The 72,089-nt window shown below is 40.8% G+C and overlaps 2 protein-coding genes across 2 annotated transcripts in view; one reads left to right on the forward strand and one right to left on the reverse strand.

The window, feature by feature from the left end:
- Positions 1–544: 544 nt before the first annotated feature.
- Positions 545–21,240, reverse strand: csf2rb (colony stimulating factor 2 receptor subunit beta). The gene is made up of 15 exons (XM_033970819.2): positions 21,092–21,240; positions 19,109–19,265; positions 14,652–14,790; positions 14,419–14,582; positions 13,122–13,270; positions 12,910–13,054; positions 9,907–10,033; positions 8,364–8,533; positions 7,614–7,795; positions 6,015–6,183; positions 4,809–4,902; positions 4,179–4,245; positions 2,617–2,693; positions 2,328–2,541; positions 545–1,253 (listed from the first exon to the last, which is right to left on the reverse strand). The coding sequence occupies exons 2-15, from the start codon at positions 19,197–19,199 to the stop codon at positions 927–929; spliced, it is 2,115 nt and encodes a 704-aa protein (XP_033826710.2). The 5' UTR covers positions 19,200–19,265; positions 21,092–21,240; the 3' UTR covers positions 545–926.
- A 12,532-nt stretch (positions 21,241–33,772) lies between these two features.
- Positions 33,773–72,089, forward strand: part of pvalb6 (parvalbumin 6) — a 73,726-nt gene continuing 35,409 nt past the window's right edge. The window contains exon 1 of the mRNA XM_055223741.1: positions 33,773–33,959. The gene's annotated coding sequence lies outside the window, so the exon portion shown is untranslated. The remainder of the gene's footprint in view (positions 33,960–72,089) is intronic.

Raw genomic sequence — 72,089 nt, forward strand, 5'->3', positions numbered from 1 at the left:
TTTTGGGGCAAGAGACATTTTAAAATACATGAAATATGAAAAAAAAACAAAAAACTAAACAAACAAAAAAAACAAAAACAAAAAACTAGGGCTTAACTTTAACTTCAATTAATTATTTTTCTGTTTTTCCTTCTAAATGTGTTGCCCAGTTCCTTTAAGACAAGCTCCGTAAGGTTTAAAGATGCACCATGTAACTTTTCTGTTGAATAGTGCACTACCTTCTCATCTCTGTGAATATGTTTTGCTGTGTCAGTAATGTTCCACAGTGTGGCATTGACCCTGTTCATCTCCATGGAGACAGTGAAGAGGCTCAGACGAAGGTGACGTGTTTTTCAAAGTTCTTAAATTAAAAATCCTGTGGTTGAACATGTGTAAGACTCACAAGTTTAATGCCGCACTGTGCTACATCACATCCAAAGCAACAGTCTCCATGGAAACCAGCAGGTGGAAGTTACAGAGTGCAGCTTTATCAAAAAACACAAAGCTGATGAAGACAGTCACTGAATTCATACGAAATAAAGGTAGAAAAGATGAGAGATCATTTCAAAAGTCAAAAATATATTTATTTATTTATTTATTAAACAAATTAAGCACAAACCAAAACTCTGTAAGTTTAAAACTCTAAGTTTAAAACACTAAGTTAAACAGTCGTATATTTAACCTGGTGAACGTCTCCATCATGCACCAGATATTCGTCACATTTACATTAAACACGTAGGCTCCAACATTGACAACATGGTCCTAAGTCGGACACCTGAGTGCAAACATGAGCACATGACCCCGGGCAGCTGGCACAGCTCCGTCAGAGTCAGCAACATTTAAAGACTTTTGACCAGCCAAAAGAATAAAAACATGTGTCTTAAATTGCTGATTGCCATGGTAACAGTCTGTTTTCTCCTTCCCTGAGTCTGTGCAGCCGTCTCTGATCACACTATGATCTGTGGCTGAGCACATGTGAAGTCTGGGGGCAGCTGGCAGTATCCTGAGCCCTGGATGGCGCCCCCCTGTGGCCACAGAGTCTTAGAGTCTCCGCTCAGACAGAGCTGGGTCTCCTCTGTGCTGTAGATGCTTCGCTCCTCGATGTCGCGGGTTTGAGACAGTAGATCCTGTACAGACCTGTGCAGAGTGTGACTGGGCAGACGCACGTACCCCTCCTCTAATGAGACGGTCCTCACTGCGGCAGGACGTCCCACGTCTGGACAGGACAGTTCAGTCTGGTCCGGGATGTGCTCCTCTGGATTTGGTTTGACCGACTGTGACACAAGAAAGACCAGGTCAACTTTGAGAACTAAAGTTTTAGGTTGGGATTTGCATTTTGTACAGTTTATTTAGGGAAGCACTGATCTGATACTGATACTGATATTGATACTGATATTGATCTTTTGGTGCCATTTTGTTTTATAAATTAGTGTAAAAAGATGATTCACTGGCCAATGTTCCTGGACGTGTCTCTGGGGAGGTGTCCTGGACATGTCCCAACAGGAGGAGACCGTGAGGGAGACCCAGGACACGCTGGAGAGACTATATCTGTCAGAGCTGAAGGAAGTGTCTGGGGTGAAGGAAATCTAGGGGTCCCTGCTTGGACTTCTACCTCTGCAACCCGGCCCCGGATAAACGGAAGAAAATGGATGGATTGAAGACGATTTAAAGGCCAGCGTTGCCCTAAAACGTCTCATAAAACAGTATTAAACTTGTATTTTTCAAAGCTGTTCACATTTTGGATCTTTTTTTTAACCTCATTTTGTTTGTGTTTAAAGGAAATAAACAATATTTTCAGCTCTGCCCTTGTTTCGTTTGATATCAGGCATTGGCAGATACTTAAAGCCAAAGTATCGTTATGGTTTTATTATTAGTCTGTTGCACATCCAAAGCTCAAAACGCTCCGTTCCACCTTGTGATGTCATGAAGTGGTAGTTTTCATGTCAAACAGCTCCTTTTACCTTTAGTTTAGAAGAGAGACTGACAAATCCAAGACTGAAATGATCTGAATGATTCTAGAAATGAAGGTGCGTGGAGTTTAAAAACACAGCGGGGCACTTCCTGTATTACCACACGATGACATCACAAGGTGGAACGGAGCGTTTGAGAGAAGAACTCAACTCCAGGTCTGTTTGCGACGAGGAAACGGCATTAAAACGTAAATAAAACACAGTAAAATTGCGTAATACAGGCTCAGGATAATTTTTTAGACAATATTTCCACGCGAGCGACGCATCGTTCAGACGCAAAAATAAAAAAAAAACCTTCATCAAACCCGTTAGAGTGAATAAAATCAGAATGAAACGGACAAAGTGTGAAATGTGCAGTGTTTTATCTGCGGCTCGGACCTGGCAGAGGATGTACGGTCCAGTGAAGGTCATGGAACCCTTGGACAGAGGAGACACAGGGATGTTCTCACAGCTCCAGACGCCCTCATCCACCGCCTCCTCCTCCTCCTCCTCCTCCTCCTCCTCCGTGTCTTCGTCCTCCTCCGCCCACTGCGTCTGCTCGGCCTGCGGGGGGTCAGGGTTCTTGTTGGACCTAAAGGACACATAGGACGAGCTGGAGGACGGAGTGAGGCTTCATAAGTTGGACATATTTCAAAAACATGTGGTCAGATTGAGGCGTGGGACGTACCAGGTCGACACGCTGTCCATGTCCAGAGCTTTACTGTGGTGGCTCTCGTACAGCTTCACTTTATGGTTAATTACCGTCTGCAAAACATGGAAAAGTTTACGTAATCACAGCGTAACAATTTCTTTATACTTTATTTGTCAGGGACTGTGCGTGAATTCATTAATCTTACAAAATAAAAAATGATTTGTACCAGATTTGAGCAGGTGAACACACATTAAACACACATTTCAGTAAAATTACATCATAAAACTAACAGTTCATCAGTGAAATTAGCAGGAAAATACAATAAATGTCCAGTAAAATCAATTCTGTGCAGGTTTCTACAGTGAAACAGAACAAAACAAATGAACTAAACTGATGTGGACACGTTTGATTATCTAAAACAGAGGGCCACATCAGGAAAATGGTCACTCCCAAAGGGCCAGATGTAATGTAAAACAAATCCAACTATTTTTTTTAACTTGTTCATAAACTTTCTGCATTTATTCCTTATTCAATTTACAAATATTACACATGTATTTCCATAGATGTAAAAATATAACTGTATAACTGTGTATCTCCAGATAAACTGACATTTTAACACAGTCAGACTTTTTAATTTACCTGGTTTTGGGCCACAGGAAATGACCCGGCGGGCCACTTTTGGCTCGTGGGCCTTGAGTTGATGCTTTAGAAAATCTTAATACACTTTAATATGTCACGTTTGCACTGTTGTTTTGTTCTGATGTTGTTGTGTATATTTTTTATTGTAACAGCCATATTTGTACGTTTTAATATTATTTTTATTCAGTGTTTTATGTTTTAAGTTTCTAGTTTGTGAGTCGTGTTCATGGACAATGTCAATAAAAGTCTTTTGATTCTGAGTTTGACACGTGATCTAAAAATGACCTTTTCAAATTTCTAGTCAAATTATTTAAATCTACAGATAATTTCAGAGTCTGGAGCTGATTCTGTGATGGTTTGAAAAGAAAAGGCTGAGGATCTGTTTGTGGAGCTGGATTATTAATCATTTTGAATAAGTTTCTTTGATTTAAAAACAAAATAAAATTGTCGTAACTAAACATTTTACATTTACTTAGGACAGAGGCGTCAAACACATTTTCACCAAGGGCTACATCAGCAAAATGGCTTCTCTCAAAGAGCCAGATGTAAAATAAATCTTAGTACTTTTTTAACTTTTTAATTAACTGTTTCTGTATTTATTACTTATTCAAATTACAAATATTACACATGTGTTTGCCTAGATGTAAAAATATGTCTGTGTAACTGCGTATCTCCTGATAAAACGACATTTTAAGACCGTCGTACCTTTAATTTACCCTGTTGAAGGCCACATAAAATGACGCGGAGGGCCACATTTTGCCCACGGGCCTTGAGTTTGCGATGATAACGAAGGGTTTCTTTATCGAGCGTTTTTACAGCCTGATAATCGACGGATCTGAGCGTTTGTACAGATGTGATGCGCAGTAACTGGACACTCAAATCACGTTTTTTCCAGCTGAAAGATTTACATTTTTCTTTTCCTACAGTCTGCACATTCCCCGGGCGTCTCCTCGTCTCACCTGAATGTCCAAAATCACTTTGCTTTTACTCGGAGAAGGAACTGACTCCACCCAAAGAACGGCTTTCCTACAAAAACAAAACACACGGTTCAAAGAAATGCCTCACTTATGCAGTAATTAAAGCCACGCTACGCAACTTTTCTGATGGAGGGCTTGCTATCTGCTTGTTTCCATAGAGATTTATTGCTTTGTATGGCCAGGTGGTCAAGTTACAGGTCAGATCTGTGAGGAGGAGCCTAAGTAAGTAAGTAATTCATGTTTTTCAAGACGTTTTTTTGTTGTTTTTTTGCAATAGCGACAGGACAAATGCCAAATAGATGCTTTAATGCCACACTTTGGAACATCCCAAGCAAACATGTTTTATACTTTTTAATTTCCCAACACTATTTCAGAGTCAGTTTTCTGGTTAAAGTAAGTTTGAGCGGTTTGATTAACTGAACAAAAAGCTGTAGTTCGTTAGCATTTTTGCGTTGGAGACGTGCTAATCTGTTTTGTCAAAGGATTTAAACGCATTTTATTTATTTCATGATGTTAAGACGTTAAGTTCTCAAAAAGGCGTCGTCGCTGTGTATTTACAAACAGTTCGGCTCAATTTAAAATGATCGATTACGCTACGGTTAAAATATTTACCGTCGACAGGCAGGAACGATGAAGAGCACGAGGAAGACTTTGGTCACGAGCACAGCCACGAAAATGTAAATCCAGTAGGAAACGGGCCAAACCGCTGCAAAACATAACAAAAAACATGAAGTTAGCATAAAAAAACTCACATTAAAAGTCACATCACCTGCGAACATTAACACGAGATCACGTCACGGTGAAGTCTAAGGACCAGAGCTGACATGGGACGAAGGAAAACGGGATTTAACTGTTTTGTTTTACTAAAAATGGAATATACAATTGTGCAAGTTCTTCCACTGAAAAAGACGAGAGAGGCCTGTAATTTTCATCATAGGTTCAATTCAACTATGAGAGACAGAATGAGGGGAAAGAATCCAGGAAATCACAAGAATTTATTGGAAATTATGGTGTAAAATAAGTATTTGGTCAATAACAAAAGTTTCCTTAAGTCTCCACATGTTTTCACACTGTTGCTGTAGTTTGGCCCATTCCTCCTGCAGATTTCCTCTAGAGCAGTGACTAGACATGGACTTTCAACTCCCTCCAAAGATTTTCTACGCGGTTGACATCTGGAGACTGACTAGGCCACTCCAGGACCTTGAAATGCTTCTTCTTGTTTTTGATCTTTGTCAGGCTGAAAGACCCAGCCACGTTTCATCTTCAACGCCCTCACTGATGGAAGGAGGTTTTCACTCAAAATCTCACAAAACATGGCCCCGTTCATTCTTTCTTTTACACGGATCAGTCGTCCTGGTCCCTTTGCAGAAAAACAGCCCCAGAGCATGATGTTTCCACCCTCATGATTCACAGTAGGTATGCTGTTCTTTGGATGTTACTCAGCATTTTTCTTTCTCCTCAGAAAACAGACAGAGGAGCCTCTTAAAGAAGAAGTTACAGATCTGTGAGAGCCAGACTTCTTGCTTGTTTGTAGGTGACCAAATATTTATTTTACCGAGGAATTTACCGATATTTAATTTACCTCCCCCCGTGTACCTATGATGAAAGTTAAAGGTCTCTCTCATCTTTTTAAGGGGAGAACAAACATAATTGGAGGCTGAATAAATACTTTTTTGCCCCTGCACCTCTTTTTTTTGTTTTTCTCTTTACATTTTCTGTATTTGACCAGTTCGCTCCAGAAAAATAGAGTCTGAGTGTCTTTCTCTGTACAAATAAAGATAAATAAATACATGTTTTTTGGGTTTTTTTTGTGGTTACCTGCGTGTGACGTCCAGTCGACGGGAGCAGACCAGTCCGATGGCATCCCCTCGTACGGACGCAGAACGTGGGTGCGAACTTTGACCCTGTATCTGTGGGACGGGCGCACGGACCGGCCCAGGATGGTGCCGGAGGACGAGCCCTGAGGTATGTGCAAAATCCCCAAGTCCTGTCAGAAGTAAATCCACATGATAACAGTTTAGAAGAACAACACGTTTAATAGACTTAATATAAATAAATAGGGTAAAAAAAAGGATAAGTAAGTCCTTATACGGCTGCATCCAATAGTTTTACACATATTTCAGAAAATAAAATGACCCAACAACAAAAATAATTAAAGAAAAGAAAGAAAACGACTTATAAGTAAATTAGCTTATTTTGTCTCCTCATCAGAAACATACCTGGAGTTGTATTTTGTTTAATTCAATCTTTCAAATTATTCAAAAACGCTCTGTTTGCATTTTACTGGGATAGTTGCGTCACAGGTAAAAATCCAGGCTTGTACTATGTGTTTTTTAAGACTAAACCATCACTGGACTTGTTCTGTGGTCAAACACGTATATAAAGTACATTTTCCAAAAGCAGATATTATTTTAAGTTAGAAAATCTGAAATAGTTATCTGAAAGTTACTGAAAGTGTGTTTAAGAGCCAAAAAAAAAATAAAATAATAAATGCACGAAATGTCTCAATAAAACAGAGACAACTTCAGAAATGATCAGTTGAAGCATTTGGACATTAAAATCCCAGAGGAGCACGTCTGATCACCACGAGATGACGTCATGAAGTGGGACTCGTTCATGAGTTTGGAATCTAATATCTAAATGTTATGAATCATTAAAACAACACACAACAGCACACAACAGCACACAAAACACACAAAAACACACAACTTCAGGTATTATTAATAAAACTTCAAAATCTGACCTTTCAAATGCGGTAAATCAAACTCCAGACCAGAAATCAAAGTGTTAATAAAGTAACAATTGTGAAGAACATAACGGTTACTTCTATAATAAAATATATAATATAAACTGATAACAATTAATTATGAAAATGACAATAACAGAAGTTTATAATGGAAGTAAAGTGAATAAATAACATCAGATCTGGAGTGTGACTCGCTCTAATATAGAGTCATGAGTGAACAGAGGAGAGAGGGAACAACAGAGAGTCAGAGAAAAGAGGAAAATATTATTATTTATTTATTTATTTTATTCATTTATTTATTTTACTCCTGCCATTTTCTTTTCTTTTTACTGCTGTCATTTTTATTTATTAATATTACCACTTATTATTATTTATATGTATTTTTCTTTATGAATTGTTTATGTATGTATATGTGTGTATGTGTGCATATATAGGATGTATGTGTGTATTTATTTATACTTTTTGTCTGTTCCTGTGTTTACCCGGTGCCCATGTGGGTGAGAGGGTGAGACGGCTGTAAAATGTTAAAATGCAATAGCAAATATGAATAATATATATATATTTTTTTAAATCTAAAAACTCAAAAAAGTCAATTAAAAATAAAACAGCCCCTTTAAATGCTGTAAGATTTAGAAAAAACGTAAAATATCATCAATATCCTTGAGTCTTACCTCTGAAATGTGGTTGCGCTGTGGGGAGTCGCTGCACTTCTGCTCCAGACCTTCTTTCTCCAGGCTGAAGTAGCAAAGCTCATGGTCCAGGTCTTTAAAACTCATTTTTGGAGGAGTCCAGTCCACGATCCAGTTGTTTCCCTTCTCTGTCATTTTCACGTCCGTTGGGGGGGGAGGACGGACTGCAAACAACAATAACAATAATAACAACAACAATAATAATAATAATAATAATAATAATAATAATAATAATAACAATAATAATAATAATAATAGCAATAATAATAATAATAATAATAATAACAATAATAATAACAATAATAATAATAATAATAGCAATAATAATAACAATAATAAAAATAAATACATAAAAAAATAATAATAATAATAATAAAAAATAATAATAATAATAATAATAGCAATAATAATAATAATAATAATAATAATAATAATAATAATAATAATAATAATAATAATAATAATAGTAGAGAGCTGTAATAGCGCCATTTTATCACAGGATGGCGCCACAGAGCCACAGTGTGAGTCAGTGCAGCTGCCCAATGATCTGGAGGATGTGTGTTTATCATTGAAATTTAGATTTAAAGGGCAGTAAAACAGTAAAAATAGTAAAAAGTAACAATAAAAAGCAAAAAGCAACAGTAAAAATAGATGGATATGTAATAATTGATCATATATTTATTGATTTTGGACTGTGAATGTGGTTTTTGGATGGATTCTGGAGGGTCTTACTGTTTTTGGTGGATTTGAAAGTCTTGCTGCTACGTGTTGGGACTAGCGCCACCTGCAGGGAGGATGTGAGGGGCTGAGGGAGGCGCAGGGAGCAGCTGAATCTGACCGTGTCCACCTGGTGCTTCAGGCTGGACGTCGACTCCTCACAGCAGTCGGTCCACTTCTCCAGACTGGACAAAAACAGAGAGATTATAGGCAACGAAACAGGGACTAGACCAGGACTAAACCAGGACTAGACCAGGACTGAACCAGGACTGAACCAGGACTAAACCAGGACTGAACCAGGACTGAACCAGGACTGAACCAGGACTAAACCAGGACTAAGCCAGGACTAAACCAGGACTGAACCAGGACTAAACCAGGACTGAACCAGGACTGAACCAGGTCTAAACCAGGACTAAACCAGGACTAAGCCAGGACTGAACCAGGACTGAACCAGGACTGAACCAGGACTAAGACAGGACTAAACCAGGAGTGAACCAGGACTGAACCAGGACTAAAACAGGGCTAAAACAGGATGAAAACAGGACTGAACCAGGACTGAACCAAGACTAAGCCAGGTCTAAACCAGGACTAAAACAGGACTGAACCAGGACTAAGCCAGGTCTAAACCAGGACTAAACCAGTTCTAAACCAGGACTAAACCAGGACTAAACCAGGACTGAACCAGGACTAAACCAGGACTGAACCAGGACTAAGCCAGGTCTAAACTAGGACTAAATCAGGACTAAACCAGGACTGAACCAGGACTGAACCAGGACTGAACCAGGACTGAACCAGGACTAAACCAGGACTGAACCAAGACTAAGCCAGGACTAAGCCAGGTCTAAACCAGGACTGAACCAGGTCTAAACCAGGACTAAATCAGGACTAAACCAGGAGTGAACCAGGACTAAAATAGGACTAAACCAGAACTGAACCAGGACTAAGCCAGGACTAAACCAGGACTAAACCAGGACTGAACCAGGACTAAGCCAGAACTAAACCAGGACTAAACCAGGACTGAACCAGAACTGAACCAGGACTAAAACAGTAAAAAATAATGACTATACCAGAACCTAAAACAATACAAAATGCAGACCAGACTAAACTAGACCCTGTCCTGAACTTAACCAACATAACAGGACTCAGTATTTGTGTGTACTGCGTCTCTGCTGTAGTAGTACTTCATGTGAACATAACAGGGCTCAGTATTCATGTGTACTGCGTCTCTGCTGTAGTAGTACTTCATATGAACATAACAGGGCTCAGTATTCATGTGTACTGCGTCTCTGCTGTAGTAGTACTTCATGTGAGTATAACAGTGCTCAGTATTCATGTGTACTGCGTCTCTGCTGTAGTAGTACTTCATGTGAGTATAACAGTGCTCAGTATTCATGTGTACTGCGTCTCTGCTGTAGTAGTACTTCATGTGAACATAAGGACTCAGTATTCGTGTGTACTGCGTCCCTGCTGTAGTAGTACTTCATGTGAACATAAGGACTCAGTATTCGTGTGTACTGCGTCCCTGCTGTAGTAGTACTTCATGTATACTGAGACTCACGTGTGGTTGTGACGACACACCAGCTGGTAGCTAATCAAGTGGACGAGCTCAATGCTCTGCTCCCATCTGCACTGCACCTTCTGCTCCCCCCACAGCACACAGTCCACAGGGGGCGCTGTCTCTGCATCTGAGCCAAACACACAGAAGGTCAGTGGCATCAAATACGACCGGATAAACTACTGTCTATGAACACAACTGACCACAGTGTACATGCATTTGTGAATGTAAGTCAAACTGTGCTCTATTTTATTTTATTTGATATTATTTCACTTTATTTTATTTTATTTGATATTCATGTACTTTATTTTATTTTATATTATTTTATTTTGTTTTATTTTACTTTATTTTATTTGATATTCATTTACTTTATTTTATTTTATATTATTTTATTTTGTTTTATTTTACTTTATTTTATTTGATATTCATTTACTTTATTTTATATTATTTTATTTTGTTTTATTTTACTTTATTTTATTTTATATTATATTAATTTACTTTATTTTATATTACTTAATGTTATTTTATTTTACATTATTTTACTTTATTTTATTTTATATTATTTTACTTTACTTTATTTTATATTATTTTACATTATTTTATTTTATATTATTTTTTCTTTATTTTATTTTATATTACTTCATGTTATTTTATTTTGCTTTATTTTATGTTATATTATATTATTTTATATTCTTTGATAGGATTTTATATGATTTTATTTTATGTTATATTATTTTATATTCTTTGATATGATTTTATTTTATGCTTTTCCATCATTGTCCGTCCCAGTGCATTGTGTCATCATTTGCATATTCATGTGATTGTTTGTGAGTTTAACATTTGTTTTATGTAGATGCTTTTAATGGTGACGGTTGTTGAACTTTTGCGCCGCAGCAGAGCAGAGGGTGAATGTCGCGCTCCCACTTTACATAATTATGAAGCATAATCAGGTCCATTCACACAAAAGGCGGCGTTTTAGCGTTTTTAAAGTGACAGTGCAGAGTTTGGACCAGCTGTGCCTCGCTCTGCTCGTGTCATCGTAAAAAAAACCACAGAAACAACGACTCAAATGACCGGGACGTGAAGCAGATGAGTCGAGTTCAAAGGTCACGGCTCCGCTCTTCGTTTGAGTCGTCACCGTCGTTAACACATAAATTGGATTACTTAATACGACCAGGGTTTGACAGTCATTACATCCATTAGATTTGGTTGGACGAGCCACTTTCGCCGGTTTAATTCCACTAACAAATCATTTTAAACCAAATTTCTGTGGTCGCTCTGCAGCAGATTTAGCAAATAATGAGAAAAACTGAATATTTCCTCGTGGCGACAGGATTTATTCAGTATTTAAACCACATTATGTCATTCGATTTGAGCCGATTCCAAATGTAAAACCAAATTTAACAAAACAGAACTATGTATATCATTTTCATATGTTTTGGGGCTGTGTGAAGATCGCCCCCTACTGGTCATCAGTGATATAAGCGAAGTAATCCACTGTATTTTCGGACCTGGCTCGACATGGGGGACATTTTTATTGAAGTGGGACGCAGAGATCTGACAAATATCTTAATAAAATAATGAGATCTATGGAGAGACTGACCTTTTCACTGAGACTTTTTACTCACAGATGTAAAATATATTGTGATAAATGGTTTTATTATATTAAAAAAATGCGTTCTCTACTTTGTATTATTTCTGTAACTCTCCCTAGATCATGAGTGTCTGAACTTTTTTTTACCGAGGGCCACAAAACGGTGGTCAATATTTAGATTTTTACTTTTGATGCCGCCGCTTTTGAACATTAATTTTTGGTCTGTTTCACAACGAAATGTGATTTTATTGAGGTTATAGTGGTAGAAATACTTAAATTGCTGAAAAAACACCTGTACGTTCAATTGGGCCAGTTCAGCAGAAGGTCTGAGGACCAATTAAAATGGTTTGAGGGCCGCTTTTGGCCCCAGGACCGTAGTTTGGACACCTCTGCTCTAGATGCTCTGTGTTGTTTGTGGTCTGCTGCTTTTCTTTGTTTTAAAAATACTTATAAAAATAAAGTTTATATAAAAAAAAAAAAAAAAACATGAACTGTGTAACTTTTCTAGTGGAGGGTCCAGCACCTGCTCGTCTCCATGGAGATGTCATTGCTTCACCTGGAATGTTCCACAGTGCGTCATGAATCTCTACATCACATGAACACAGTTTTTCATTTATTTTTCTTCTTTATTTACAAGATTATTTATTATTAAAGCATCAACGCTATGAATGACACGTGTGGAATCTAACAAAAAACAAATGAAACAAAAACTCCAAACTTGAATTATATTAAAAAAAAAAAAAATAAATAAATAAAATAGGCAGCTTTTGATTTGAATGCTGATTTGCATTTTTTGTATTTTTTCCAAACTTGAATTAGGTAAAAAAAAGAAAAAAAAAGAAAGTAAAATAGGAACCTTTTGATTTGAACGCTGATTTGCATTTTGTTTTTATTTAGATATTTTTTTATTTTATTCTTTTATTTTTTTGTGGAAAATGGCGGCTACTTGAAGTTCATTCACTTTTTTTCTTCTTCTCTACATAATTCCATACATGTTATCTGTTTATAAAACGTATAAAAGGATAAACTTAAATTAAAAACACATCATAAAAGACGTGCGTTTCCATGGAGACGGGCAGACGACATCACCAAGTTACAGCAAAAACCTGCAAAAAACCCTCTGCGTTTGTGCGCTGTACGTGCAAGACTGATACGTTTAATGCCATAGTGTGGAGCATTATAAACAAAGGAATAAGATCTCCATGGAGACGAGCGGGCGGTGGATCTCTGTAGTGTTAGCAGAGCGACGTCAGTGTAAACGATGTGCGCTGTCAGGACGCAGCTGCTAATCTCGTACTGAGCATCTTGATAAATTCATTCGTACATGGTCCCGACAGATGCAGAACTAAACCAGAAAAGTTACACAGTGTACCTTTATTTACAGCTAGCGTCTCACCCGTGTTGTGTCTCACCTGGCTGCGTGTACCAGGACACTGTGGGGCTCCAGTGGCTCCATTGGCCCAGTCTGACCCGGGACCTCACTCGGGCCTCGTGTCTGTGCCCTGGACTTAACTCCTTCTTGTCCAGTTTCTTCTGATTGTCCCGTAGCTTCTCCGACTGTAAAAACAACACAGATTATACTGGATTATTCCCTCTGGAGACGTCCCCGCTGTTAAAATCGTACCGTCCAGTCGTGTCCGTCTGCTCTGTAGCTGAGTTCGTAGGTGATGTTGTTGTTGAGAGCAGAGGATTGTGGGTAGGGGCTGGACCATGTGATCAGGTCACCGCTGTGTGAGCTGGAGGTGGTGAGGTTCACTGGTGCTCGCGCTCGTACTGGAACATAAAAGGACAGTTATGTATGTGCACTATGTTCAGAAATATAGAAACTACTGTATTTTACGGAGGATAAGTCACTCCAAAGTATAAGTCACTCCAAAGTATAAGTCACTCCAAAGTATAAGTCGCTCCGGAGTATAAGTCACTCCAAAGTATAAGTCGCTCCAAAGTATAAGTCGCTCAAAAGTATAAGTCGCTCCAAAGTATAAGTCGCTCAAAAGTATAAGTCGCTCCAAAGTATAAGTCGCTCCAAAGTATAAGTCACTCCAAAGTATAAGTCACTCCAAAGTATGAGTCACTCCAAAGTATAAGTCGCTCCGGAGTATAAGTCGCTACGAAGTATAAGTCGCTACGAAGTATAAGTTGCACCGAAGTATAAGTCACTCCGGAGTATAAGTCACTCTGGAGTATAAGTCACTCCGGAGTATAAGTCACTCTGGAGTATAAGTCACTCCAGAGTATAAGTCACTCCGGAGTATAAGTCACTCCAGAGTATAAGTCACTCTGGAGTACAAGTTGCTCCGAAGGATAACTCATTCCCCGGTCAAACTATGAAAAAAAACAGCGACTTATTGTCCAGAAAATACGTTAATGTCCTGTTTATGAGGCTCGAGTGCTCAGACAATTTCTGCTTTCACCAAACCCCTGTCCCCGCCCATATTCATATATTTACTTTCAATTATTAAAAAATGGCACAATGACAAAAAAACAAACAAAAAAAACCAAGTAAATGAAAGTGATTAGCTGTAATTAGAGCAGCAAGATCCATAGTTGTAGATGTTTTTTCTACTGAATCAGTCCCACAGGAGACTTCATATCCCAGCATGCTTTGGGCTGTGGTTCTGCACCTTTATGTGACTATAAATGGTATTTTTTTCATCGTTTGTCCGGGGTGCGACTTATACTCCAGAGCGACGTATAGTCCGGAAAATACAGTATGTAGTATTGACCAGATGGTATTTTAATCAAAGTTTTACATGTGATGAGAAATATTTAACTGGCTTCTGGGTATTTCTGAGGTTTAAACACTTATACTTATACTACTGGTCAATCATTTGCAGTAAAATATGAAGTACACCTCACACACGATGGAGTTATTATTATATTATTCACTGAAAATGTTCAAAAATAAATAACAGACGTACACAGCGTGGACAGATCCAGACTCGTGGGACGACCGCTGGAGCAGAATCTGACGGTTTCGTTGAAGAAGGCCGTGTAAGTCGTCCCCAAAGAGAATATTTTGGTTTTATATCGACACTCGCTCGTCCCTTCTGCAGCAGCGGGGTACTCTTCGCACAAACCCGTCCTGAAACGCAAAAAACGTTCAGTTCAAACTCACCGTGATCGTCGACGTGATGGATTAATCGGGCTTTACCTTGCGTTTTTCGCCTTGAGCCAAAGCTTCAGCGTTTGGTTGGACTGGTGCTTCGGCTCGTTCCTCCAGGTGCAGTGAAAATAGGACGTGAAGTCGTTGTAGCACTGCAAGGACTTTAGTACTGCGGACACTGCGGATACTGCGGGTACAGGAGAGTGCAGTATTTGAGCAGATGTAGTACATTTCTAAACACTTATAGTTCGATTATTTAAGTCGTTACTAGAGCCACATGTGCCTTGGAGCAAACTATTGGAGACGTGGCAGCCGTATTCACGCACAGATTCAATATCGCACATTTAGAGACGCAGGAAACGCGGACTGTAGTACTGTACTGCATATATTTAGAGGATACTGCACTACTATACTCATACTACTACTCAATGGGGTTTTGATAACAGTTTTGCCGTCACTTAAAGAGCCCGTGTTGCGCTGTTTTCTGATCTGAGTTGTGTTTTTGTTTCATTCTCACATGTTTAACACATGAAACCTGCAGATTTGGGCTGAGTTCTTCTCTCAAACTGAAAAAAAACACTCTGTTCCACCTTGTGATGTCATCATGTGGTAAAACAGGAAGTGCTGTGCTGGGTTTTCTCCGTGACCGTGTCCCAATTCGACGGTTTCGCACTTCGTCGGCTGCATTTGAAGATCCCATTTTATCCACCGACAAACCGTTTGTCCGTGGAGATCGCCCGGGAACGAAGCGTGCGTCCGAGCAGACTTCACGCGCCGCTGTATCCCATCATGCACCACGTGTCACTTCTTCTACGGGAGAAACTTAACTTGTGTAATACGACCTACAATTGGGAATAAATCACCTTTAACATTCTATTTGTCTATTGATATTCAAAGGGAAAGATTAATTCCTCACTTCATTCAATCTAAACAGAAATAAACGGCGACGACACCTTGACTCTACTTTAATAAAATAATAAAGAATTAAAGGTAAAAGTAAGCGACTGCCCCATTTCGGCACGACAGAGGCTACACGGAGGAGTACCCTTCGTCGGTCGGGTACTTCGAACGGTCCTTCGGCCCATGTGTCTCCGTTCACCTTCATTAGAATAATTCGGGTAAGAGCAGCCCTGGAATTAGCAATCTGTACTGAACAAAAGGTAAAAGGAGCTGTTAACATGAAAACTACCACTTGATGACATCACAAGGTGGAACAGAGCGTTTTGAGCTTTGGAGATGTGACAGACTAATAATAAAGAGTTACTCAAACATGTGAATGAAACAAAACACAACTCCAGGTCTGTTTTTGACGAGGAAACAACATTATAACATGGATTAAAGCTGCAAGAGTTTTGTGTGATATTAGACTTGTTTTATGTGATTAACAAACCAAACAACAAACTTAGAATAGTAAAGTAAAGCAAAATCTAAACTTGTGCCTCAACCCATCACCTCTCAAGCGCTGCTCCCTCCAAGCTGCGCATGCGCACTGGCGCACTGCTGACACGTCTCTGCGCACAGAAAATCTATGGCTGTGTCTCAATTCGCCAAATGCACCCTTCAAGGGTCCTTACGAAGTACTCTTCAAAAGTGTAGTTTGAAGGTTCCGGTCGAGAATCTACCCTCCTCAGTGTAGCCGCCATCTTGCTGAAGTGGGACAGGCCCACACCACGGACCGCACTTCCACCGCTGTCTTTGAGCGTACGATACGATCTTTAATGATTTATTATTTAATAGAAAAAAAGTCAAGATGTCGTCTTCGCAGCCGTTTCATTTTTTTTAGATTGAATATCAATAGGCAAATATAACGTTCGAGGTGATTTTTTTACTCAATTGTAGCTACTTCATAACTTAAACAAAATATACCTTGTGAAAACGTAATAACAGAGACAGAGGTAACAATATAATTTTTACATTCATAGTCTATAAACCAGAGAACACTGATTAGTTGTACATATAGTGGGATATTGCAGTTTAATGGTTCGGTATTTTGGCCAGTGGCTACACCACTTTAATAACAGTAGAGGGCACTGTTTCCCTTCTATGTCGTGCCAGTTCTTTTCATCTGATTATTATAAGGTATTTTCTAGCAGTGCAGCGCTACGTCAAGCTAGTATCTTGATTTACTAACACGAAGGTAAATGACACGTGCCCACGAGGTGCGCAGACCTATGGAATGTACCGGAACACATGAAGATTTAGTGCACGTCTCAGGACTCTCTTCTGTCCTTTCCTCAGAGTCCGTTGCTTCATTGTTCACATTACCTGTGTGCAACTCATTAAACCCTTCTGACTTTACGTTTCAGTCTCTTGGTCTTTGACGCTTACAATAGAAACGAACATTCTTACATTATTCTTATTGCAGTAATAATTTTTAATGATAAAAATGTCTTCTTATTGTCTAGCAATAACTGCACATTCCTTTATTCCATGTAACTCCTTTTTAATCATCAAACACACTGTACAGATCTTTATTCAGATTTAACAGTTTCATGTTGCTCTGTTGTAGATGAGGTAAACCAGTACGAACATTTGAACGTATATTGCGCAGTGGACTCCATTTTCTTCCCTTTTTTGCGTAGGCGCGGTGCATGACGGGATATAGAAGTGCGTGAAGTGTGCACGGATGCAGGCTTCGGTTACGTCTGATCTCCATGGAAACGGTGCAAAGGGAAGGGCAGGTTTGTCGGCCGCATTCAGTAGGGTGGGTTGAAATGGGACAGCCCTTGTCGCGCCGGAAATTACGTCACTGCCCTTCGAACCGCCCTTCCAATGGTGATTCTAAGGCCAGGTGGGCGAATTGAGACACAGCCTAAATCAGTGAGTGTGACCGGGACGAGCTGCTCCAGACAGTTATGTGATTCACAGACGGATCTGCGCAGTTTATCCACGTCATTGACCGACGTCCTCATGTCCTTATGTCCTCATGTCCTCATGGGCCTATCAGAGTTTTAGCCGATGTGACCGATGATGCTAATGATGCTAATGATGCTAATGATGCTAATGATGCTAATGATGCTAAGTGTTTAACCCTTTAACGTTCCCACGGCCCGCCCTCGGGCACAGATCCGACGGTTTTGTAGCAGTTTTGCGTTTTAAACGTGACGAAATGGACAAAACAAAGGAAGTACGAGACCGAGGACACTGTGGATGTTTGTACAAGTTAAACTAGAGACATCTGGACCTGGAGCGGTTCATGGAGCCGAGTGAAGATCATGATGGACTCAGGAGCAGAGGACCTGATGTGCTGATGGACTGATGCTGTTCCTGATCGGTGAGTGTGGTTTATTCTGCTATTGACTTAATTGTGGGTCAAATGTGTATCATGTGTAATCATTAGCATTAGCTAATGCTAATCTGCAGTAATAGAGCAGCTGCAGACACAGATTCCTCTGTGTGTGTTGGTCATTGACTGTCACTAGTTTATTGTTGTAAAAATCAAATGATCGTGTCATAAACTGAAAAAGAGTCAGGACTGTCTCCCAGACACAGTAGGACAATCTCACTCAGTCACAGCAAAAGCTTCACACAATGGATTATACTCATAATACAAGTCAGAGCTTTATCATAAAAAGTGTGTTTTGAACATTGGAGTTTACAGTTGTCTTGGTTTGGTTGAAGCTCATGTTTTCAACGTTCATATCGTTAAAATTAAATATTTATACTTCCAACAGCATTAACATACTACACAGGTCAGGAGCAAGACTTTTGTCATTTTCATTGTATAAGTGGCTAAAGCACTTAATTAAAAGTCTTATAACAGAAATGTAAATGAGGTAATTTGATTCTTTTAATAAACCATTTAACTTGGATGGATGTGATGCAGCATGACCACAGTGTGCACGTCCGACGACCACGGCGCGCACGTCTGATGTCGCTCACACTGGTCCATGGGACGCTCAGGGAGTTTGTGTGTTTGCTCAGACTCGTGAAAAATTAGAGGGAACATTGCTCTCAAGCCTTCGATATCTGACATAAGACGACTCTACTCTGCCTCTTCCACCCCTGCAGCAGAAGCATTAGCCTCCTCAGCCTCCTCAGCCTCTCCATCTTCCCAACAGGAGCCACATGACCAATCAAAAGTCTGGACACACCCCCTCATTCAGTGTTTTTTTTGTACGTTATGTCAACTACGTTCTACATTTTAGATATATATATATAAAGACAGCAAATATATGGAACAAAATAAATATGTTGTCAAGAAAAAACATAAATTGACTAAATATTTAAGATTAAAAACCCTCAAAGTGCCACAGTTTGCTCAAGAACGTCAAGAATCCAAAGCAGAAAGCGAAGCAAAGTGTGTCTGTTTTTAAAAATCTACAATCTTACACAAGTTTTGCGTTTGTTTCCTCTTTTATTTAACTATATTCCCTGTGTGTTCATTCATAGTTTCAGCAAAAGAAGCTTCAGTTCTGTCAGTTTTACCATTTACACGTTACTTAATCTCACTCCCCACGTCTCGACTCATTGACTAACATTGTTTTTATGACGTAGGTCCTTACCGCTGTGGGTGCTGTGGTGGAGGTCGCACCTATCCGCCGCAGAGAGCACCCATGGGAGCCACAGGAGCCACAGGAGCCACAAACGTAACATATTTCTTCACCTTTAGCCCCGTCTGGTCTCAGGAGTCAGCTGACCGCTTCCATATCGTGCCCTTTACTGGTAAGAGAATTCGTGAGAAATGTCGCAAAGTCGAGTCACTGCATATGTAACTTCCTGTTCTTCAAATGCATGTGTGGTTTTATTCTCTTGCACAACACGGTTTCATGGAGCGCAATCGACAAAACAGGGTGAAATGACGGCGGACGGACAGACTGGATCGTGACAGACAAAATCAGAAGCTTTTATGAATGAGCAGAAAGAGTCCGGGGGTTTTGTAGAGTCATTTCAGCAAAGACACATCACAAAACAGACGCAGGTTAAAGGGGGAAAAGCCACACAGTGAATGAGCCACGTTAAAACTGAAAGTAAAGTTTAAAACCAATATTGACGACTATTTCTCAATGTTTGAAGTATAAAACGTGAAATAACTTCATAAAGAATCTATAACTGTTTAAATTTCAGATGAGTAAACAGAATCTATGACAGAACCTGCTGTTAAAGATGAATTATCTGAACTTTACTGCTGTTCTGCTTCTGATTAGTCGCCATGGAGATGTGATTACACAATAAAGCATTAAACTTGTATGCATTTATTCATTCAGAGGTGTTTTATCAATGGAAAATATCGTAGAGCGGAGAAATTAAACGCGAAGCCCCCAAAATGTCGACGCAAACGTGACATCTCGCTCCTGTGTTGTAACGCTCCCACCTGTTTCTTTCTTTATTTATTCTTTATTTGTCAAGTAAATCAGCAGAAAAATACAATAAATGTCCCGCTGTCCGATATGTGACGCTTCCCACAGTCCAAACCAATATAAAAATCAATTAAGAGCAAGTTTTTACAGTGAAACAAAACAAATGAACTACGCTGATTATTTACAATGCACTTTTTCAAATTTCTAGTAAAATGTTTCGTATCTACAGACTGAAAGATTCATCCGGACATTCCGCCTTTTCCCGAACGCTTTGAGCAACAGCCGTTCCAGACTGATGAATGTGTAGAGCTCAGTTTAAAGAGACGCACATCAATCTGGGGTGAGACAGGTAAGGTCACCTCTCCACAGATCTGGACTGTAAATTTACCTGATGATCTAAGGTTTATTCGTGGTTTATTTATTTCCTCGTGAAGAAATTAGACTTGGAGCAGGGGTCAGTAGCGTTGTGAAGGAAGCGAGAGAGTTGAAAGAAGTTTATTTGATCAGATGAGTGAATGCGTTACGTTTCAAAGGAGTTTTTCCAGAAGTTATAGCCCGAGAAAGGTGATATCTATAGAAAACTCATTTCACAAACTGTCCGTGCGAGGTCATAAACAGATATACACGTTAACTGTTTGCAGAAAGGTAGAAAACGTCGCTCAAAGATGCTTAGAGTCACTGAAAACATGTATTATACGGCCTCAAACTGAAAATGAAGAGTAGTAGGTTCGAGTGTTGACGTCTTAAAACAAGTATTTGTCACATATTTACTGACAAACAAGTTCAACTTCAACATTTAAGACACACAGTATTCAGCACAAGGTTTAAGAGTAAAACAAATAACACTAAAATCATGCTTTCACAGGCAGAAGACAGTCAAACTCCACCAAAAAAGTGACGTAGTGCACCATGGCAGTGTTAAAATGCAGGTACTTTGAGCACGTCTGTGGTTAAAATAATCTTATTCTTGATCTACCCACATTAAATAAAACAAATCTCAAGAGCTCAACTATAATAAAACGTGTCTTATCAAAGTTTTATAATCAAACTTCCACCGGATATTGAGCAACTGGAAAGAATGAAGTTGCTAGTTTCAATTAGATCTGACATATGTTAACACAAATAAACATAATAACAAAGATTATACACATTGAACATGCCAGAGCGTAAAATAATGACTCGACGTACTGTTTCTGTTGATTTCTGGGTCCACTGCGTCGCCGTTTGTCGTCACTTCTGAGTATTTGTGGGGAGAGTGTAGGAGTTTCTTTTATGACTTTAATTTCCCCTTTCTCTCTCCACATTCACACTTGTCAACGCATTTGTTAACTTCCTTTGCTAACCATATTTTTCATTAGTTTTGACTCGCTTAGAGCTGCAGATCTGTTAAAGGAAGTAGCTGTTCTTTTATATTTACATATACTTGTACTGTAGACTGTAAATAACCACGACTTTACTACAGAACTGAAACTCAGCCATAAGATCATTGTCAGCGCAGTGGTTTGTTGGTACATTGTTTATAAAAGCTGATTCTTAGGCCTAATTTACAGATATTTGCTGCTAATTTTGACATAGAATTCATCATTTTAATCCCCAGACTGTGTCCTGAGGTTGTTTCGTTACATCTACATCTTTTATCGCTCAAAAATAACTTGAAATACAAACATTCTTGCAGAGAGCGGGGTCACCTCTTCACAGATTTGACCCGTAACTTGACCTAGCAGCTGTGTAATCCCTCAGTCGTTTTGAAGAGAGTGAGGTTCAGGACGCCAGGCTCCGACCCAAAGCAAACAAAGGAAACAAAGTCAACAGTAGGTGGGCCATTGTTGAAACTGGAGACAAAAGCTGTTTGCAGTTTCAGTGTCGTTAGCGCCTCCTTCAGGCAGATATAAGGCAGTGTCCAGCAGGAATCTGACCAGAACTGAGGAAGAATCTGACCAGAACTGAAGAAGAATCTGACCAGAACTGAAGAAGAATCTGACCAGAACTGAGAAAGAATCTGACCAGAACTGAGAAAGAATCTGACCAGAACTGAAAAAGAATCTGACCAGATCTGAAGAAGAATCTGACCAGAACTGAAGAAGAATCTGACCAGATCTGAAGAAGAATCTGACCAGATCTGAAGAAGAATCTGACCAGAACTGAAAAAGAATCTGACCAGAACTGAAGAAGAATTTGACCAAAACTGAGAAAGAATCTGACCAGAACTGAAGAAGAATCTGACCAGAACTGAAGAAGAATCTGACCAGAACTGAGAAAGAATCTGACCAGAACTGAGAAAGAATCTGACCAGAACTGAAGAAGAATCTGTCCAGAACTGAAGAAGAATCTGACCAAAACTGAAAAAGAATCTGACCAGAACTGAAGAAGAATCTGTCCAGAACTGAAGAAGAATCTGACCAGAACTGAGAAAGAATCTGACCAGAACTGAAGAAGAATCTGACCAGATCTGAAGAAGAATCTGACCAGAACTGAAGAAGAATCTGACCAGATCTGAAGAAGAATCTGACCAGATCTGAAGAAGAATCTGACCAGAACTGAAGAAGAATCTGACCAGATCTGAAGAAGAATCTGACCAGAACTGAGAAAGAATCTGATCAGAACTGAAGAAGAATCTGACCAGAACTGAAGAAGAATCTGACCAGAACTGAAGAAGAATCTGACCAGAACTGAGAAAGAATCTGACCAGAACTGAAGAAGAATCTGTCCAGAACTGAAGAAGAATCTGACCAAAACTGAAAAAGAATCTGACCAGAACTGAAGAAGAATCTGTCCAGAACTGAAGAAGAATCTGACCAGAACTGAAAAAGAATCTGACCAGAACTGAAGAAGAATCTGTCCAGAACTGAAGAAGAATCTGTCCAGAACTGAAGAAGAATCTGTCCAGAACTGAAGAAGAATCTGACCAGAACTGAGAAAGAATCTGACCAGAACTGAAGAAGAATCTGTCCAGAACTGAAGAAGAGCAGCCAAACGTCTTCACTCCTACAACATTTTTGTTCAGTCGACAGATTTGACCTTTGACCTTGTAGCGTCGCTTGCAGTAGCTCGTCTACATTGAAATAGTCGACAAGGGCTTCATTGTTTTTTTTTTCTCATTTCTCATTTTCATTGCTAACAGCGCAGGGAAGTCCAACGTCTAAATACTTCATTAGAAACGGAGGTGAACTTTGGTTTATAAAGTATATTCTCCAAAATCAGCTCATTTTACGTTAGAAAATGTGAAATAAGCATCGAAATGTGACCAAAAGCAGGTTTAAAATGGAATTAAAGTCCCAAGAACAGGTAAAATGTGACACTGTGGGACATTCTGTTTAGACCAGGCAGATCCAAAGTCCGGCCCGGGGGACTTATAATATTTCACCCGCGTGACGTTTTGTCCAAACCGACGCCACTACAGCCCAGATCTCAGTTTTTTATTTGTCGCCTTCTGAGGTGAATAAACTGGAAAATCTCATTGAATTTATTTTATTGTGATAATTAAAACCACAGATTAAATGTTCACTTTTTCATATTTATAATTCGTGTATAATCAATTTAGTTTTTTGAAAGGTGAAAGCCATTTGTAATAAAAGGTAAAAAATAATTAAATAGTTCACGTGCTTTTAAAATGAATGGTTCAAAGAAAGATCAGGGTGAATGTTCGGCAGCTTTTTACCTCACCAAATCTGACACCCCTGATCTAGACAAAATAACTCAAAATAACTCTTCGTGCATTGAGTTTTTTTTTTTGAGTTATTTTGAGTTATTTTTTTAGTTATTTTTTTTTAAATTTTTTTGAGTTATTTTGAGGTTGTTGTTTTTTTATGAGTTATTTTGAGTTTTTTTTTGTTTTTTTTATTTTTTTTATTTTTTTTGTTTTTTTTGAATTTTTTTTTGAGTTTTTTATTAGTTTTTTTTATTTTTTTTAGTTATTTTGAGTTATTTTGAGGTTTTTTTTATTTTTTTGAGTTTTTTTTAAATTTTTTTGAGTTTTTTTTTTTAGTTATTTTGAGTTATTTAATTTGAAGTATCTTAATTAAACGTGTATTCTGCAAACAGGACGTGTGACTGTATCTTTAGGGCCTGTTTTTGTCTTAACTCCGTCTGCTGATGCGGCGACGACACCCTGATCTGAAAAAAAACACGACTCAAGTGTCACTTCAACCACGACTGCATCAAACACACGCAAAACTCTGATACAAATATTAACAGAATCAAATTTAAATGTGGTTTTCAGACGACACTGAGCAGAAATACAACTGAAGGAGAACTGCACTTCTACGAAAAAAGGAGGAACTAAAACTACCCGTACTTATTTAGTTGCATTACTTCAATTTAATCATTAAATGTCACTAGAGGACACTTAAATAAACTTATACAAACTATGAACACGTTATGAACACATCTACGTTACATTAGATTAACATTAAACTTGAATTATTTAAGTGCTCAAACTGTTTTCACTAATAGCGTTGCAGATTTTTAAGTTGGCAGTAATTTCGTGCAGTAATGACACGTTTTTGCCTCGTTTTACATAAACATGAAACGACAAAAGTCTGAGTAACTCCACGTTTAGTAAGAACTTTAAAGGAAAACTGAGCGTGTTGTTTTACCTATTTCCCCTCGTCAAATACATGCCTGGAGTATTTTACTTCAATAAACCCAAATCGTCTTTACTAATGTCCCAGCTCACTCTTTACTGGACAAGGATATTCAAGACCCAAACTGTGATGCTAAAAATCCAGCCCCCCGTCGTCCCAATGACTGCACTTTTTGGAATTTACTGCAAATGTGAGTCTTAATAACGAGCAAAAGAAAATCTTGAGTTACAATATTGGCCCGACGCTTAATTTTATTGAACCGGAAAAGCAAAATCCCCCAACTCTCCAGAACCTGCTGAGACATAATTCACCACGTACAGCTAGAAAAGATTAGAAAGATAAACAAAGAGCTTTTTTTTTTATACCATCTGGCAGCTTTTTATTGATTATTGTAATAACAGATGAATATAGAGACAGTCCAATGTGTATAAATATGTGTATATATTCTGTTCTGTTTTTTATTTATTTATTTTTTAATGTATATATTTTTACATCTATACTTATTATCTTCTTTTTTTTTGTTCTATTTTTAAAACATAATAAAAAGAGTTAAAAAAAATGCTCTGCTTACATTTTGCCCAGATTGTTGCATCACAGGTAAAAATCCTTACTTCTGTGCAGTTTTTAAGGCCATAAACCAGGGATGGGCAAACTGTTCTGTTTTTTATTTTATTTATTTATTATATATATATTTTTATATCTATACTTATTATTATTACTATCATCTTTTTTGTTTGTTTTTTCTATTTTTCAAAACATAATAAAAAGAGTTAAAAGAAAAAAAAAATGCTCTGCTTACATTTTGCCCAGATTGTTGCATCACAGGTAAAAATCTGGACTTCTCCTTTGTAATTTTTAAGGCTGTAAACCAGGGGTGGGAAAACTATGGCCCCGGGGCTACACGCGGCCCGTCGGGTTTATTAATCCGGCCCGTCGAATGTGACCAAATTATGTTAAAATAAGTCAGAGTAAACCTTGTTCAATTCACCTTTTCCCTGTAATGCCAATGTTTCCCCAAAAGATGGTGCACTTCAGCTACATCAACCTTTTTCCCGTGTGTTACTCTGTTATTTTCTTTTCAGCTCTTCTGCAAAAATGAGCTTATAAAAGAAAAGAAAAGTGGACAGTGAGCGCCGAGTGTTCAATACGGAGCCAACAACAAAATATGCCAAGAAACTGTCTCGTTTTTCAGAGAGTACAATATCAGCCGTCACTTTGCTACGACGCACGCCAACTACGCTAGCTAGCAGTCAACGCAGGAACGCGCAGCTACGGCTCAGAGGCTGGCAGCCAATTTACAAACTCAGCAACAGTTTTTTCACTGACAAACAATGATTCAAGAGTCAAGCACCAAAGAAAGTTTTTTTTACTGGCATCAAATTAGCAAAAACTAGCAAGACGAGTTTTTAAAAGAACTTCAACGCTTAAATACGCCACTGGAAACGGAGCTGCAGTTTGGTTTGTAGCATATATTCTCCAAATGCACATTATTTTAAGTACGATAATGTCAAATAAGTGTCCAAAGTTGACCAAAAGCATGTTTAAAATGGAATTAAATCTACAAAAATGCATTTAATATCACGTCTTTCGCGGTTTTTAATCCACTGGTTTATCACGAAAAGCTAATTAATTGAGAAAAACATGACAAAAACACGTTAATATTTCACATTTAATTAAAAATAGACATTGCATTTGGATAAACAGACGACAAACACACGTCTTTGGTAACGTCTGTGACTCCTAATGACAAACTAATGTAAATGAATGAGATCAATAGTGTTTGGGCTCCGGGGAGACGGCCACGGAAAAGTCAATTATCTCAGCGCGTGTTTAAGACGGGCGGCTTTCTTGGCTTTCTTGTCCGGTATAGACACATGAGCGTAATTGTAAAGTGTGGGCCGAGTGCACGGAGCTGATAAACCGCTCTCCAAGACTCCGCTTTATCATATCTCCGTCAGGCTTCCCTTTGAGTCTCCCTCTCCGCCGCTCACTCCATCACTTTGTCGTATTACGGGGGACATTTACAGCCTCGTGCGAACCCTATGCAACGTACTTCATGGGGATGGGGGCTCTTAAAGCAGAACTAAGCCACATTTTCGCATCATAAAACATCTTTTCGACTCCCCGTGTGGGTTAAATTGTGTATTTTCGGGTTGTTTGACACATCTGTTGTCTCTATTTGCGGGAAACCGGTCATGCGATATGGCGGCACGACCCGAAAACACAGTTCCCCTGAGAAACGCTCGCTCTTTTTTAATATTTGCATTTGACGACATGTCCGTGTGTCCCTCAGTCGTCCAGGTCTGATCCTTAATAAAAGCCAAAAGTTAAATCTACAACTGGAAAAGGAAAAGGGAAGAAAACGGTATGATTGTTTCTCTTCAGTCTTGAAACTAAACTATTTTCTTGTGCAGCAGCAGCAGTTGTTGTCGTCGTCAGTCATCACTTCCTGTTTGAAGGCGAGTTGAGTCTGAGCGGGTCCGGCAGCGCTGCTCTGCCACGTTAAAGCTACAGCCTGAAAATGGACAAAAACAGAAAACACAGTCAGGCCAAATTGTGCTGAACGACTGAAGCTGTGCCCGCCGTGCCCGCCGTGCCCGCCCAGAGCCTCACACACAGCCGGACCGTTCTGTCTCACACGGCTCAGGGCCAGATCATGAGGGCAGGACATGAGGAGCGGCCCCAGGACTAAAGCTACACCAGGATTTTATTGTTTTAACAGAGGGTCAAACATTATAAAGGGCACGGTTCTCACTGGAGTGTGCTGAGTGTAAACATCGCCGTGTTAGAGCGAACATTTTAGAACATTTTAGAACATTCTGAGGCTCAGATGAACATGTGTCCGTCGGGCTGGACTTGGATTTACTTCTAGGCAAAGGCAGGTTTATTTGTACAGCACAATTCATACACGAAATAATTCAAAGTGCTTTATAGAAGAAGAAAGACGTTAAAATCACACAAGTCAAAACAAGAAAATCACAAATAATCATCATACAATTTACATTAAAACAGAAAAGTGCAGAATAAACCCCTTTTGGTCACAGCAGATAAACAGAACCGTTTGAGTCAAAGTCGAGGCCTGAGTCACATCTTCAGGAAGAATGTTCCAAACCTGTTCAACAGGTTTAGTCCTGGTTTAGTCCTGGTTTAGTCCTGGTTTAGTTCTGGTTTAGTCCTGGTTTAGTCCTGGTTCAGTCCTGGTTCAGTCCTGGTTTAGTTCTGGTTTAGTCCTGGTTCAGTCCTGGTTCAGTCCTGGTTCAGTCCTCAGATGGTTCTTGTGGTTCATGTGGGAGATGTTCTTTGGTCCATGGAGAGACTTGTTCACACTGAGCTGCTTTAAAGTCTCTGAGCCACAGGAGCCACAGACCTGAGCCACAGGACACATGTGTGAAGTACTTCCTGGTTCTAGTCCTGACCCGAGCAGCAGTACTGGATGTACTTCCTCTATTAGCTCTACTGTAGAGCTGCTGTGTGACATCGCACTGTAGCACTAAAAAAAAAGAAGCTAGAAATCAGCTGTGAATTTGCCAGTTGACCCTGAAATGACATAATCATTTAACAACTCTATGACCTTTATCACTATTTTTTTTGCACTGTCCACAATGAAAACAGAAAAGATGTTAATACTTTTCATCATTTATTGGAGTGAAATGAAGTGATAACCTGAAGAGCCCTGGTGAAAACAATAATATAAAAACATTTAGTGTAGATACTTATGGATTATTTTTGGATTTAAGTTTACAGACGATAAAACAATAGGATAAAATGGTGGACTTGTGCGTTGTTGTTGTTGTTATTATTTTGCGAGGTGCTGAGGAGCTTTTGGAGGCCGTCACCTTTAATCTGTTTCACAAAAATATAAAACTGTATTTGCCTCAGTTTCCCACACTACACGAGAGAAGACAATGACATGACAGAGTTAGCATTTCCCCGCACTTAAATAAACGAAAACAGAACAACAAATGAGCTAAATATGAACTTAAATACAAATAAACTGACCTCTTCCCAAAACTGACTCGCAAAGGGAAGAGGCGGGAGTCAAACGGGAGCCAGAGCGGGAGACGTGGAGCAAGCCGGAGTCCATGACGAGACAAGGAGGTGAAGAAAAGGAGTAGACTGTACCAGAGCAGGAGCAGCGCCAGAGACCAGGAGCTGAGACGGTCGAGAGAACCGGAATCTGAGGGGCAGCAAAAATCCAGTAAGCATCAAAAAGGTAAGTAACAAAGAGGACAAAAACGGAGCTGGAATAGTCACGTTTGACGCGCAGATGATCTGGTGCCGAGTGTCTGGTCCCAGCTCCTCTTATCCACGGCGGGCGGTGTTGATTGCCTTGGAAAGCAGGTGCGCGTGGGAGGAGCCAGGAACTCCGCCCAGCTCCAGGTTCAGGCGGGTGAGGGAGGGGGGAGAGCACACAGGAGCAGAAATACAATCCTCATGACAGTATGAACAAAAGTGTAATAAACAAAAGCACCATTTTGTGTAATTATACAGATATATATGAACCGGATACACTCGGCCTGTTTAAGTGCTTCCAGGGAACCACATACATATTTACAACAATAAAACAGTGAATAATTAATGCTAGTTGTAGTTGTAGGTGACCAAAGATTGTTAATTACAGTGAACCCAGGTTGTTAATAAAAGTGCAAGTGCTGTACAGTAAAATACAGTGTTAAAATGACTCGTGTCCAACTGAGAATCATTTTGTCCAACTGAGCCTGAGGATGTAAAATGTGCACGATACTATTTAAGCAGGACGGGGTCTGGTTTGGACGTGGAGACGGCTGGAGTGTCAGGAGCCACAGTGGGACAAAACACCCACAGACTCACCCAAGACTTCACCCACACTGGATAATATAAATGTGGTGTGTGTGTGAGTGTGTATGAGTGTGTGAGTGTGTGTGTGAGTGTGTGAGTGTTGGTCGGAGTGTGGAGTGAAAGGATAATGCACAAAACTGTAGAGCGACTTAGAGCGTAAAAATACCGTGTGAATACATGATCCTACAGCAGCAGAGACAAACACAAACTGAAATGACTTGTTTTGTGAAGTCAACAGGAGCTGAGAGCGGAAATGATGTCAAATATTTTCAAACTGGGTGTTTTTTCTGCACTTTTTCAGTCATTTTGTGCAATATTTGAACAACCAAGACATTTACAGGCACGTTATTGCATATTTCTGATGGATTTAAATTTTACATGATGTTCAAAGTTTAGATTAAACAAGAGGACAGAGGACACGCCTCAGAGGGACAGAGGACACGCCTCAGAGGGACAGAGGACACGCCTCAGAGAGACAGAGGACACGCCTCAGAGGGACAGAGGACACACCTAAGAGGGACACAGGACCCACACCTCAGAGGGACAGAGGACCCACACCAGAGGGACAGAGGACACACCTAAGAGGGACAGAGGACCCACCTAAGAGGGACAGAGGACCCACCTAAGAGGGACAGAGTACCCACACCTCAGAGGGACAGAGGACACGCCTCAGAGGAGGACACAGGTGAGTGTGGTTGTGTCTGGTCATTTTGTCTCTAAACATCAGATCAGAGTGAAGCTGAAGCTCCTGTGTCACATTAACAATGTAGAGGAGCTAACTGCTAATGAGCTAACTGCTAATGAGCTAACTGCTAACGAGCTAACTGCTAACGAGCTAACTGCTAACACTCCTCTGTTATCATCACAGTGAGTGTTGTGTTACTTTCACACATTTGTTCCTGTTGTTTGTCTTTTTAAATTTCTGATCTCTGTTCAGTCTAAATGTGTTTGTTTAAATAAATTTCACAGCAGCAAGAAAATAATCACAGCTCTACTTAGCAGCGTTAGCAGCGTTAGCATGCTACTATTGTAAACGCAGCACTGAGCTGATGTCCTCTGTGAACAAGAGACAGAACAGCTACTGTGGTATCGGCTCTTGGTATCGGCAGCTCATTGATGAGTCCGAGTACTGGCCTGATACTGGTGTCAGTATCTGTGCATCGTACTCAATAATATTATTTACATTAAATCACTGCATCCAAATCCCGACAATAAACATAAAAATAACATGATCCTAAAATCGTCTGATTTAATGTTGAGTCCAAATGATCTGATGATTATGAGTCTGATGTTCTGTCCAGGCTGTTTCTCTTATGTGACTCTGGATCACTACTTTGTACTTCTGGAGTGATATGATTTTGAAGTATCTGTACTCTTGTTTAAGTATCTGCTCTGTCCAATTCTGTATTTTATGACATAATGAACTGATAAATATAAACTCACTTTAGTCGACTGAAACACATTAAAATGCAGCGGAAAACAAGAAAAAAAAGTCCAGAATTTTAAAGTTCCTCTGGCAGACCCCCCTCCTCAGGTTTTATTCTGTGGCACTTGTGGCTGTTGCTGTTTGAGCCTCTAGAATGTTCAGTCTTTTTATCACTGGTTGTGTTGACGTCTTAATGTTGTCAAATATGAAAACAGACATGGTGAGTTTGTAGTGTATTGTGTAGGTGTATTGTGTAGGTGTGTTAAGTAGGTGTGTTGTGTAGGTGCACAGAGTTGTATTTTACTCTAGAACCTCAGAGAACATGCAGCTTGAATTTTCCCTGGATTGTTGCGTCACAGGTAGAAGTCCATACATCATCACTAGACGCAATTGTTCTGTCAAATCACGTTTATTACAACTGCACGCTGACATTAAATGATAAATGCAGAACAGAAACGAGTGCGGACGTTAAACTGCCTCAGTGTGATTCACGTGTTATTTCTACGTTGCGCTGGTTTGTTGGTCTGAGTCAACGTTTGTCATTGTTTATTTCCTGTCCCCTCCGTGATGCAGCTCTGGTTTATTTCATACAGACGGCTCTAGATTCACTTTATCTCCACCTTTTGCAGCCTCACGTTTTCTGCTTCTGGAAGTTATTGCCTCACAGTTAATTACAGCTCCCGTGTGGCGCAGCACTACACGGCAGAATAGGATTACACTCTTATTTAAAGTCAGAATTTTACCAGTTGGAAATTGATTGTGTCCACGCCTGGCGCCGGATCAGGCAGCACGGAGAGGAGTACAAGACCCACGCGCTAAAGGTCACAGCGTGTAGTCGCCCGGGACGTTTACGCTTTGGTTTATGAACAGACTGGTGACCCTGATGTTAAGACTTTTGAATATTCTTAAAATGGCAGCTGTGTTTATGATCGTGGAGTAAAGTTACGACAAAAGGAGTTTTTCTTTGACCCTCCTGACGCCGCAGCAGAAATCTGGACACTTTATAATAACTACACACTGTTTAGCCTTAATAAAGCATGAACAAAGACTTAATTAATAATGAACAAACACTGACATTTCCTTGGGGTCAGGTAGAGACGGTAGAGAGCGCTAGTACAAGTGATATGTAAGTGAGAAAGAATATAGATGGGAAGAAAAGAGATAAAAAATAAATAAATAAATAAATAAATTAAAAAAATACACTAATAATAATAATAATAATAATAATAATAATAATACATTCATAATAAGAATAATAATTTAGGTGTCGTGATCAATTAATAATGATTCAGGCTTAATAACTACTTAAATACAACCTTAATTAAAACTTAATTAACGATTAATTGGCCTGTGTTGTGTATAGTTACAAATCAGTATTAGCTACTGGTTGAATTAATCATGAACTAATGGAGTTATTTAAACATTTCTTAATCATTATCACAGGCCTAAATAATGTGAAAATCTGTCATTGTTTTTCTCTGGAGTTTGGCCTTAAATACTTAATAAAACATCATTAATCTTAAATTAAAGACTTAACAAGTAACATCTGCCTGAATTATCATTATTATCATTGCACTGAAGGATTAGTAAATCATTCTTTCATAGTTTACTAAACATTAATAAATGTTTGAGTGGTAGTACTTTAAAATACGGTCCAGGACTTACCAGGACTTACTGTGGTAGTTACTGCGGTAGTTACTATGGTACTTCTTCTGGTACTTTGGCAGGTACTTATACTGATACTTACTGATACATACTGTATAACTAATAGTGGTACTTTGTGGTACTTACAGCAGTACTTATAGTGGTACAGAAGTGATACTTGCACTAATAAGTACTGGTACTAGTACTGTACTTACTGCAGTATGTCATATTAAGTAAACGGTTTAAAGAATATGTTATGAGGCAGATGAATCTTTATTTCATTATAAGTTCATAGAAAATACACAAGACAAAACTGTGAAAACACAAACACTTTATTATGACAAATGTCACATTAAAACAACAAACAGACTGAAAAGAAATGTACAATAAAAACTATAACAAATAAATTATATGTTTAAATGAACATGACAGTGATACAAACTGGAACTATCAATACTTTAACTGTATTTTAAAGACAGACATTATGGTACTGGCACTAGTAAGTACTGGTACTATGTATAGTACTTACTGTAGTATATACTAGTAATTACTGGTAATTTCCATGGTACTTACTACTGTTTGTACTGGTAATTACTGGTACTTTCTGTAGTACTTACTACTGTTTGTACTGGTAATTACTGGTACTTTCTGTAGTACTTACTGCTGTTTGTACTGGTAATTACTGGTACTTTCTGTGGTACTTACTGCTGTTTGTACTGGTAATTACTGTAGTAGTTACCACTGAGACTGGACTGTACTTTAAAGTGAGACATTACTGTAGTTCCGCTCTAGTACGTTAATGTGAAAATGGAGCTGATCATTAAATGTCCTGAAAGTCTTTATTTTTCACTGTATTGTATCGAATCGACAGTGCACTCTATCGAGATCGGTATCGTATCGTGGCCTATGTATCGTATCGGTAACGTCTCAATGATCCTCCGCTTTAGTGACGGGGTTTATTCGCTCCACAGCTGCATTCGAAACAGAAACTTTACCTGACTTTGTTTTTTTTTCTCTCCTTAAACCTACAGAGCTGCAGAGATGATTTTCCACCGTTTACCTCCAGCCGCTGGGACGTTCCCCTAAACTCCTCTTCATCACGTTCTGCGCGCCTCTTCATCATCGCCCGTGTGAGAAACTTCAACCCCGTGTGACCGACCGACCGCCTCAGAAAACCCCTCAGCGCTCGTTCAGCCAGATCAAAGTCGAGCTATTCTCCTCTCGCCTCTCCTCCGTCCCTCCGCTTACCCATCCTCTTCCTCCCTCCTCTCCTTCATCATCATCCTCATCATCACACAGTCCCGTCCTATCCCAATCCGGTGCACCCTCTCTCTCTCTCTCTCTCCCTCCTCTCTTTCCCTCACCTCATCCCTCCTCTTTGGATCGCAGAGCCCGGAGTGCGTCCACTTCTCCTCGCTCCCTCTCTTGTCTCGTCTCCTCTTTCTCTACTTTATCTCACTCGTTCTCTATCCTTCCTTTTTCTTCCCGTCTTTCTTCTATCTTCTCTTACTTCTCCCTCGCTCGTCCGCCACTCTTTGCTCTTTCGCCAGATTGTTTCTGAAGGTTGTTGGGACAAACACTAAAGGTACGTGTCCGTGTTTGTGTAACGCTTTTGAATGGATGAAAAAAAGACAGACTGATGTGTTTTGTTTTGTTTTTTTTAACGTTGTTGGTGGAGTACGGTTGTAGTTTTTTTTACGCCATGAAGGACGCATTTTCTGTCTAATTAGGATGCATGACACACACTCACAAATGCAGTACGCCGTCACCTTTTATAGTAAATTATTCCGCGCATATATATAGAAGAATTGCGCGATATAGAACGTGGAACTTAACGAAACACAGATGTTATCTCGGCGAAGCGATGGCATGTGTGAACCTCCTCTCATTCAGAAAACAGGACCCGAGTCGGACGACGTGATTGGCTGCCGGAGTAGAGACAGAGCCCATTCTGATCCTTCATTGATAATATACAATCCTCAAGTCCTTTGTTGTTGTAAATCCATTGTTAAAATAGATTGGTGGCTCGCTCTGTGTAGATTGTAATTCCCCTAAGCTGTGCGCCGCTGCAGACGTAATAAAAAAAAACAACACAAATAAACAGTCAGATTAAGGTAAGGGTCGTCCAGCGCCGCGAAATCGGTCGCTGACAGAGGAGGTTTTGGTGAAAGAGAGAAAAAAAGAGGCAGTTTATTGTGTCGTTGTGCGTTAAGTGTTTTGTGATGGCAGAAGAAAACTTGTGCGATGATGGTTTGGAATGTTTGATGCCATAAAAAACGACTGCAAAGTTAAAACTACGTGAGGAAACGGCTGCACGGTTTTGTGTTTGGTTTAAAGTTATGAAAAAAAATTAACCTGGGCTGCGTTCACACTTTAACCTCCTTATACTCGAGCTCTTGTGTCGCACATGTTTTATTAATTTCTCTTTATTATTTGGTTTGTGGTTGGTTGATTGGAGAAGAATTGCATTATTTACCTTTTACATTGTGAGAAAAATGACCTCCACATTTGAGGACACTCGTTCTACTTTTTAGTGATTTTGATAGAACGAAATAAAGTCACATTTGAATAATAATTTGCAAAAAAAAATATTTATTAAGAGCCTGAAACACAGCAACATTTTGTCCTGAGTAAAACAAAATGAGAAACAACAATTGTGTCTCTTGGAACACAGTGTCTCATGTGAAGCTGCAGACAGGCGCCTTTAACAAAGTCCATCTTGAATCTGAACTATAATATGTCATACTCTTCTGTCGCCACTAAGGGGTAGTATACTGTCCTCATATGTGGACACCGGGACCTTGTAGAGCAGAGGAGCCCAAACACTTTTCACTGAGGGTCTTGAAAAATACAGGCCACAGACCGTCCATCCGTCTGAACTATCCACCAATACAGTGGATAATTCAGACGGTGCATTTAACATAGTTTTGTCTTCATACTTTAAATAAGGCTTGATAAATTAACATTAGGTCTGTTTGACAATGAAATGTGATGATATTTGGGTTATACTGGTGGATTACTCAAATTTGCCATAAAAGTACTGATTATGATCAATTGGGCCAGTTCACCTGAAGATTTGAGGGCCAATAAAAACTGGTCTGAGGGCCGCATTTGACCCCCGGGCCGTAGTTTGGACACCCCTGTTGTAGAGAGAGAGAGAAAAAAATCGTTTTGTGGCCTAGACAACCCAAAATGTGTTGTCCAAATATGTGAACGCCAGGTCCCAGGAGGATAACTATGTGAGGAAACGGCGACACAGTTTTGTATTTCGTTTAAAGTTGTGAAAAATGTACACAAATGAAAAATGAAGCTGGGCTGTGTTGACTCTTTAAAGCTGCACTGTGTTACTTTTCTGGTAGAGACTCTGTGACCTACTTGTCTCTATAAAGATGTCACTGCTTTTCTAGAACGATCCACTGTATAACCTTAAAACTTTACAGTATCCGTGGAGTTACAGGTCAGATCTGTGCAGAGAACAGAACAAAAAAACACAAAAAAAGTGGTACACAGCCCATTAGAACAAATAAAATGACACTAAAACCGTCTAAAGAAATATGTGAATTCAGCCTTGGAGCTTTACTACTCGATCGAGCACAACCCCACATGACCATAAGCCCAGATCACGACCCCCTCTGTCGCCCCCCCGCCCCACCAGCGCCGTAATACCCCTCATATAAACTTTATCACCTATTCCACGCTGGATATAAAAGTCCAGCCTGATGCATGGAGCAAATTGGCCGCACTTCACGGGAATCTACCGTTAAAGAGCTTCAGGGCTCCGTGGAGAGGCATAGAGACAGGTATGATTTAATGCTAATCAGGGACTGGCTTTGAACAAGTAAAACTATTGTAGTAAAAGAGTGGGGAGAGCTGTATTGGGGTCAGGGGGAGATGTGGAGAGCGGGGGACGTGCGGAGGAATAGAACGTGTTTTAAAAAAAAGGTGTGATTTGTGCAAAGTGCGTTGACGTCACGTGTTCGGTTGTTAAAGGAGCGTTGTAAAGTTTTTCTAGGGGCCTGGTTGTTATTGCTTATCCTAGAATGTTCCACTGTATGGCGTTAAATTTTGTACGTGATGTCACCAGGTCAAGGTACAGGTCAGATCTGTGAAGAGGCAAGCGCACGCACAGTAAGAAAGCAGGTTTTTTAAGAAGTTTGGGGGTTTTTTTTGGAGTAAAATGTCTGAAATTGAATAAGAAATATAGATACATTTAGCATCTCAATGGAGACAGCTGGTTTCTCTCACCAGAAATGTTACATAATGCATCTTTAACTTGACCTGGATGTGTAGAGGCTGGTTTCGCTACTGATTATTTCACTTTTGTAACGAGAAATAGGCTGTGTCATTGGCAAACTGGAGTAAATGTGTCTGAAATCTGTTTATTTCAGAGTTTATCTGGTGAAATATGCTATAAATTATTATTATTACTATAGTTGATACTTGAGGCTTGAGGAGCTGGTGGAGCTTTGGGTAGAGACGCTGCTCCTTCATTCTGTGGTGACATGAGGATTTTTTAGTTTATTTTTTGGGGGATGTCCTGATGAAATTATTGAAAAAAAATTAAAAAAATCTAATCTTTCTATAATATAAAAATTAAAAAAAATAATAAAAAATAAAATAATAATAATAAATTTTAAAATAAATTATTATTATTATTATTTCAAAACATAAATTGTGCAGTGCAATTATTTTAAGTACAATTCTTTACATGAGTCACACACCCTCCTGGCTTTTGCACTGGGGATTATTTCTGTGTCATTTTGAATTGAGAATGAAAAAAAATCTCTACACTACCAGTCAAAAGTTTGGACACTCATTCTCATGATTATTACAATGCAGATTCTCACTGAAGCATCAAAACTATGACACATATGGAAAGTATCAAACAAAAGATAAACCCAAAATAACTCCAAACTTGTTTTAGACTTAAAAAAATTAAAAATAGCTCCCCTTTGCTTTGAACCCTGGTTTGTACTTTGACCCTGGCCTCTTTTCTTGACCCTGAAGTGAAAACCATCAAAGGGACTTGATCAAAAAGCTCCTTGAGACACTGAGGGTTTGCAGCAGTGTGAACAGAACTGTGGATAATTCGAGTGTTTCAAAATAAAATATAGTTTAAAAATAGCGAGTTATTTCACTTTTTTTCTTTAGTACATGATTCCATACGTCTTGCTTCATATATTTGATGTCTTCTGTTTGTATATAAAATGTAGAAAGTAGCAAAACTAAAGAAAAAACACAAACCTTCTGACTGCTTGTATACATTTTTAAGTTTCTTTACTAATTTCTTTGACCATTTGTGGATCTGTCGTGTTGGCAGTGACTAACTTTGACTTAAACAAACTACAAACGTTGCGATATTCTATTATATATTCTGTTATATATTCTGTTATATATTCTATTATATTGTAGAGGAGCTGTTGGGAGCTGTGCGTGTTCTGCTGCTGCTGGTTCTGTTCCGTCGGTGCAGCAGGTCCCACATCAGTAATAGCGGAATACATTGTACTCCTGCGATGCTTTTTAATCTACATATGTCTTTGGGAATGGGACCGGTGAGGAAGAGGAGGAAGAGGAGGAGGAGGAGGGAAAGGAGGACGAGTGGAGGTGCAGAAGCTCGGGTTTGTGTGCGACTTTGTGGTCTGAACGTGGTCAGAATGAACACTTGATGATTAACTTTCAGCTGCCTCTTGCACCGCTGGCTCTGCTGCTGTGCGTTTTTACTCAACTCACATAAAAACGACAAAAATCTCAGGACTGTGGTAAAAATGTGCTTTTTTTTTTACAGTGGATACATGTAAAAGGCGACTGTGGGAGCGTCTCGTGTGCCTGAGTTACTAAGTGGCGGTTTATGAGGCCAGAGACGTGTGTCCTTGTGTCTAATGAGTCATCAGATCTGTGTGCGCACTTTAACCAACCATGGAACGCTTTTAATTTGAACTTTATTGTGATGAATCATGGGTTTGTTAGGGAAAAGTCCTCAAAAGGGATAATGAACACAGCAGAGAAGGTGGAGTGTCTGAGGAGGCTGATGGTTCTGCATTTACAGGACGTGACAGATGTAAAAGTAACAGGCTGTGATTGGCTGATAATGACAGACAGGTGACACGATGATGTATGGCTGTTGTTGAAGTTATAAGAACAGACAACAGACGATAAGTGACTTATAATCTGAGCGCTGACGCCTCGCTCAGGACGCCTCGCTCAGACTGCGCCCGTCCAGCTTCGACTCCAGAGTGGGACCGGTTTAGTTACCGTACATTTCGGACTATAGAGCGCACCTGAATATAAGCCGCAGGTTTTCATATTGTAACATGAGATATTTACACAGAAAGACGGTGCACGGACATGTTTTTTTTAAACTGTGCCTGGAAATTGGCACCGACACGACATCAACACGGGATGAACACACCTGCAGGTTTAGAAAATAAAGCTGTACCAACACGGGCCTCTGCTTTTATTTCCTCTGAAAGCTTTTGTCGTCTTTTTAGATTGACCAAGTTGGATTCATTGATGCCGAGCTCACGTGCAGTGGCTCTGTTTCCTTCTTTAATGGTCAAACTTACGTGCAGTGGCTCTATTTCCTTCTTTGATTCAAACTTACGTGCAGTGGCTCTATTTCCTTCTTTATTTAAAAAACTGCATCATATCCATTTCCTTGCGTCTTTTCCATGAAATGCCCAAAATGACAGTTCAAAATCAAAACTAGTGAATTCTTCAGCTCATAATCTTTCCCCACATCTGTCTCACGTTTACGTTTACAGCTAGAGAGCGCCCCCCGGTGGCCGTTATCCAGTAAAATTCTATAAATAAGCCGCACCGTTGTATCGGCCGCAGGGTTCAAAGCGTGGGGGGAAAAAGTCACGGGTTATAGTCCGAAATTTAGGGTACTTCACTGTTGTGTTTTGTTGTTGTGGTCACTGTCTTTAAATTGCACGCCCGAGACAACGTGTTCACCTCACAACTATTTACTTATGAAGAGAAAAGGACGAATTTAATCCAGATTTTTGTGGCGCCTCCATCAGCTCCTGCCCCACACTGCACTACACTGAACTACTACAGTCGCCACGTCAGAGCGGCACTGCACTCTGACCCCGGGGTGACCGTTCTAATCCCACTCTCGTCATAAATCATTGTCGGTAAAGTGATCCACAGACCCACAGGTTGAATGAATGAATTTTTTTTGAAGTTATTAGAACATTGAAGATGGGAAAGTGCTTTATAAATGCATCCGTTTACCTTCTACACTTGGATACGTTCCTCTGTGTGGATCTGCAATGCTCTTCATGCTGTATTTCATGTATTTACTGCCATATTCATGCTTATACCGCGGTTATTAACAGATATTTATTCATATGAAAGATGACGACTGTTATAACTCAACTATTGTGTGTCTTAATGAGTTGATGTTCTTCAGATTCATCCTGACCTTCGTTCCCGTGTACCTATCCACGCCCATTGTATCTCAAACACATGTGATCATTCATCTACCACCTCCTCCTCCACCTCCTCCACCTCCTCCCCCTCCACCTGTGTGCAGTCCAGCTCTTGTCTAACCCACGGTCGCTAAAGCGTTTCAGCAGAAGAGCTTGTTGGAGTGATTAAAATGCCATTCCGGAGGTCGCGCCTGCACTATTTCCATCTCATTTTGACACAGGAAGCAAGATCAGGTCGCCGTTAAGGGCCCGTATTTAAATAGGTTTTAATTAAAGTGAAGAGGTGGGTAGAAAGACAAAGAAAAAAAGTCATTTAGAGCAACGTTTAGAGACGGTTCAACCTGTTTCAGAGAGATTACTTGCAGTGATTACTTCTATACTGACGAGCAGAGTGGACAACATGAAAAATCCAGAAGAAGCTTTGAGTTGAACTTCAGTTTGGTAAAATATTATAGGCAGATCAATAGTTTAACTTCACCTGAACCAGAACTTTAAAATATTGCTTTGGACTAAAACTGGAACTCACATAATCGTCTAAAAACCTGTCGAATTTTAGTTAATTCAATGTTTTACCCTTGAGTAATCTTCTATATTTACACCTTCTGTCTTTCCAGAGGTCAACACTTCGTCATGTCAGTAGGGGCAAATTCGCCAAGTATTCCTCTGCGTTTTTAAAGTTCATACATTTTCTCAGGGCCGGCTCCAGCTTTCAGGGGGCCCTAAGCTGAATGTGTCTCTGGGGCCCCCTCCTGGTTCAGCTGTTGTTGATTCACATTCTGACTCTGCTCTCATCACTTTAACCAGTTGTTTTTGTTTTTATCAGAACAACATCAGACTGAAAACATCCAGAATGTCACAAGTACCACAGTCACAAGGACAGAACACAAACGATTTTTTAAATTCTACACATTTTTTCTTCGTTTCTGGTGGATTTTAATGTGTTCCAGTTGTGACAGTGTTTCTTACATTATGTCGGGTCCTTGTGTCGGTGTAAACACAGAGCTGCCCTCACCTCTGCCCGACTCAAAAACAAACGTAGCAGCAGCAGATATTTTACTACTATAGATATAAAACAAATGTAAAATGTTTTAGAGGGATATTTAGGCTGTAAACACACAAGCCCCATGTCCAATAAAACTTGATGTATTATATTATTTTCAATATACATTTTTTAGCTCTTGGGGGCCCCCTGCTGACCTCGGGGCCCTAAGCAGCTGCTCAGTCTGATTATAGTCTGGACCGGCCCTGCATTTTCACCTTACTCATTCTGATATTTCAAAGCGTACTCATATTAGACTAGTTCACTCCACAGCCCTCTGCTCAATCATCTGTTTTATTTGCTCAGATTTCACAGTTTCTTGATTTTTTTTCATACTTTGTTAGTTGTAAAACATGTACGCAGGAAAATGAAAAAAACCAAACTGTGCAGCACTGCAAACCTTTCAAAATAAACTAGTTTTTCACATTTTAAGACTGTAAAAACCCGGTAGAGCACGTTTAACTCCCACATTGAACTAAAAACTCACCAATAAATCACAGGATAATATGATTTCTAGCGGTGAATTGCCTGTGCTTTACAAATTCACTTCTTATTACTTTGCTCGGATGATTTGCGTACGTCCCGTTTGAACATATCAGACGTATTGTATGTAAATCGCAGGATGAATGATGACCGCACGCTGGCGCCTTGTCACAGCCTAATTGCACCACGGCGGCTCAGAGCTCGGCCGTGCAGGTTCACAACAGCGTCCCGTTTACAGACATATGTTCCCCTCCGCTGATGAGAACGTTCTCGACGCCGCGGCTGAAATCTTCACGTTTGGAAATTGTTCCGGCCTCCCGCTGCGCAGACAATCACGTTTATGTGCACAACAGAACGCCTCAATGTCACAGGGGAGGCGGTGATTGGCAACTCCTCCCCATCGCCCGCCCCTCCCTCCCGTCGCCAAGGTCAAACGCAGCCGGGAGGGCATCTGAGCTAATGGACGTGTCGTGTGGCCGAGAGCGGTTAAAATATAAGCGACGTCAGCTAGTTTTTGGTTAAGACAAGGTAAGATTTGTGCAGCAGTAAGTGATTTAAAGTGTTTTACAGAATAAGAAAGACATTAAAATCATAATACAACAAATCAAAACATAAATAATCACAAATAAAATTAACCCTAAAGGAGAAAAGTGCAGAATAAACCCCTTTCAGTCACATTCACAGATAAACAGAACAGTTTGAGTCTGGATTTAAACATCGTCAAAGTTCCAGGTTTAAACTGAACAAAACTCAAACATTGATTCAACATGTTTAGTCCTGGTTTAGTCCTGGTTTAGTCCTGCTTTAGTCCTGGTTTAGTCTTAGTTCAGTCCTGGTTTAGTCCTGTTTTAGTCCTGGTTTAGTCCTGGTTTAGTCCTGGTTTAGTCCCCTGGTTTAGTCTTAGTTCAGTCCTGGTTTAGTCCTGCTTTAGTCCTGGTTTAGTCCTGCTTTAGTCCTGGTTTAGTCTTAGTTCAGTCCTGGTTTAGTTTTGTTTTAGTCCTGGTTTAGTCCTGCTTTAGTCCTTGTTTAGTTTTAGTTTAGTCCTGGTTTAGTCTTAGTTCAGTCCTGCTTTAGTCCTGGTTTAGTCCTGCTTTAGTCCTGGTTTAGTCTTAGTTCAGTCCTGCTTTAGTCCTGGTTTAGTCCTGCTTTAGTCCTGGTTTAGTCTTAGTTCAGTCCTGGTTTAGTCCTGCTTTAGTCCTTGTTTAGTTTTAGTTTAGTCCTGGTTTAGTCTTAGTTCAGTCCTGGTTTAGTCTTAGTTTAGTCCTGGTTTAGTCTTAGTTCAGTCCTGCTTTAGTCCTTGTTTAGTCTTAGTTTAGTCCTGGTTTAGTCGAATAAACCCAATAAAAATCCTAACAGTTGTAAAAGAAGCTGAGCAGTGAAAACAAACACAAAGTAATTTATTAAAAAATCTAAAATATGAAAATAAAAACAACCAGACCTGATGATAAAACATAAGTTAAACTCAGTGTCCGGTCTGTAAACACGAGGAGCGGGTCAGTCAAACGTTCTGTACAGTTTAAATCTAAAGTTCTGACAACCCATCCACCCTCCACCTCCACCCATCCACCCTCCACCCTCCACCCTGCCAGAGCCCGAAAAACAAAACTAAAAACGACACTTCCAGGACAGGACTTACTCCGTCCACCTGCTGTGTTCAGTGTTGTCCTCCCGCTTCCCGTGGACACCTCCAAACTACCTGATTCCACGCGTCTCTGTCCTTTAAATTTTCCGTTCGCGCCGCCATTTTTCATTGGATTTACGTTATTTTTCATCCGGCAAATAAATTCTATACAGTTTTCCAGAGCTGTTTTAAAGCGTCCCAGTGAATCTGTACAGCGTCGACACAAATTTTACACAAATCAACTCACTTTATATCGGATTTTTGAGCTGAAACGTTTCTCAAATTCTTGAAAAGGGTAGATATCTGCTCAACAGGAAGTTCCACCACATAGAAAGTGCAGTTTGGAGCGTTTAGAGGAAAAAGTGGGCGGGATAAGGTCAATAATGTAAAGCTTGGTGCGTGTTTGCTTGAGTCGTCAGTTTGTAAATTCATCAGCTAAAAACGAGAAGTAAAAGCGCTCGAGATTAAAAACAGGAAGTAAAATTCACAAGTCTGTTTGGTCATGTGCTTAACTCAACTTAAACCTCACATGTTGTTGTTATAAGTCACAAAATATACAATAAATACCTTGATTTGAACTGTAATTTAGACTTGCATAACTTGTTTTTACACAGGTTTTGCTAATTATCCCGTTTGTCGATAAAGTTACAGGTGTTTTGCTTTTCTTGCAGTGACAAAACCTTTACATTTTCACTTAATGTGTTTAGTTTTAGGTTCGTTGTTGAAGTTTGAGGTGAAATCATAGTCTTAACTTACTGAATTATGGCTTAAAGTTTATTATTTCAGGTGTAAAAAGCTCTAAAATAAAAAGAAAACAAACCGAACCAAGTTGTTTTTGCTGATTCTATGTGGCGATTGTTGCTTTTTTGATATAATAATGGACATCAGGGGTAATTTTATGTATTTGCTAACACTTTACAATAACCACAGCTGTGTTTAAACGACACCGTCCAGACCTCGACTCAAACACAAACTTAAACTCCACAAAAGGAAACTGCTCTCGTTGTAAAATTGCGTATGTTTCATGTTCTGGGGGGAGGCACCTGGGGTAATCAAAGAGACGTCTCCAAACGGCGTTAGCATGTGCGCGCCGACAGCACCACGACTGGAACAGAGCCGCTCGCTAATGGGAAATTAAGAGCGTGACGTGAACAGGGTCGACTGAAACACCTCGTGCCGACACTGGGAGAATATTTAAATAAATGATAGGATCAGAGCGGCGCAGATTTGTACTGGGTTTAACAATCTGCAGAGGAGGAAGCGAGCACGATGTTCTGAAGTGATGGATGAGTTGTTAGAGCTGTTTAACAAATCTGAGCCAAGTTTGTGTGATTTTGGCTCCGTGTTCTCTCATTAAGATGTTTGTGCCGTGCTGCTTACAAATGTGGAGTGTGAAAGAAAAGGGACGGTTTCCTCAAGACGTTATTTTACCTGTGGTCCTTGAAAACGGAGGTTTTTTCTTTTGTTTTAGAAAGGTTAGAAGCTCCGTGGATGAGTTAGAAGCTCCGTGGATGAGTTAGAAGCTCTGTGGATGAGTTAGAAGCTCTGTGGATACGTTAGAAGCTCCGTGGATGAGTTAGAAGCTCTGTGGACGAGTTAGAAGCTCTGTGGACACGTTAGAAGCTCTGTGAATGAGTTAAAAGCTCTGTGAATGAGTTAGAAGCTCTGTGGATACGTTAGAAGCTTTGTGGACGAGTTAGAAGCTCCGTGGACGAGTTAGAAGCTCCGTGGATGAGTTAGAAGCTCTGTGGATACGTTAGAAGCTTTGTGGATGAGTTAGAAGCTCCGTGGATGAGTTAGAAGCTCTGTGGATGAGTTAGAAGCTCTGTGGATACGTTAGAAGCTTTGTGGATGAGTTAGAAGCTCTGTGGATGAGTTAGAAGCTCTGCAGTTAAGCAAGACCAGGCACAGATCTAATCACATAAACGTTAGATTAATAAGTTTAATTCTGTGGAACACTCCAGGCTAAGCATTAACATCTTCTGTAAAACAAACAGAAAAGGCTCAGAATCATGACTGTCCTCAGGTTTTGGGGTTTATGTAGTGATATTCAGACGGAGTCATTTTAGGTTTAAACCAACTGGATTTTATTGAAACTGGCAACACAAATGAGACTCGTGTGAGGTTCATTCTGTTTTCTGATCTCGTTTGATTCTTAAGAACCAAAACGTCATGAGTTTGTCACATGAACAGTTTGTCCGTCGAGTCCAATGTGTCTGTATTTATTAAAAAATCAGCTTTATACAGTTTTTAAGGAAACGCTGTCTTTGATTTGACCGTTTCCCTCGTCTCTGGGGACACAGCTGAGTCACGTTTATAGTATTTAACATCAAAACGGCTCAATTTCAATAACTGTTTTACAAATGCGTATAATCTTGCTTGCTGCTTGAATCTCCGTGAGTTTGCTGCGACTCCGTGACATGCGTGAGCGGATTTTTGTCAAGGTCAGTGAGTGCGTTCTAACTTCAGAGATGCGGAGGTTATCCCGGGACGCCAGGAGGGGGCCCACGTCCAATTATAAAACTCCTGACCCCTTAAATGAGATCATTAACAAAGCTTTGGTCAGATGGGACGAACGGGAGCAGGGGGGGGACTTAGACTTTTCTTATTTTAGAGCCACGTCTTATTCTGAAAATGAAGAAAATTGAAATGGGATGTGGGTGTGACCTAGTTCCTCAAAGCCACTTAAAGCTCGAGTCTTTGGGGAGTCACCTATAGATTTATATAGGAGTCGTGTGGAAAGGGACTAATTCTCTCCACGAAAATAAAAAAGGTCCCAGGTGATAGACGGGATATCCATAAGGTTTAAAGATACGACTCCGATTATACGCTCCAGCAGAAGGTCAGCGCCGGGGAGAATACTGAAACGTTATGCAAGTATCCCACAGCAGAACGGCCCCTCGTCCCGGTTTATCGTCTTTTTGTCGTGTTTCTGGAGTTCAATCTTCTCAGAAATCCAAAAATCAGCAACAACAGCACCACCTCTGTCCATGAAAATGTCATATACTGGAATATTCTGTAGTATTATGTGAGTAAACTGCTGTGAAACGCGACTTAACTTCGTTTTCTGGACACGTTTTTTACTTTTGTTTTTATTCGTGCCCTTGTATGTTTGTACTTGAGTGTCCATTAGCCTTTAACAACTTAATAGAACTGATTTAACTGTCACTTTTTACTGCGCTCCATCCCGAAGTCAAACTAAATTGCATCTGACTTTAAATCCGTCTGTATCGTGGTCCGTCGCCCCCGGTGCTCCCCTTCACTCACGCTCGTATCAGCCGCGTGCTCCATGGATTGTTATATTGTTTGCCCATTTAGCATTTTTTACGGGCAGACGAGATAAAAACGTGCCTTTTAAATCATGTTGAGTTTTCACGGTTTGCACTCAGCGGGTCTCAGCGGCGACGTCGAGGTGGAACGTCCGTCACACGGAGCACGAGGATCTGACCCCAGCGCAAACTCCACGTTTTCTCTACAGCTCAAACCACTGAGCGACTGCAGCACGAGGATGTACGAGAAAATACGAGAATATACAAGAAAATACGAGAATATACAAGAATATATGAGAATATACGAGACTATACAAGAATATACGAGAAAATACGAGAATATACAAGAATATACGAGAATATACGAGACTATACAAGAATATACGAGAAAATACGAGAATATACAAGAATATACGAGAATATATGAAGATATACGAGACTATACTGTAGTGTCCAGTGTTTAAACTTTATAACAGTCTCTCTGGAACTACAGCTCTCATTTTTGTTTTAACGTTTCCTTTTTCCAAAGATGATCAAGGTCTAAACCAGGTCTAAACCAGGACTAAACCAGGACTAAACCAGGTCTAAACCAGGTCTAAACCAGGTCTAAACCAGGTCTAAACCAGGACTAACCCAGGTCTAAATCAGGACTAAACCAGGTCTAAACCAGGACTAAACCAGGTCTAAACCAGGACTAACCCAGGTCTAAATCAGGACTAAACCAGGTCTAAACCAGGACTAAACCAGGTCTAAACCAGGACTAAACCAGGTCTAAACCAGGTCTAAACCAGGCAGGACTGTACTAAAGAGCCGAGACAGAACCAGGTCTAAACCAGGACTAAACCAGGACTAAACCAGGTCTAAACCAGGACTAAACCAGGACTAACCCAGGACTAAACCAGGTCTAAACCAGGACTAAACCAGGACTAAACCAAAGCTGATCCAGGACTAGTTTTTCTGTCTCTGTTTTATGAGGACACTGTCCCGTGTCCAAACTTTCTCACATTAATTTCTGGTTTACCACTTTCATTTTTCTTTTAGCGTTTCTCTTTTCTGTGGGAGATAAAACTTTTATAGTGAAATTCATTTGCATTTGTTGTTTTGTGCCTCCCAGTCTCTGTTTTCTTTCTTCTTAAATTTTATCCTTTTAACTTAAATGCAGTTCAAGATCTAAACGTCTGGACTGTGTCAAACGTCTGTATGTGACTTTTCAGGGTTAATGATTTTAGCTCAAACTTTTCATTTTGATCTTAAATATGAACAGAGCTCCAGCTGATTTGAGCTAAACCAGGACTAAACCAGGTCTAAACCAGGTCTAAACCAGGACTAAACCAGGTCTAACCCAGGACTAAACCAGGACTAAACCAGGACTAAACGAGGACTAAACCAGGACAAAACCAGGACTAAACCAGGCAGGACTGTACTAAAGAGCCGAGACAGAACCAAGTCTAAACCAAGTCTAAACCAAGTCTAAACCAAGTCTAAACCAGGACTAAACCAGGGCTAAACCAGGGCTAAACCAAGTCTAAACCAAGTCTAAACCGGGTCTAAACCGGGTCTAAACCGGGTCTAAACCGGGTCTAAACCGGGTCTAAACCGGGTCTAAACCGGGTCTAAACCAGGTCTAAACCAGGTCTAAACCATGCAGGACTATACCAAAGATGAACCAGGTCCAAACCAGGATTAGTTTTAAAATGACTAAAATGAAAATCTCTAAAACATGAATAAAATAGTTTGGATAAAGTCGATTATTTGAATAAAATAAATTGTCTGAATCAAACAGATTACGTCTCATTCTTCTCCTCAGATGATCCGTTTTGTGCGTTTCGATCGCTCTAATGTCTCCATAATTCTAAATGGCATTATTCTGTCCGGATTAGTCTTGACGTTCCCGGGCGCTGGATAATGCGACCGATATCCGCCCGTCCCATCGTTCCCGTCCTGCCTGTATCTCCGTGTCTCCTGTACCTCCAGTTTTTCCACATGACCTTCATTTCCAATTCCCTGACTCTACAGTTTATTTAATCCACCGTCCTTATCCCGTCGTCCTCCTCTTCTTCTTCGCAGACTTCATCTCGCCTTTATCGCCCGTTTGCTTTAGCTGTTCTTACTCTGTTATTCCCAAAAGAAAATAGCTTTGAGATTTTCTTCCAGCCGTTTATTTCTGGCACGTCTGACGTAGTTGAACAGAGTTGACTTTATTTTTGACAAATACTTCGTGCCGTGATGATCTTATTTTTAATTTCACATCGCGCTGGTTTGGAACAAAGAATCACTGTCGTTTTTTTACAGGGTTTTGTAAAACATTCACTGAAATCACAGCTCGTAAAGTGGATTTATTAGCAACAATGTCATTTTCAGTCTAAAATAAACAAACAAACCAGAAAAAAAGGAGCGGTTCTTGTTTCTTTGGAATATTCCGTAGTACAGTGGCCCCTCGCTGTATCTCAGTTCACCTTTTGCAGTTTCGCAGACTTTTTTTAGTGCAATTGTCCTGTTTTTTTACATCGTATGAACGTGCATTGTGTTCTGCGTCCTGATTGGCTAAGGGACGTCCGCGTCTCCTGTACAATATTTATACAACATTTGATTTATTTGACGTATATTTCTTTAAGTATTAACATTTATTCGGGTCATTAGCATTTAGTTTGTTTCTTTGTACTTATTTTATTTACAAGGAACATTATTTATTATATTATGTTGGATTTTGTTGTGGAATTTCTATCATAAAAACCTTAAAAATATATTAAATCAATAGAGAAGTCGTCTGGAATCAAACCGGTTTATTGAATCAGTTGTGACGATTCTCAAAGAGCCGTTGTCCCTGATGGAGTCGTCTCACCTTCAGCTACAAACGAAAACACATACAAGTCGTTTTTATTTATTCAAAGTCAGTCAAAAAGAAGTACAAGAAAGTATTGAACAGATAATAGCACAAGTCTCCACAGAGGGACGAAGGACTATGACCTGTCTCCACAGAGGGACACAGGAGGACTATGACCTGTGTCCATGATAATAGTTGTACCTGATTCATTAAGTAGGTCATTATAAACAAACTCGTGTGTTTTATATCAGACCTCACAGCTCTGAGCAAAAGCCAAAAACATTCTTTGCTGGTCCGACTTACTCGCCAAAATCGAAATCTGAATATATTTTGGGGTTTTTTCTGTTTTTATTTTTTGTGTTTCTTTCAACAGATTAAAATAACCCAATCCAAATATATTATTACATTTAGTTCCATTACACAGAAGAAGTTTTACGCTGAGGAGACAGAAGAAAAACAGTGAATCAAAGTCCGTTTTATGCAAAAATTGACTTTGTGTGTTTCTCGTTTCATTCGTGGTGAAAGTCGTTTCCGTCCGACAGTTTCCTCCATGTACGTCTTCGGTTTTCTCTTATTACAGTTCCAGACTTTTGGTGCGTGTAAACACAGCGGGTTTTTAGCACAATATGTTTTAAATAACATGAGTTTAAGCCTTCGGGCGGCTGGACACATCGTCTTTTATGCCAACAAACGAGAGATATGTGCGTGTGTAACAACAGAAAGTATCACCAAAATGAGGTCAAAGAGATAAAAAACACAACATTTCAAAACACGTAAAGATTTAGGTCAAACAGAGATGACAAAACAGATCAACACAAGTAAAGATTAAGGGCAAAGAACAACATAACGATATATTATTTACTTTCTTCATAATAATATTGGTTCCTACTTATTGTTTCAGTACAGCGTATTTAAGGAGCGCACCCATAAAAATGTAATAAACGTGAACAAACTGTGACGGACAAACCACCGCCTCAAGAGACTGAACAAAATATCAGGGTCAAATTTACATAAACGTTGGATCGCAGTGTGACTCTGAAGTGCTGTACGTTTGCGATTTGTTTTCTCCCCGACAAAACCCACAATGTCGATGAAACGTTCAAAAAGACGGCGACGAAGGTTTGAACTTTGTGTTTAAACGAGAGAGAAATGTGAGAAAATGTTAACGCCTGTGTGAGAAAAGTGTATAAAGTGTGTGGTGAGGGGTTTTACAGACAAAAACAGAGAGAATAATGTAAAAAATGTACGAGGGACCGGTGTGTAGTACTGAAACTGTACAGCAGGTGGCACCACGAGGTCAAGTAACAGCTCAGATCTGTGGAGATGTGTCATTTCGCAGAGTAAGGACAGTAAAACCAGAGTTATTGAACAAATGTGAGATGCTGAACAGGTGGTGGTGGTGGATCCCCTCCGGACATGTTGCGTAGTGCAGCTTTAAATGTCTTTGTGTGATGTCGTTTTACTTCACAATAACAGAAAAAACGCCGCAGGGACGAGATGAAACTGAGACGCCACGATCAGGTTTGTCCTGAACTAAACAAAACAAGACAAAAGAGGATCGAAAATATGAAAAGTAAACCAGGACTAAACCAGGACTAAACCAGGACTAAACCAGGACTAAACCAGGACTAAACCAAGACTAAACCAAGACTAAACCAAGACTAAACCAAGACTAAACCAAGACTAAACCAAGACTAAACCAGGACTAAACCAGGACTAAACCAAGACTAAACCAAGACTAAACCAAGACTAAACCAAGACTAAACCAAGACTAAACCAAGACTAAACCAAGACTAAACCAAGACTAAACCAGGACTAAACCAGGACTAAACTAGAACTAAAGACTAAACAAGACTGAACCAGGACTGAACCAGGCCTATCTTAGTCCTGGTTTAGTCCTGGTTCAGTCCTGGTTCAGTCCTGGTTTAGTCCTATCTTAGTCCTATCTTAGTCCTGGTTCAGTCCTGGTTTAGTCCTGTCGTCCGCTCTTTGCCTGTGAACAGAACTCGAGGCTCTGTGTTTACAAACGTGTCCACACCTCCGTCTCTCTCTTCACGCCGCTCCCTCCATCTGCAGAGAGGAGGGCTACACCGGGCCGGGGGCAAGTCTGAACCACTGGAGTGTGACCCGAGCGTTAGCCGGGTGTGTGTCAGTGTGTGTCAGTGTGTGTCAGTGTGTGTGTTTGCCCCTGTTGGCGAGCGCGCATGTAGTGCTAGGACTGTTTCTGCTGCAAGGTCAAAAAACACACTCTCTTGACTGAGCGAGCGCTGCGGTGCTTTTTAGACCTGCCAGACAAACGCAATCAAAAATGTTAGAAGAAGAAGTGTTTTGTCATGAGATGGAGGTTGGAGGAGTTCGTCGGTGTGAATCATGTGACTTTAGGCTGACATCTGGAGCTAATTTTTGAAAATAAACACATTTTTTCTTCACATTTTTAGATTTATTAACACAAGAATCAGCACAGACCAGCTCGTTTTTGAAGAATTATTACAGCAACTGTGGCTCAGTTGGTCGAGCGTTTGTCCATTGATCCAAAAGCTGACGGTTCGACTCCCGCTCTCGACTTAAACATCATCGGTTGATCCACTTATCCACAGGTTGGCGTTGCGATTCGCTACCAGTGTGACTCTGAAGTGCTGTACGTTTGCAATTTGTTTTCTCCCCAACAAAACCCACGATGTCGATGTAACGTTCAAAGACGCCGACGAAGGTTTGAACTTTGAGAGAGTTTAAACGAGAGAGAAATGTGAGAAAATGTTAACGCCTGTGTGAGAAAAGTGTATAAAGTGTGTGGTGAGGGGTTTTACAGACAAAAACAGAGAGAATAATGTCAAAAATAAAGCTGATACTTCGCGGATTTCACCTTGTGCGTCTGTGTGCACTTGTGTATAAATGAGGACGTCGTTCTTTGATGTAAATCGCTTTGAGTAACTTAAAGGTGGACACGATGTAAAAAATATGACCATTTTCCACAGCAGAGCGATGTTTTATTTAAATGTTTCATAATTTCACAGCGTAGCCACACCCCTTAAACAAATCTTAGCCTTGGCCGTTTCTCTCTGTGATTAGTTTGTTTTAAAAATAAGTTCAATCTGCAAACTTTGAGCCAGGAGTTTGAACTTGTGAAACGAAGATTCGGATCCCGTAAAAGAGCCAAACGTCCCATCACTAAATTACTGTAAAAACAATGACGTAAAGCGGTAAATCGGATTGTTTTTCTGTGTAGTTGAGCACAGGTTTATTGTAAAAGAATCAGGAAGCGTGCTGTTAGCGTGCTAGCTGTTGTTAGCATTATCACTCTGGCCGCAGAAGTTTACGGAAAGTGCTTTAAAAACAAATTAATAAATAGAACACTCCGAATGCGTAAAGTAACTGAGAAATAACTTTGGTTTCGTTTGGTCGCTGCAAACCTTTTCTAGCGTAATAGCGATTTCCTGAATGCTAACGCTAACTCAAACTGTCTCGCGGCCTCCGATGCTCTCCGTGTCCCGTCAATAACAACATCTGATAGACGTACCCTACCCCCGAGATGTCCTTATTGATACACGCTACAGTCTCGCGGTTAGCCACGCCGCTTCCTATAACCGTCCGCTCCCCGTGAAGATATCAGGATCTATATTTAGCCCGATCTAAACATCCGCTAGCAAAGAACAGAGCGGCGGAGAAGAGCCACGTGTCAATACACTAAGCGCCGGTTTAATGACGCACAAAATGAGATGGATGAATAACAGTTGACGGGATGAGCGCCTAATTATTCGAAACCGCTAAGTGTTCCGCGGGTAAAATAAATGATTAACGTGGCTCGACGTTGCCGCTGCGGGGAATACTTTTTGCACGGTGTAAATTGGCATGTGGCTTTGATGCTAGCTCAAGGTCGAAAAATCAAAACGATACTGTATACTGAGATTTACGTGTCTTTGGACGGTCTTTACAAGCCCCGCCCCTCTCGCCTCGTCTTATTTCCTCCACTCGCACGTCCCGGCCGTGGAGCTGAATACAAATTGTGTTTTCCTGTCTTGGTTTGGCGATGGTGGAACGCTGTGGGCCAGAGGAGAGAGAGAAGACGGGAAGACGGGAGTGGAGGTCTGGACGAGAAGAAAAGCAGAGGGAACAATGCGGCGAGAGGGCGGAGGGTTCAGAGACGGAGCTGGAGATGGGACAGGGTGAGGAGAGCGTGAGGAGAGGGTGAGGAGAGCGAGGGGAGAGTGAGGAGAGGGTGAGGAGAGCGAGGGGAGAGGGTGAGGAGAGAGTGAGGACAGGGTGAGGAGAGAGTGAGGAGAGAGTGAGGAGAGAGTGAGGAGAGAGTGAGGAGAGGGTGAGGAGAGCGTGAGGAGAGCGTGAGGACAGGGTGAGGAGAGAGTGAAGAGAGCGAGGGGAGAGCGAGGACAGAGGGTGAGGAGAGCGTGAAGAGAGCGAGGGGAGAGCGAGGAGAGAGGGTGAGGAGAGCGAGGAGAGAGGGTGAGGAGAGCGAGGGGAGAGGGTGAGGAGAGCGAGGGGAGAGTGAGGAGAGGGTGAGGAGAGCGAGGGGAGAGGGTGAGGAGAGAGTGAGGACAGGGTGAGGAGAGAGTGAGGAGAGAGTGAGGAGAGAGTGAGGAGAGAGTGAAGAGAGGGTGAGGAGAGCGTGAGGAGAGCGTGAGGACAGGGTGAGGAGAGAGTGAAGAGAGCGAGGGGAGAGCGAGGACAGAGGGTGAGGAGAGCGTGAAGAGAGCGAGGGGAGAGCGAGGAGAGAGGGTGAGGAGAGCGAGGAGAGAGGGTGAGGAGAGCGAGGGGAGAGGGTGAGGAGAGCGTGAGGAGAGGGTGAGGAGAGCAAGGGGAGAGGGTGAGGAGGGTGAGGAGAGCGTGAGGAGAGCGAGAGGAGAGGGTGAGGGAGAGTGAGGAGAGGGTGAGGAGAGCAAGGGGAGAGGGTGAGGAGAGCGTGAGGAGAGCGAGAGGAGAGGGTGAGGAGGGTGAGGACAGTGTGAGGAGAGGGTGAGGAGAGCATGAGAAGAGGGTGAGGAGGGTGAGGAGAGCGTGAGGAGAGGGTGAGGAGGGTGAGGAGAGCGTGAGAAGAGGGTGAGGAGAGGGTGAGGAGAGGATGAGGAGGTGTTTCATGAAGACGAGTCCAGGCAGGTGGAGTTCAAAGATGTTTTTGGTGAGAGAAAACAGTGGGAAACAATCCAACAACGACCTAAGAAAAGTTCTAAACCAGGTCTAAACCAGGACTAAACCAGGTCTAAACCAGAACTAAACCAGGACTAAACCAGGTCTAAACCAGGTCTAAACCAGGTCTAAACCAGGTCTAAACCAGGACTAAACCAGGTCTAAACCAGAACTAAACCAGGTCTAAACCAGGACTTCCTGTATCACCACTTGATGACATCACAAGGGGGAACAGAGTGTTTTTTCTGTTTGAGAGAAGAAACAAAACACAGCTGTGGTAATACTTTTGATGAGAAACGTTAGATCAGAAAACACGGGCTCTTTGAACAAGAACACACATTAATCGTTAAAAGTGATGCCCGTCTCTTATTTTTGTAATGAAGAGCCAAATCACTTCCAGCAGGACTTTTATTGTGAAGGAACTGGAGCCAGAGAATCCTCACGTGTCACAGGGACAGATCCATTAATGCTTGGTCCAAAATGTTAAATATTGTATTTAGCAACAATTGTAATAGTTTTTCTCACTATGTAACACAGACACATTGACAAACCATCATGTGCTGACATAGTTTTTATTCTTAAATCATGATTAACACCTTTTATTTATTTATTTGTGTGCGTAGACTTTCAATTAAAGCTCCTATATTACACGAAATTGACTCTTGTGAGCGTTAAGTCACGTTCCAACCATCAAAAACAGACCTGGAGTTGTGTTTTGTTTCATTCGCACATGTTTGAGTCACACTTTACTAGTCTGTACTTCCAAAGCTCAAAACGCTCTGTTCCACTTTAATCATATCGAGATTCTAGCTCTGGAGATTGACATTTCCGGGGCTACAATCATCCAGATGATTCTACTGAAGGTGGATGTCACGGGGCACTTCCTGTTTGACCACATGACCAAAGGTGGAACAGAGCGATTTCCGTTTTGAGAGAAAAACTCTGCAGGTTTGTGAGTTAAACGTGTGAATGAAAGGTGAGGTTCAGAGCTCAGAAATGGTTTGAAAGGAGAGTTACAGAAGATGTTTTTGTTTGGAAATGCGGGCCTTAGACATAATCTCACACAGACTCATGATTCCATTCTCAGAGAACAACAGTAGGGCCATTAAAGGTTGATTATTCATTCATTCTTTTGTTTACATATTGAGTCATATGTTGTAGAACTGATGCTGCTTTTATGGTATTCTTGTCCATTATTATTAAATAGGTTTAGGCGTTATGAAAACATTTTACTTCAGCCTAAACCACATGTGTCAAACTCAAGGTCCGTGGGCTAAATTCGGCCCACCACGTCATTTTATATGGCCGGCGACAAAGTAAATTAAAGGTATGACTGTCTTATAATGTCATTTTATCAGGAGATACACAGTTAAACAGTCATTTTTTCATGTCTATGCGAATCCATATGCGATATTTGTAACTTGAATAAGTAATAAATATAGAAATGGTTAATTAACAAGATTAAAATGTAGTAATATTTGTCTTACAGTTACGTCTGGCCCTTTGAGAGCAGCCATTTTGTTGATGTGTCCCTCGGTGGAAATGAGTTTGACGTCCCTGGCCTAAACCCTTTCGGTCATGACAGAAATGTTACGTACAACCTTATACAAGTTGAATAATGTTTGATTTTGACTGTAACAACTGAATAAAATATCAATCAAACAGTAGGACCATTACAAAACACAACTCCAGGTCTGTTTAGACGAGGAAACAACAGTATAATATCAACAGAAAGCGCCGTAACGTGAACCTCTTAAATGTAAAACACACGCTCTACTTTAAAGACAGTTTGGGGTCGAGGGTTTCATGGATATTTTGGATGTTTATTGTACAAAAACGTAATGAATTTCCTTATACATCTAGTAAAAATACATCTATACCATGAAAATATTGCTTGATTTTAATATCCTGACATTGCGCACACACGTGACCTTGTTTACGTTCGAGTTAATGCTTCTGTCTTATTGCCCGTCCTGGACTTTTATCGTCAGTATATTATCGTTATGGCGTGACAGAGCTCACTTATGAAAATTAGACAATGTTATATCCATAGGCGCTCACTCGCTTATACACAGGCTCTTGGGACGAGGCGGTAAATCCAGAGACGGTGACCTCTAGAGGCTCGGCTGTGGCATTAACCGAATCACATTACATCCAGTCATTGCATTCAGCGTTCAGATCGGAAATATTGACCATCGCAGCTTTGACTTTCACCTGTAAGAGAATACGAGACGCGGGGTAGGCTGAGTCAGGAACGCTGCTTTCTTTACATCAAATGACCCGTGACACGCTGAAACGGAAGAACGAAGCGCAGCGCCGGGCCCGTGGGCTTTTCAAGGAGACGTCAGGAGCACAGGACGAAACGGGACGAAGATGAACGAGGATCCTGTAGGAATCAAGTGACAAGTCATTCAAACTCGCTAAACAAAGAGAGCGTTAGCAGGGGAGAGGCGTCGTTAGCCTTTAGCGTGCTCAGTTGTGGCGTACATGCTGCATACATTCACAAATAGCATTCTTAAATCTTCAGTTCTGGTCAGATTACTGCTGGACGCTGCCTTATATCCGTCTGAAGGAGGCGCTAACGACACTGAAACTGTAAACAACTTTTATTTAGTTTCTGTTTGTAAGCTCGGTCTATTCAGCTACATTAAGTGTGCACTGTGTGAATCATAATTAGCACATGTACCAACTCTTAATGGGCGCTTTCACACCTATTAGCATCCTAGCTCGCTCTACTGTTCTCTTTGTGTCTGTTGTTTGCTTTGGGTCTGTAGATGGAGTTATAGATTGGGGAAAGATGATGTTTAAGGCCCCATTTCTGGTCAAGGAAGGATTGTTTTTCAGCTTTAACTTCCCTCTCAAACATCTGCGTAGTCCCTCAGTCGTCCAGGTCTGATCCAGAGCAAAAGACGAAGTTAAAATCTGTCAACTGGACAAGAAGTTGCTGGAAACGTCCAAGCCGCTTCTTCAGTTCTGGTCAGATTACTGCTGGACACTGTCTGAAGGGAGAAGCTGTCTCCAGTTTCAGCCCTAACGACCCTATTCAAACTTTTAATGGCCCTCCTATTGTTCTCCTTGTTTCTTTTTGTTTGTTTGAATAGGATCATTAAGGCTGAAACTGGAGACCATAGCTGTTTATAGTTTCAGTGTCATTAGCTCCTCCCTTCAGACAGATATAAGGCAGTGTCCAGCAAAAATCTGACCAAAACTGAAGATGACCAGCCAAACATCTTCAACTTTTTGTCCAGTTGACAGATTTAAACTCCGTCTTTTGCTACGAACCAGACCAGAAATGGAGCCTTAAACATCATCCTTCCCCCATCTATAACGCCATCATCAGACCCAAAGCAAACAAAGGAAACAAAGAGAACTATAAAACGAACCAGGACGCCAATAGGTACAAAGTTGTTTACAGTTTCAGTGTCGTTAGCTCCTCCCTTAAGGCAGTGTCCAGCAGGAATCTGACCAGAACTGAAGAAGCGGCTTGTAGAAGTGAAGACGTTTAGCTGCTCGTCCAAGCCGCGGCTTGGACGAGCAGCTAAACGTCTTCACTCCTATAACGATTTGTCCAGTTGACAGATTTAACTTCGTCTTTTGCGATGGATCAGACCTGGACGACTGAGGGATTACACAGAAATCTACTTAAATGTAGTTCGTCAAAAACTACCAACTTAATCACATTTCATAATCTAAAACCCTTAGCGACACCGCGCGTATCAGTCGACTACAGTAATATTAAACAATAAAGTAAACACAGACAGAACGCCACGCAGAATTATCTCCCGTCTCACCATTTTAAAAAAAACATCACACTGATAGAAACATTTGCGACGCTCCCCGCTTCAATAAAATCACATTCATTTAAGATTAATTACCCACGATGCATGTAATTATTTGGAGTGCTTTTTAATCACCTGACACGGCTACACTTTTTGTTGTCGTATGCTATGAGCGCGTTAGCATGCTAGCGCAGTACAGGGGTTGATTCGATTTGCCGTGCCCTCCATTAGCTCCTGGCACGCTAACAAGACGCCAACGCCTCCACTGACCTTCAGCCAATCACGGGGCTGTGGGGGAAGCGTGCGTTTTGGGTTGGATCAGAACAGTCGACAGAATGTACAGAACGGACGAAGGACGACGTGAGATGAATGCACACGGGAAGTTCATTTGTCAGGAGTAGCAGCTATGAGCAAGGTTAAATATTAGATTAATGATTTATAATCTCTTGTGCTGTACTTTTAATGAAGATGCATATATATCAGGACAATCCCAGCCACCTCAGCTTCTCCATCTTCTTTTTGCTTTGTTCTTGAGCAGGTGAGACTTTTTTAATGTTCTCTCTGCATCGAGTTGGTCCTGTAAACCTTTTTTTTTTAACACTTTACAGTAACTAACTCTGCACTTAAAACTATAACTGTTCATTAACAAATCATTAATTTACAAATCACGGACTAAAAACTAATTTACAAATGTTTAAAGTGCAGGATTTTTCTTTTTATTAAGAAACGTGTCAATGAAGTGAACAGAACATATAACTTTTCTTTTCCAAATAAAAAACAAAACAAAACAAAATAAACCCCCCAAACACATAAAACAACAAACTACAAACCAGCTGCACAGAACAGAAACATGACATACAATAAAATAAAATAAATAAATAAAATAAAATTAATAAATGCATAAAATATAATAATAATAATAATAATAATAATAATAATAATAATAATAATAATAAATAAATAAGAGCAAAATATCATTTCTAAATCTGTGTAATAATAAATTAAATATAATGGAGAGGGAGGACGTGCAGTATTTTTCTAGTCATTGATTGGTAAGTGATTTATTAAAGCCATAATATGTAACTTTCTGAGAAAAAATAGACTAAAATAACATGTTTTTTCATTATGGATGTTTTTATTGCACTGAAAAACATGTGAAAAATGTGTGTCCTTGCTTTGCGTGGGCTCGCATCTCCACAAACCTTACTCTTATTTGTCCTGGGAGAGTTGTTCTTTTGGTTGGAATATTCCACATTATGGCATAAGATGTTTGTATTTTGATGGAGAAGTGTGGTTTTAATGAGTACGCAGCTTTTAGTCCATTAGTTTAGGATTATTAACCGTTTATTATGAAGTTCGCCCATTCAACAATCAGTTAATTCTGCGGAAAAACTAGCAAACACAAAAGCTGTAGATCGGCCCTGAAGGATGGGTCAAAACACCATAGACGTCCAACTGAGAGATACTTTTGACAATAAATCAAACGTTCTTTTTCTTCATTTTAACGCCAGGTGCTGACGTTTATCAATCGGCTGGAGCACATTTATTTGTCTCCTGTCTGTGAAAAAAAACGTATTTGTTTCCACAGCCTCCTGAGCTATAATCCTGCGTATACGTCTGCGTGACAGATGGATGACCACTTCCAATGCATCTTGTAAAGAACTAGAACAAGCTACACCATCAGAGGAAGCAAATACGTCTGCAAAAAAAATAGGACAAACACCAGAAACTTGTTTTAGTGTGTCAGCCGGATGCGATGATTCACAGTTGGGACAGTTGCCTAAAGAAGTCTTCATCTCTGACTCACCCACACATACACTCGCTGTCCGCTACAATGAGTGCGCGTCAGTGGAGATTTAGAGTTTGTCCTTAAATGAAATGCAAACCAAATGCCCTCAGTCTACTGCAGCCAAAAAACCGAAAAGCGATTTACCTCACGGGCGGTCGAGCAGAACCCAAAACGCCGCATTTTGTGCACATCTCAGCACATGAAACTGTCGCTGTGCTGAGATGTTTGTGTAGCATAACGTTGTGGCTTTATTGTATATTGTCCAACGAGCAGGAGTCCCCAACCTTTTTTGCACCACGTACCGGAATAACGTAGGGTTTATTTTTACGGCCCGGCCTTCAACATGTGGCAAAAACAAGTTAAATCAGTGTTAGCCCTGCGCTTGTTTCTTCTTTCCCTTTTGTTCACATTTGTTTCTGTAAAAAAAACAACTCTAAAGGCTTATTTTTTAATCCCAGGTGCTTGGTCTCCACGTGCCGAAGCAGTTTTGAAGGTTTCAGTGCCTCGTTCGTTGACTCGGACTCGCCGCGTGAGACTCACCTGTAGCGACAAACCCATATTTTAAGTAGGACTCCTGGTGTTGTCTGTTAAATTTATCTTTCTTTTTTTCGTAGGTTCCTCTTCTGGCTCCTCAGTTGTCCTTTTCCCCTTTGCACAAAACCTCTCCAAAGACTTGTTTTTGCCTCATTTTCACTCGCTTGTGGGTCTACTTTTGCGTGACGCGTCTGATGCGTTATATGTGATACGTCAAGAGCAGATCTAGCGCAGATATAATAAACTCGCCGTTAAATCAAATGGATTTTTTTTGGTGATTTTATCAGGATTTCATTAAATATCTATGGTCAAGTTTACTAGCGTGTCATGAGGGACGGGCGAAAGTTACGTCAGAGAAGATGCGGTCGCTGATAAACTATTTACTGTTTTTGTGCGGCCCAGTAGGAAATGCGTAACGTACCGGTACCAGCCCCCGGGCCTGTGGTTGGGGATCACTGGTGTAGAGCATTCGACGTGACCAAACATAAAATACACTCAAAATACTACAGAACAAAGCATTCAAAGTTGTGCACTGATCTCGTGACGGGACTTTCGGCTCTTTTAGGGGATCCGTATCTTTTGAATCCGTACATTTCGAAGAGCCGTTCAAAACACCGGCTCTTTTTATGTTTATTTATACGACAGAAGCCAATGTGAGACTCATTTTATCCACAAACTAATCACAGAGAGACGTGACCAAAGCTCAGATGTGTTTAAAATGATTCAAACTGAGAGCGTGGGACTGTGTTTACTCTTTGAAATGATGCATAAATAAAACATCGCACTACAATAATAATAATAATTAAACTCATAACTGTTATTATGATGTCAAAATATTGTGTACAAAGCTTCACTCTTGTCGCCTGCTCTGCTTCTGAGCTGATTCTCGTGTCGGTTCTGTGTTAATCGGCGTAAAAAACGACCAAAAATCCGAAAGAAATCCAACCACTCATGTTAAAGAATCGTTCAAAAGAGCCGATTCGTTCATGACACCGATCCTTTCACTGCATATTATATAGAACATGTACCAAAGTGTTTTTTCCAGTGTACTTTCTTACTTCATTCATGCTTAATACATGGATCATAATTGTTTATTACTGATTATTTATTGCGTTTAGTGCAATTTCCCAAACGGCTCAGCTCTTCTAAGGTATAATACTCCCTACAACAGAAGCATAATTATTCCACAGTTCCACGCAAGTCCCGCTACGACATTTTCGTAACCGTTTCTCTGGAAAAGTATAAAACGGCAACGCGCCTTTCAGTGCACGCAACTTCCTGTTTCCTTGTGCAACGCAACTTCCTGTTTCCTTGTGCAACGTCTGACTGATGTTTTCTCTCGTAATGTCGGCGTTTATGTCGGCGTTTAAGTGTGAACGATGCAGCTAAAGGGCATTTTCTTTGGCCTTGTACTTTCGGGTTGCGTTGAATATTTTAAAAAAAAGACAAATTGAAGCAAACGTGGGGCGCTGTTGCTGCTCGAGCGACGTCCCACCTAAAAAATAATGACATCGCGCACGAAAAAGAACCGTCGCAACAGCCCTACGTTCAAACTCAAGGTCATCTACGTGCTTTACCTGCAATACGGAGCGATTCAAACGGGGACAGGACAAGGCACTTTTGGGATAAGGCCAGTCCCTCTCTCCCGGTGCATTCTGGGACGTGTGCCATTCGACGAGCGAGAGGTGAGGAAGTGCAACAAACTGCGGATTTACGGTGACAGGTGAAGTGAGTGCGGCTGTACCTCAGACAGACTATTTCTACCCCATCACGCCGCCGTGTTCTTCGGTGTCACTGTTATTTTGGTGTCAGGACTTCCCCTTCTGATTCAGCGCCTCGAAATAGCTCCCTAGAAATAGAATGAATTTAGTCGGATAAATAAGCTGTTCTGCTTTTTGAATCATGACAAATTTCTGCGTTAAAACGAAGGCGGCGTGCGTTCTGCTGCTGCGTTTTGTGTCCTTGAGTAAATCATATCATCACTGGTGTAAATGTGGTCAGAAAAAAACGAGGAATGAGAATGAGGAGAGAATAAAGAATCAGCGCTTTGACCGTAAACTGTAATGGAGATAAGAGAAGTCCAATGCATTTTTAAGAAGAACCATTTGAATTAATGAATTTTATCTCCGCGTTTGACCAGCGGAGTGGAAAAGTCTTTAGTCTGGTCAGTGTTTATCTTGTTCTTGAAGGGGTTTTACGCGTTTTTTTCTTGTAATAAAGTAACATTTATTTGTCCAGAACTGTAAAAGCAGCTGTTAGAGTCAAAATAAGACCAGTGTGCCGTCTGAGTCTACTGTATTTTCCAGAGTATAAGTCGCACCAGCCAAAAAATGCATAATAATGAAGAAAAAAACACATATAAGTCGCATTTTTTGGGGAAATTTATTTTACAAAATCTGAGACAAAGACCAGACATTTTATCTTTAAAGTGAAGTTATAATAATAGCATGCTAACGTAACACATTTATATTTATTCTACATATATAGCTACATTATATATTTAAAGCTACATCGTCAAACGCATTTTCACCAAACGCCACATCAACAAAATGGCTGCCATCAAAGGGCCAGAAGTAAAATAAATGTAACTACTTTTTAAACTTGTTAATTAACTGTTTCTATATTTATTATTTATTCAAGTTACAAATATTACACATGCGTTTGCAAAGATGTAAAAATATGGCTGTGTATCTGTGTATCTCCTGAGAAAACGACATTTTAAGACCATCATATGTTTTAATTTACGCTGTCGAGGACCAAATAAAATGATGTGGAGGGCCACATTTGACCCGTGGGCCTCGAGTTTGACACGTGATGTACATGAAGCACAGACAGAACTGAACACGCGTCTGGTTTGTTAACGTAAGATATTAACAGTTAATCCAAAAAAAATAAATAAATAAATACAAAAATAAATAAAAATGAATCAGAAAAATAAAGCAGAAAAAACAAGCAACAAGTTTACTCTGGATCTCACTCCAAATCAATAAATCCACTGAATTCTTCATCATCGCTGTCGCTTCAGAACAAATCCACCAACTCCAGAAGTACGTGGCTGTCATACTGGTACAAGTCTAGAGCGCCCTCGTGTGGTCGTCATGTGACAATAACGTAGATGTGGAATTATATATATTAATAATTTCACATATAAGTTTCATCTGAGCATAAGTTGCACCCTCGGACAAACTGAATGAAAAAAGTGCCACTTATTGTCCCGAAGATACGTTTAATTATAATTTATCGTGGGTGATCCAGGGAGTAACGCTGCTGTGCTGTTAGCATGCTAGTTGTTGTCCATTGTGGTGAATAATCAGGATGCTAGGTTTGAAATGAACTCCTGTTTTTCATGTTTTTAACAGTGAAACATCAGGTGCAGCACATTTATAGAAACATGGCAGAACACGTATAAAAGTCCATTCTCTCGTGCAGTGAGAAGTGCCTTAGTTTCACCAGTGCCATCCCATTTACGGCGATGTATCCGCTCCCACGTCCTCCTCACGCTCTCGTACAGCCGTCGAGCCCCTCACAGCCTCGGGGCCAGATTATGATGGTGCGGGTTGGAAAAACTATCGATGCAGCTGTCTGTTTAATGGACTCGATGAATGAAGAGCAGAATAATAAGTTGGCGCAGGGGGAAAGTGGCGCTGTGCAATAAACGTTTATCAAGCAGGCTTTTCAACGCTCCATTCTTGTCCTGTAGCCGATGCTAATGCCATTCCAGATTGTTTGTTCGAGTTCTATTTTAAGCTCAAGGTAAAACGAGGTGGAGCTTTGTGTAATGCAGCGGCCATTTAAATGAAAATACGACAAGGCGTAGATGGAAGGAGCACTTTGAGACGCACTGGCCATTGGCGTTTACTAAAAATAGTGTATGCTCAGTTTAATATCGGCTAAAAACAACAGCTGCAATAAAGTTGTTTAGCTGCAGAATGATATAATTGTTATTTTAAAGGTGCGTGAGGTAACTTTTCAGGCGCAGAGTCCAGCAATAGCTTATGTAGCTTCACTGAGACAAACAGAAGGCTCATCATGATGGTGGAAATTGCATGTCCAGGTTTGTTGAGCGGCGACGCTGCTGGTTTTTCAAGTTGTTTTTGAGCAAATAACTCCAAGAAATATATGTTTAATGCCATATACTGTGTACTCTTCATCAGAAAAGCTACATAATTAAGCTTTAAAACACGGCTGAGCATGATTTTTTCCTATTGTACACAAAGTTAATCCGTAGTCCTGCCTCAAAACTGAGTCGTAGTCCACATTTTAAACTCTTTTGTTAGTGTAAATATGTGTTTTTTAACAGACAGGTGAAGGTTTTAGGGCTTTTACTTCATTTGTCTTGGTCTAATATTGGTTCTTTTCGTTTCTGACAGTGTGTTTAAAGATGTTCTTGACGCAGGACTTGGGGCAGGCTCTTGTTGTGTGCACTGTGAGACGGAGCTGTCACCTGCCAGCGACGGTGATGGTTTTCGTATTTGCTTAATTTCATAACGGCACCTGTTTGGCATTGAGGTGAGCGCCGCTGCTTTGCTTCTGCCTCACGCCGTGTGCATCACAAGTACGCTCACGCAAACGCACACTCGATCAAACGCACACCCAGAGGAACAACGGTGTGGGTTTTCGACGAGGCCGATCTTTAAGCGTATATGTCTCACTTTCTGTGTAAGGAAAGAGAATCAGATTTTTATTGAGTTCTGAGCTGAGCAAACTGTGAAGTTAAAAAGTCTAGTACGCTGCGGTATATTGGATTCGATATGAGATTTTACAATGACAGACACGTTCATTACTTCACCTGCAGTGTCTAAAAACGTCAATAATGTGAAAGTCGATTGAATTTTAACTTTCGTAGTCGTAAAGTTGAACAGAAGTGAGAATAGATGTTCCATTTTCTTCCTCTTCCCCGCGACACAGCAGAGACTCCCAGACTTCCCTCACCCCAGACACGTCCTCCAGCTCCTCTACTGGGACCCTGAGGCGTTCCCGGACCAGCCGAGAGTCACAGTCCCTCCGGTGTGTCTTCTCCTTCCGTTGCTGCTCCTGTCGACGTAGAGGAGCAGCAACTCTACTCCGAGCTCCTCCTGTGTTGTTTTTATTACATTTACAACTCAGGACAATAGTATATTTGATCAAAGTGGTCCAGTTATTCCTCACTTACCGGATAAATCAGAGCATCCTCATTATTTGCTCGCACTTGGAGTTCGTGGTCACGGTGGTGCTAACGACAACTAGCATGCTAACTGCGCGCTCCGTGAGTTTAAACAAGAAAACACTTTGACTCTGACAGTAAACAGCTGATTTATTTTAACCTCCAGAGCCAAGACAAGTCAGAGATTGATCAAATACATGGGTCTCAAACTAGACTCTGCAGTTTTGGACATATTTCTTTGTCGTTTGTGCAAATATTCACGAATCAAAACAGAAAACAAAACCTTTTAAAGTGGTTTAATTAGCCTCTGTCCACAAACAAACACTGACCTTAACGACGCTTCTATATCGGCGTCTCTATTTATAACCGACGTGCGTCCACCACCTGAGCCCAGGGTCCAATTTACCAAATAAAACCTCCTTTGACGCCGTCGCCTCCCACTCTCCCCAAGTCCACTCCCAAACTTTTATCAGATCCACTCCTCTGAACCTCCCCTGACACCGGCCCATCCGTCTTTATCTTTATCTATATCTAAAAATCGACTTCAGAATATTCTCTCAGTGGCGCCACAGCTCTGATTAATAGAGCACTGCATGGGTGGGTCTGCTGCAGTCACAGTGATACGGTTTGGATAAGAGCGTCTGAGGAGGAGGGAGGAGGAGGAGGAGGGGGAGAGGAGGGGGAGAGGAGGAGGGAGGAGAGGAGGAGATGGAGGAAGAGGGGAGAGGAGGAGGAGGAGAGGGAGGGGAGGAGGAGGGAGAGGAGAGGAGGGGGAGAGGAGGAGGAGGAAGGGGGAGAGGAGGAGGAGGAGGAGAGGGAGGGGGGGGGAGGAGGAGAGGAGGGGGAGAGGGAGGAGGAGGAGGAGAGGGAGGAGGGGAGAGGAGGAGGAGGAGAGGAGGAGGAGGAGAGGAGGAGGGAGAGAGGGAGAGGAGGAGGAGAGGAGAGGGAGGAGGAGAGGAGGGGGAGAGGAGGAGGAGAGAGGGAGGAGAGGAGGAGGAGAGAGGGAGGAGAGGAGGAGGAGGGGGGAGGAGAGGAGGAGGATGGGGGAGGAGAGGAGGAGGATGGGGGAGGAGAGGAGAGGGAGGAGAGGAGGAGGAGGAGGAGAGAGGGAGGAGAGGAGGAGGAGGGGGGAGGAGAGGAGGAGGAGGAGGGAGGAGAGGAGGAGGATGGGGGAGGAGAGGAGGAGGATGGGGGAGGAGAGGAGGAGGAGGCGTCCTTGATCCAAACCATTATCTGTTTAAAGCCTCTGGATATTTAGGGCAGTGACGTCATAAATTGGCTCAAAAGTGACTACGGTAAATGTTGTACGCAGAGGTCAAAGGGTCAAAGGGTCATGTACAGACACTGCTGCTGTTGTGTCCCTGAGCAAGACACTGTCCTCGTTTCACCTTTGAGTGTTGATCTGAGCTGATGTAAAATGTGAGAACAGCTCTGTGTGATTCTGATATAATCCACAATTTCACTTTCATTTTCACTTTCAGTCAAATTAAACACATTCTTACCTGCAGTTTGGGCAGGATGTAGAGTCTGGGTGTATGGAAGCACTGAAAAATGGGTCAAATGTTGTACTGAAGCTTGAAGAATGGGTCAAATGTTGTACTGAAATTTTGAAGAATGGGTCAAATGTTGTACTGAAGCTTGAAGAATGGGTCAAATGTTGTACTGAAATTTTGAAGAATGGGTCAAATGTTGTACCGAAACTTGAAGAATGGGTCAAATGTTGTATTGAAACTTGAAGAATGAGTCAAATGTTGTACTGAAGCTTGAAGAATGGGTCAAATGTTGTACTGAAGCTTGAAGAATGGGTCAAATGTTGTACCGAAACTTGAAGAATGGGTCAAATGTTGTATTGAAACTTGAAGAATGAGTCAAATGTTGTACTGAAGCTTGAAGAATGGGTCAAATGTTGTACTGAAATTTTGAAGAATGGGCCAAATGTTGTACCGAAACTTGAAGAATGGGTCAAATGTTGTATTGAAACTTGAAGAATGAGTCAAATGTTGTACTGAAGCTTGAAGAATGGGTCAAATGTTGTATTGAAGCTTGAAGAATGGGTCAAATGTTGTAGTGAAGCTTGAAGAATGGGTCAAATGTTGTAGTGAAGCTTGAAGAATGGGTCAAATGTTGTACTGAAGTGTTGAAGAATGGGTCAAATGTTGTACTGAAGCTTGAAGAATGGGTCAAATGTTGTATTGAAGCGCTCTGAAGGGGGAGCGACTTAGCACAAGGATCACGATACGCAAAAAGTGCGTAACTTATGAAAAATGTAAGCTTTTTTTTTTTCCAGCTTAACCTTAAAAGTTTAAACGCACATCTAGAATCTCTGAACTCACTATTTGTTGTTCTATTTCGATTTCGCTCGACTTTAAGTATTCCAGAAACTCCTTTTACTTCAGTTATTTTCTTACGTTTTCATTTTAAACTCACCCCAGAAACATTTTTCACCCAAACAAACAAATTCTGCGCCCGTTGAAACCAGCGCCGACACGTCCGGGCTTCGTTTTCCAGATTTCAATTTCACCCTGGCCCCGGTCTCCGCTCCGTTCTGCTCTTTTGTCGTTTAATTTATTCATCTCATTTAGCTCTGCCGCCGTTTTAGACAATGTCGCCGCGCCGTGAGTTAAGACCCACATCTATCTCCGAGCGCCCGTACATCCATTCTCCGAACTCGCCGTCTCTCGCTCCTCTCCAGCTCTGGCTCTTTGTCCGTCCTCTAATTCCGTCCCCTCGCTTCCTCTTTCATGTCTCTTTTGGCCCCTCCATCTTGTCTGGCAGGCTCATTTGGCCGTGGCAGGTGGCTGGCGTCGCTCTCCAGGTGTTCCGCGCTGAATAATGCACACACGAGGGACGGGAGCGCAGGTAGGACGCCAACGGGCCAATGGCAGCGCCGGGTTTCAGCGCGGCGTCGCCTCTGTCCTCTTAATCCAGAGTCTGTCGTGTTCTGCCAAACTGTGTCATCATCTCATGTCCGGATAAAAGCCTGGATAAACACGGCAACATGAAGTCATTTTACGAGGCTGGAATTACAATTTTATACACGGCAGTCCCTCGTTTAGCGCCGGGTTGGTTTATTTTTTACATTATTCTCTCTGTTTTTGTCTGTCAAACCCCTCACCACACACTTTATACACTTTTCTCACACAGGCGTTAACATTCTCCATGGAAATAAGTTTTATTAAAGCCAAAGGAACCACATTTTCACTGAGATGGGCCAAGTAACAGTCAGGTTTGTGGAGATGCGAGCCCACTCACTGTATGGACACATGTTTTTTATCTATGTTTTTGTGCAATAAAAGCGTCTGAAATGAAGAACATCATTTTTTTTGTCTATTTTTGGCTATAAAGTTACAAGATGGGGCTTTAATTTAGCAGATTTAGCGTGTACAGTGGTCCCTGGTTTAAAAAATAACCCGCAATAGGCAAAATCCGAAGTATCAGCTTTATTTTTTACATTATTCTCTCTGTTTTTGTCTGTAAAACCCCTCACCACACACTTTATACACTTTTCTCACACAGGCGTTAACATTTTCTCACATTTCTCTCTCGTTTAAACTCTCTCAAAGTTCAAACCTTCGTAGATTTAAAAATAATAAGTACGTTATTATAGAACGACCTGGACTTGGGCAGCACTTCCGTTTGTGAATTTGCCAAATTTAGTTGATTTGAGTTGATTTTATCCACTTTTCTTTTGGATTTCTTCTTTATTACTGCAGTGGAAATGATGTCGTCCACTTTTAAACCGGTTTAGCTCGAGATCGAACCTGCGATAGTCGCGTCGTAGACTCGGTTTAGATCTAGTGATGCTCAGAAAGACAAATCTTTACTTTGGTGGAACTTGTGATAAGTTTGAGAACCACTGATATAAACGAATACGTCCAGTTAAAAGGCTGAAAGAAACGGCCATGTTTGAAACGGACAGAAACTTCCACCGGGATTTGGACGGTTTGTGTATTTTTCTAATATAGTGGTCCCTGGTTTATCGCGGGGTTTATGTTCTAAAAATAACCCGCAATAGATGAAATCCGTGAAGTATCAGCTTTATTTTTGACATTATTCTCTATGTTTTTGTCTGTAAAACCCCTCACCACACACTTTATACACTTTTCTCACACATTTTCTCACATTTCTCTCTCGTTTAAACTCTCTCAAAGTTCAAACCTTCGTCGGCGCCTTTGAACGTTTCATCGACGTCGTGGGTTTTGTCGGGGAGAAACACAAATCGCAAACGTACAGCACTTCAGAGTCACACCGCGATCCATCGTTTATGTAAATTTGACCCTGATATATTCTGTTTTCTTGAGTCTCTTGAGGCGGTGGTTTGTTGGTCACAGTTTGATTTAATCTGATGTATTTTCTTGCTTCTTCTTTGCTTAAATAAACCAACACGACGGGACAGTTACAGCTCGTCCTCTTTGCACGTTCTCTGTTGTTACATTTTTATGGGTGCGCTCCTCAAATGCGCTGTACTGCAACAAGTAGGAACCAATATTATTATGAAGAAAGTAAATAATGCATCCAGTGTAACATAATAATAATCTTACTCATCTTACATTTTATAATATCTGCACTAAAACTGGTCACCTTAATAATCCGTTTGTACTGTTGTATATATCTTCCTCTGAGTATTTTATTTTATTTTTAAGCATATCTTTTTTAACTTTATGCTCTTATTTGGACTTATTCAGTGTTTTTATGTTGCACTTTATCACCAAAGAGAGTTCCTAGTTTGTGAGTTATAAAAGTCTTCTGAAAATAAATAATATTCATTGTTAATAAAATAAGTATAAAGTAATAAACTAAATACCAATGACACAAATAAATGTTAATACATAAAATAATATACGTCAAATAAATCAAAGGTTGCGAAAATTTGTCTGAACACATTCTGTACTGGACAGGAGACACGGAGGAGACTGATGGACAATGGTCTACAGTCCAACAGCCAATCAGGACGCACGACACATTGGTCTACAGTCCAACAGCCAATCAGGACGCACGACACATTGGTCTACAGTCCCTTAGCCAATCAGGACGCACGACACAATGGTCTACAGTCCAACAGCCAATCAGGACGCACGACACAATGGTCTACAGTCCAACAGCCAATCAGGACGCACGACACAATGGTCTACAGTCCAACAGCCAATCAGGACGCACGACACAACGTACGTTAAAAAAATAAGCAAAATTACACTAAAAAATCAGCTAAATAGTGACAACTGTACTATTAAATGGCTTCTCCTTTGACGAATGCTTTACTTTTATGAATACTTTTGCTAACACAGCTGCCCTGGGGTAGGTTTACAAAAGTGTGGCAGCCAATCTACACCTAAAGCTGCTCCGACCAGCACTTATCACCAAACACAATCATGAAAAGCAAGGCGCGGAGTTGGGTTTGTGAGTGATCGCCGTAACCACAGAGCCACCGGCACCTCTCAAGCAACAACAACTACCAAGGTTAAATAAGTTATGTGTTTACAGATCAACTTTAACTTGAACTTTAACTCTATGCTACGTGCTGGTCCATAGATTTACATACAAAACACGTTAGCGTTTTAGCAAAAAAGTCTAAAAAAAAGACAATTTTCCAACTTTTTTCACCTAAAACCCTGGAGAACAAATGCGTCTGAAGCGTTGCACAATTGTCAGTTATCAGTATCTGCACGTCTTTCCGCTGCACTGTCCTCAGACTTCAGCCCGAGTCCAAGAGCCATTTTGAACCGAACGCTCCATTAACGCCCATCGCGCTAACAGGCTAACTGTGTCTGTGCAGCCGCAGTGCAGCTCAAAACTCATTTCAGATAAGCACCGGCGGATCACACTTGATTCCCTATCTGTCTGTCATCATCTCCTCGGTGGATGCTAACGTGCGTGCTAGCTAGCCGTGACCACTTAGCCGCACACATAAGCTAGCGCCGGAGTGAGACAGTAGCACTTTGACACTGTAATTAGCTGGAGTTAATGCAGTGGCGTCTCGTGGGCATTGATCCGGGCCCCTGATAATGTCCCCTGGCTCCGCGACCTGTTAGAATTATTAAGTGTGCGCCGCGTGTGAGGAAGAGGAAGAGGCGGCGCCGGGCAGTGAGCAGAAGGGCTGAGACGGGGAAATGATGTGAAAAAATAAAGATTAGAGTAAAGAGTGAAGTATGAAATGTGTTTGAAGTGAAAAGCTTGCGGTTTCGTGGACAAAGGGCGGCGTCGACGCGTTAAACAACGACTCAGGTGAGAAAAACGGTATATTTAAAACCAAAAGTGTCCAAGTTCAGCCCCTCCGACTGCTGCGTGCTATTGTTGTGCCCTTGAGCAAGACCTTGAATGTGGTGTTCAGTGGAGAAAATGGGGAAAAAACAAAACTAGTTCATTTTAAACGGTTTGCAGTTGTTATTCGCAGTTATTCCTCACTTAACGTCTGTGTTCCAAGCATTAAAATGACTCACCGTGATGAGTTTATAAGCTTTTTTTACAGCTTTCAAACCAGAGCTGAGTTTTTCTGCGATTGCTAACAACAACTAGCATGCTAACGCTCATCTTGACAGCACACGGCCGACTTCTTTTGACTGACAGAGCTGCTTATACATTATATCAGTACTGAGGCGCGTACGGCTGTCGTCCTTTAGTTGTTTTGTCGATTAATCGGTCGATAGCGTCTTAGTCGACTGAGA

Source organism: Periophthalmus magnuspinnatus, chromosome 8 (assembly GCF_009829125.3).
Source record: "Periophthalmus magnuspinnatus isolate fPerMag1 chromosome 8, fPerMag1.2.pri, whole genome shotgun sequence".
In the NCBI taxonomy this organism is placed as follows: Eukaryota; Metazoa; Chordata; class Actinopteri; order Gobiiformes; family Gobiidae; genus Periophthalmus; species Periophthalmus magnuspinnatus.

Excerpts from the sequence above, each read along its gene's own strand:
- csf2rb (XM_033970819.2), bottom strand. The coding sequence starts at position 19,199 with ATGTTACGTTTGTGGCTCCTGTGGCTCCTGTGGCTCCCATGGGTGCTC. Across the intron at positions 14,583-14,651 it reads CTCAAGGCGAAAAACGCAAG|GACGGGTTTGTGCGAAGAGT; the intron begins GTAAAGCCCGAT and ends TTTGCGTTTCAG. Across the intron at positions 6,184-7,613 it reads AGCGCAACCACATTTCAGAG|GACTTGGGGATTTTGCACAT; the intron begins GTAAGACTCAAG and ends TACTTCTGACAG.